The sequence below is a fragment of the Pipra filicauda genome, unplaced genomic scaffold, assembly GCF_003945595.2.
Source record: "Pipra filicauda isolate LSUMZ 115617 unplaced genomic scaffold, ASM394559v2 scaffold186_size1760508_pilon, whole genome shotgun sequence".
Taxonomy (NCBI): domain Eukaryota; kingdom Metazoa; phylum Chordata; class Aves; order Passeriformes; family Pipridae; genus Pipra; species Pipra filicauda.
Genome location: NW_024104294.1, coordinates 1559221 through 1630323, shown reverse-complemented (window position 1 = coordinate 1630323; position 71103 = coordinate 1559221). Strand labels below are relative to the sequence as shown.

The window sequence follows — 71103 nt, the reverse complement described above, 5'->3', positions numbered from 1 at the left end:
AAAAATGAAATGAGCTTGGTCTGGGGCTGGCTGGCTTTCTATAGCAATTAGACTGTGGGCAATAAACCATTTCATTACAAGGTCAGACCCCGAAGAAAAGATCTGACACTTTGGCCAGCACCTGCCCTTAAGTGGTAACATAATGTTTTAATGAAAACCAAGAACTCCAACATGAAAACCACTCATTTTGAAGTGTTTCTATTGATGAATTTTAATGAAAATATTTGTCTTAAAGTTGTTAGGGAAAAAATACAAAACACACAGCAAAAAACTTAGTTAATGGAAAAATAAAGTCAAGGAAACATTTTAAAGTAGTTCTCATCAGGACAAACTCCTCAGAGTCCTGAACAAATAAATGCAACATCTCCTAGTGAGAGGTTCCAGCCCAGTCCAGAATTAAGGAACAGTGTGTACAGACTCTCTTCTTCTTACTCTATCTGGTGTATGTATGCGCAGAGTTGAAGAATGTGCAGAGTTGAAGAATTAGGAGCTTATCTGAGTTGAACTCAGCCCAGTAAGTCTAAGAAATCTTTAAAGATACATCAAAACTCAGAACAGGCTGAACAGAAAAAAGTGGCCTTGGCAGAAACCATTTTCAGTTTCATCTGGAACACAGAGTGTTTTTTGTATCATGCGATCCCGGTGTATGCAAGGAGTGCTTTGGTTTGGACTAGGGATTTTTGGTTCTGCTTATGAGAGGGCATCACCTCTCCCCGTTTCTTGTCCATGGCAAAGAGACACAGGGATGAGGGGCCTTGCTCAGGCTCCACATTTCTGCAGGGTGTTCTCATCTAATCAATAGAGTTGTCTGACTGAAATTAAAGCAGAGCTGAAATTAAAGGATGTATAGACAAGAAAAGAAATCATTGCTTACCTTCCTTTTTAGTGAACTCATGATAAGCCAACTGATGTCCAACTATACGCTGTTCCTGCCTGCTTCTACAAACTCTGTGTTACCCTACGACCCCTTCTTTCCTTTAAATCCAGAACGGTGCTTTGAATTGATGAAACTGTAAAATTCCTTCCTGAAGTAATTAGCTACCTGATGTTGGGCAATGCTGTGCTGGAAAGGGCATGGCTTTCCACTGTCCCTAGCAGGGAGGCAGCAGGATATTTTTGCCACGTGTCATTCACATTACAAGTTTGCAATTTCCCCTTGGTCGTCCTGGGTATAGTTTTATTATCGTATCTGTACCTACATCCTTACCATGCTTTACACCTTGAGATCCTGAACTGATCTGCCAACTAAGTACCTGCATTTTAAGTCACAAATGTGGAAATTCAGGGACAGATTTTACAGCCCTTACACTGTCGATCCTGTGTCCGAGACACTCCACCACAGTCCCACCATGATGTTGCTCAACACAGCAACATGCCACAGATTCTACCTTTTTTAGATTTCCAGAGAACTGGTTGGGGTAGTGAGCAGTATTTGGTCACTCCTTTTATGATGGTTCACTGGAAAGTCAAGTTTTTTTCTTTCTCATTCTTGAGCCTGCTATTAAGAGGATTTTAAGATCAACAAATAAAATTCTTTCATGTTCAGTCTTGATGTTGGTTTCCTGAAGAAGTGCAAGAAGAGGTTGTTGTATAAGGGTGCTGGAAATGCTGATGACAGCATGTCCTGCGCCCATGCTACACATGAGACAACAACAACTGTGGATCCTTGTTTGAGAAAATACAGTAGGGGAGGCAAGGTATCCAATAAGATGCAGCTGTCTGGCATGCTGGATTTTTAATCTGTGTCCAAAATAGGACTAAGAAGAGCTCACTCAGCATCTACTTCAGCAGCACCTGGAAAGCCACTTTCCAGAAACACTGATGCTTGTGATACTTGGCTGCAGTTGTAGCATCACAGCAAATTTACTCCAAATGAGCCCTGATGTGACAAACTGGGGACTGGGACTGAGCCCATGCTCACCCTGAGCCCTGCAGCCTCGTGTTCTAATAAAATATCTGGAATTTCTTCTACTACAAGCATAGCATAGAGGTTGTCAGGACAGCTTGTCAATCCATTACTGTGCTTTAACATCAAGATGCACTTTCTTAGGGCTGATTTCTGAAACACTCAAAGAGGAAAAGTCTGTTGTCGCTTCGGTGACTGGCAACCACATGACTCCCACATCTTTGACCACTCCCTGTGTCTGCAGTCGTGCTGCTGCCCTAGGCTCGTCAGAAGAAGGACACCCAAGCCCACCAACACCCACCTCTCCTGCTGCCTGCGTGGAGCCAATTAGGAGTGCAAGACAAACAGCAGTGGATTTACACAAGGCAGCAGCACCCCCCAAGCCGATGGCTGTTCCTTTTCAGCCTCTTCCCAGGAGCAGATGGAATGCAGCATTTGCCTCAGTACCATTTCAGCACCACAGCATCACCAGCCAGTTTGGTACTGCACTGCTTGGGTCGGTGCCGTAGGAGCAGCCGGGCCCTGCTGTTCTCTTACACCAGCAAGAACAGGCTCCTCTCTGCTGCCCCTCCTGCCCACTGCTCCCAGAAGACTCCCCAGCATTGCCACTTGAGCGAAAAGGATAATTTAAGTTTTCTCTCTTTAAAATTCACAGCATTGCATGCTTTTTAGAGAAATAGTCGTCCTTCACCATGCGTCCCATGGACTCGCTCAGTAGCACTAGTTACTGTATGACTGCTGGTTTCTCAGAAAAAAATTGGGAAAGAGAAGGTGACAAAAGCAGAAATAAAAGAGAAAAGCAGCCTATCCAGACAGAATTTTAACCCCCCTGTCAGAAGTGTGGCTCCACTAATGCTGTGCATTTGGTGCAGTACAGGCTCAGGAGATACCCAGGACTTCCTTTTGAAACATCAGCAGATTAACTAATCAAAGTTATCAAAATAAAATATTTGAACTCTAAGTTATACTGGTTACATCTCTGGGTCAGGATTCGAAAACCTTTTTCTTTTCCCATTGTCCTGCAAAGTGCAGGTTCTGATGGCTGGGCTGTCTGTGCCTCAGCCCTTCCACATCCTTCATGCTTCCCTTCTTCCCGAGGAGGGTGAGGGGATGCTGCAGAGGAGGATGGGAAGGGGATTGGCTGCAGCCACAGTTGTTGTGGCACCAGGAAGGACGCTGGTACAGGAGGATTCAAGGGGTCAGAGGAGAGGTCTGGCACTGGCTGCAGGAGAGAGCTGTGGAATGCTGCTGATGGCAAACCCTGCTCTGCAGGATGCACACTAGCACCAGAGCACTTGTGGTAAAGCACAGTATCCCTAAAAGCACCAGAATTACTCTGGAGACCCACAGTCCACTGGAAACCATGCATCTGAGGCCAGAGATAAGTAATGTTTATATTTCTGAAGAAAAACATATACAGGATTCTTCTCTGACCTTGAGATTCCAGATGAATACAGAGTCAGGGCAAATAAAGATGTCACTGGTTCATAACCTATGTACAGGAATTTCCAGAGAATTATTTACACTGACTCTGGTATATCTACCTGTGGGAAAATACAGTTACAAGCAAAGCATTTGGGATGAAGTCCTGCAGTCCTCCTTCCTCCTAAACACACCCTGCCTGTGCTATTTGCTTTAGAAGTGTTTAAATGAAGGTGTGTGGAGGCCTCCCAAGCATCCACACAGCATTGTCTTAGCTGGTGGCCCTTAACACCTCTCTGTTTTTGTACACAATGCCCAAAAAACTCAAGTACAACTTTCCATTTAGTACTGATGTGCTGGAGAAACAAAATCCTGGATATTCTCCTAGTGTGGTAGCAAAGGCAGGAGGGCAGAGCGCTGGTGTGACCAGTTCAGGTGCAAAGCTGCCTGTGCTTACAGGGAGGCTTTTCTGAGCTGCCTTATTCATGGCTGGTGTGGGGACGTGTTCAAACTGCCTGATACAAAGAGATCTCCAGCCCACAGCCTTGACTGTCCCTTGGCATGGAGAGTTGTGTTCAAAGCACAGCCTGGATGCCAGCCACCTGCCCTCCTATAGGGCACAACTACCTGTCTGCAGATGGCCATGCCTGCAAAGCAGCTGCACACCTTGGTTTGAAGCACCAACCCTTGGCTCTTCATCCCTCACTTGCAGCTGCCAGCTCAGCTCTGCTGGACCTGCTGCAGGGCAGGAAGGCAGCTCCTCACATAGTGGATGCACCTCCTCAGACAGAGGAGGGACCACCTGATTAAGAAGGTTTAAACATAATGTGGAAAATCAAACAAAAATACCGTCTCCTCTTGGCACTGACTTAAAACTATTGTGTCCTCAGCTCACTGAGCACCACAGGAGCATCCCACCCTGCACACTTCCTGGTGATTGCTGCTGCTGCTTTCACTGTAATTCTTCCTTGCAAATTAAAGAGAGATTCTTCTAACATTGAGGAAAATGACAAACATTTTCCATTCCCTGCTCATTTCCTACCTCACTTCCCTTTCCAGTCACTGAAGCATGAATGGTGTATCAGAGGAACTTCAGCCTGTTCTTAAAACAGTCTCCATCTCATCCACTGCTTTCTGCAACACTGACCCCAGTTACTGTCACCTTAATATTTCATAGTACTAACAATAACCCTACTGCTCTACCATCCTTTGGATGTGGAGGATCATATTTCTTCACAGTTGCTGTACCTATTTTCTTTTACAAGCGTGGCTCACGCTTTCTTGATATATTTTATTTTTAATGCCATGTCGATTTTCTCTTTCATGCATTTAACACCTTGTCCCTATAGGTATTACAGCAGCCTTCTCTACTTTCTTTTACCATATTTCCCACTTCTTCTAACAAGGAACCTTTCAGCCTCCTTGCACTGTCTTGCAAGGTGCCTCTCTCGTATCTCCAACACTTGAGTTCTTTTATTTGCTCACTGTTAGATTCTCAGTTGCTTGTGGCTTGATCCTATCTCCATGCCATATAGCCTTTCCACATGTTGTTTTCATGCCTGCCTCCTCATCACCCCCATCAGCTGTGAATGTAGCTTTCTGAAGCATTTCTGGACCTTCAGGCTCCTTGGCAATGTCTGCTCTGCCCCATTCACCACGCAGCCTCTTGCCCACACTCTCCCTGCCAGCCTGGCTTCACTCCTTGCTCTTGGCCCATCTCAACCTCAGAACATCCTGTTTCCATCTAGTCATGGGCAGACACAAAATTTCTGTCAATGACAGAGGCCAAATCCCTCTCTGGTGGGAAGCAGTGACTCTCCAGGCTCAGGCACAGGTGTGAGCACCGTCATGGCCAGCTCAGAAGCTCGGCATCCTCCAAGCCCATCCTCCCCACAGTCATACAGCTGATGCAGAGGTGCACATGATTCAGGCCAAGTCCTCTCCTCCTGCTTGTGAGGGCAGGATGGCAGCAAAGGCAGCACATCCTTTCCAAGGGACTTGCATGGAGACAGCCCCAAGGCAAGGTAAGATAGAGATGGCATAGATCCCATGTCAGCCCTCACCCCCGTGGCTGTGGTCCCTTTAAGAGCTGTGCAGCAGTTCTTCCAGAGCTGGGGACTGCCACTCCAAGGATGATCTCCTGCTAGTGAGATGGCTTGTGGCTCCAAAAGGAGGAGGGAGGAGAGCAGTGGTATGGATCCACATGCTGCAAGATATGTCAGACCATGCAGTGCTCAGCAAACAGATGCTCCCCATCAACTCTCCCAGGATGTCTGCACAAGCATAGGGTCCCCAGGGACAAGGTTTCCCCTCTAAAGGTAGTGTTGTGATTAACTTTCTAATTAAAGGAGAGGGGCAGAAGATGTGCCCTTGCAGCCTGCCCAGCTAAGAACACAGAACACAGACCTCCCCTGTCTTGCACTGTTCATCACCTTTTGCTTAGAATTCTAAGTGTCATCAACTCTATTTGCTTAGAATTTCCCCATGCCAGAGAAGAAATGATGCTTCTCAACACTTAATGAGATGAAAGCTCAGACCATGCCTTGCTACTTCAGTCTCCAAGGGTATCCTTAAGGGTGGCCTTCCACCTGCAAGGCCAGCAATCCCTCTGCAGGAGTGGTTTCACCTTCTGGGTGCACAACATCCACTCCCTTGATGCTGGCATACTGATGTGTGCTGGCCCCAGCCCAGGCTCTGCCCCTCAACATTTTTGTCAATGCACATGAAACTTTGTTCACAGTAACTGTCCTCTCCACCTGTTCTGGAGCTTTATCCTTCCATCTGTTTCTCTACAGACAAGACACCAACTGCAAATCCACAAACCCCACAGCTCTAAACGGGAGTTACCCCTGGTGTCCCTCAGCCCACATCTCTTCTTTTCCAAGACACAACTTCAGAATCAGATGGGACTGGGAGTCTCTTATGTAAGGGTGTGTGAAGGGGAAGCTGTGTGTTGAGAAAAGATCTCACAGAAATGAGGTTCACAAGGGAAGACGATTTCTGCATTACCTACAATAAACAGGAAGCAAAGACTCACTGTTAGGTAAGAACAGCAAATAACTCTTACCTTTTCTCAATAGCCAACTGAGCTCTAAAAAAGGGTTTAGCCTCTTACCATTTCCTGTTTCCATGGTGGCAGGGTGCATCCCCTGCTGACTTCTGGCAGCAGATTCAGCCCCTGGTTTACTGCAGGGAGTGGTGGAGCCAAATGTACCCAAGTGGAAGATGTGTGCTCACCAGTCTGTGCCATGCAGCAGAGGGATGAGCACCAGAGCCCCCTCCACGTGGAAAGAGTGAGATGGCCTGGACAGAACCTTCCTTGAAAGAGAAATCAAGCTTTTCCAAGTCTTCTTTGAATGTGTTGGCAAAGGGCCACCTGCAGCCACTGGCCCCATTCCCTCATGTATGAGTGTTTTTACTCACAGGAGCCCAGAGGCAGGCCAGGGTTAGCAGAGATCCGTACATATGTAGGAGGAGGCTGTGGTTTTCAGTCCCATCTGCAAGGGGTTTGGATTGCAAATTCCAGAAGGCTCCAACTGAAAGGTGGTTTGGGTTTAGAGCAGCTGTTGTTATTTCAGTGGCAGCAACCTGAGAGAGACATGCAAATCTTTCCCTACATTTTATTAGTGACTCATCCTAATCACGCTGCAAAGTCCTTCCCAGTGACCATGATGCTGCAGGGGACAAAAGGAGCAGGTGTAAACATAGGAGATGGAAACAGGTGGAGAAAGCAGGTATGGAATGTGGTAGAGAGTAGCTATAAAATCTACTCTACCTCAGCTTCCCCAAAATACTTGTGACAGTTGAAAAAGATTCAAGCAAAAATTTCAGTTTTTCAAGGAGGCAAATGGCACCTGAAAGAGAAGAGGAATAAAAGCCACATTTTTTTATTTAATATATCTACATCAGAGGCAGGAGGTCTGTGCAAAAGGTGAGTGGAGAACAGTAAGCAGGTTATCGTAGTGTGCTACATAGATTTTGAAGATACTGAATTCATAGATTAAACTTTGAAAAATGTTGGATTTAAGAGAAACAAAAGGAGCAGGAATCTTGCAAAGAAGCTTTTATACACAGCACAAATACAGCCAGATTATATGTTCTCTTCTGGAGGACAGGGTATAATGGGCTCAGAAATTTAAAATGGAGGAAGAGATTGCCAGAATATTCCTCCTCAAATATAGAAACCCAGAGCTGGAATGGGGCAACATCCACAGGTTGTGAAGGAGTGGGGCTGCAAGGCTGGGTGGGAAAGCAGAGCAATATCGGAGCAGAGCAGCACAGAAACCACAGGAACATGCCAGAGAGGGCAGAAATAGGAGCTCTGGGGAAATGCTTCTTGCAAAATCCACACTGAGCAAAAAGGCAGGAGATGGTCATAAGGAGCACAGAGATGGTGGGAGTAAAGAGAGACCAGGACAGAGCTGCCATGAGTGCAAGGTGCCCAGACATAACCTGAGGGAATAGTTAAAGGAGTCATCTCAAAGAAAAGTGAGAGACACAATAGAATAGGTTCCTTTTCTATGGAAAATCAAAGGATGACATCCCTTGCCTGTGTTCAGAGCTAAATAAGTATTCAGAACAGACATTTCCCCATGCTTAGAATAAGAGGTTATATTTGTTGGGGGGGCTTTTCCACACTGGGGGCTTCAGCTGACTTCCTCCAGGGGCAAAAACAACCAGTCTCACCCCAGCTCATCACTCCACACTCTTAGGAAAGCATCGCCTTAGGAAACAGCCATTTGGACTGCAACCTGTGCCTCAGTCCATGCACACAGGGTGACAAGGGACACCATGAGCCTTGGGGCTCGTACGAGTAATATACTGAAGTGCCGATAAGCAATAAAAGAAACACAAGCAACACAAGAAAACTTCATGAGGCTTCTGAAAGACTGCTTCTGGTGAAATACTGCTTCTAGTTTTAAACCCAACAGCAGCATCTTAACAACCTTCTTAGAGATAAGAGAAACTGGGCAGGGACTACAGGTGAATTCCCATCCATTGCAAGGGGTCAGCAATAGGTCTCCACCTTCAAAACCAGACTCACTGGGAACAGAAGGTTTCGCCATGAAATGCAGCATCCCCAGTCTCTGTGCTGCAACTGTTCACTCTCTGGCTTCCCTGGGTAAAACGGGAGGAGGTACAAGGGACAATCTTGGGAAAGCCCATCCCCAGTTAAGGAGCAAGAGAGACTGTGGAGGAGCTGACAGCCCAGAGAGGATGGAGTTGAGCAATACTGAAACCAAACCACAGCAAAGGCTTCTGTGCTCTGCAGGTGACTCACCAACTGACTGGGGCGGCTGCTGAACCACTGGGTTTCACAGCCCACTTTGTAAAGGAAACAGCAGGAGGGTTTCTGTACCTGAGTCTGGGTCACCACACAGCAGCCTTGGGATGCATTGATGGAGAGAGGAGCTGCAGCTGAATCAGGTTCCCACTGACACTCCTTTACCACCTCTTATCACCAGCACTTCTTTACCCACCTATAGTAAATCTCATCATGCATAAGTCTGTCATTAGCCATAAGGGTTAATTTGTGCTGCCCTCTGACACTAGCAGTGGAAAATACGATTCCAGTGCTGCCAGGTTCATGTCCTGCTCAGGACTGACTGCAAATAACAACCTGAATGTGCAGAAGGTGGGGAAAACCCAAATGCTGGCTGAGCAGTGTCAGAAATAGAGGAGTAACAAACTGTTTGAGAGAAGCTGGGTAAAGTAATGAGGAAAGGGAAAGAAGAATATTTCTTCTTTCATGGCAACATGGCCAATGCTCCTCTTTGATAAGCATGTAGGAAACCTCCCTGCAGGTGATAGAGCTGCTCTGGGAAGCAGGAGAGCCAAGGTTTGGACCCATACAGCCAAGGTGTCCCAGATGAGGTGGCAGGGTCTGTTGCAAGAAGAGAGCCACTGTGATTAATTTAATTGTACTTATTCTACATCAAAAAGCAGGTAATCTTAGTCTCGGAGAAATGCTTCAGCAGCATCCCTGGGGCTACATTTTATCTCCATCTCAGAGTGTCAGAAACATTCTGCATTTTGGAGTCATTGCAGTGCAGCCAGAGCATGCTGTCCCAGAGGGAAAGGCTGGTATAATGCCTTGCACTCACAAACTGGAAAATGCTATCAAGGTAGCAAATGCTTTGTCAGGATGGTGGCAGGGTCTGCTGGGGAAATGTCATAACATTTTTAATTAAAACATAAAGACACGCTGTGTGAACAGCAGTCACCAGGGGATGCATGCAGAGATGCTGCTTTCCTGCTTCTCAGAAACAAATACAAAAAATGACCAGACATGAAGTCAATTATTTTCAGAGGTATCAGAAAAGGCACTACGCACCAAGGGGACAGTGGGAGATGCACAGAGCCCAGAAACAAAAGCGATACAGTGAAAGATGACAGAGCCATTGAGCACAAAAGCACCCAGATTATCTCCAGCACACATGATGGCACTTGCAGGCTCATCATAAACCTCAACAGCAGAGCTGTGAGCAATTATTTCTGGTTCAGCTGGATACAAATATTTGCAAAGAGCAAGCCAAGAGACAACAAACAGACAAGCCATGGGGCTCAGGGGCCAGATTCTTCCCCGTGTCTCTCCGTGCCCCCAGAAACCCAGCAGAGACAGCGATGGCACTGGCATAGTCTGCCCATGCTGGTGGCCACTTGGGTGAGTGAGACCTTTGTTTTTGGTCAGTACTGCACAGCCATGTAGTGCAGGTGACATCTGTGACCACGTGCCACCAGCGGTCCCCTCCAAAGACACCGATGGGAAGTTTGCTCAAGGGTTTTCCAGCCAAGAGCAAGTGGGATGAAAAGGGCCTGGGGTCAGCAGGCACCAGTGCTCTGCCCTGCCTTGGGAGAATGAGGCAATGCCACAGGTACTCATTCCTGCCTCCAGTCTGCAGCCTTGATCCAGCACAGGAGTGGCTTGTGCCACAATAGGAATTAAATTACACTTTTTAGCTGAATCACTTGCCCACTTGCAGTCCCAGATGGCAGGTCCTGGGGTGTTTCCCAGGAAGAATACCTATATCATACCTCATTTTGATTCTCTGAATTTCCTTAATCTTTCCTCTTTGCCTGCAGGGAAGAAAAAGTCCCTTTCTCATTCCTCTCCTGTCAAAGAGACTCTCTCTGATGTTCCTTTCTCCATCTGTGAGCCAAGCAGAGCCTCATGGATGCAGGCACATGAAAGGTAAAAAACTAAAGTACTGGGGAGAATTTTCTGCGAGGTGAATATGTGTAGCTGCCTGGAAAAAGAAAGAAACAGCTTAGATCCTTTTTGTTTTCTCTCCTTGCTATTCAGAGAACCTCTGTGTCATCTGAGCAGAAACACAGCAGGGAACTGTTTCTTGCTTTGCCAAAGCAATGAGAAGGAATAGTCTCTGTTAAAGACACCACGCTTGTAGGGATTATAAATACAAAAGGAGACAAAATTATCCAGTTGAACCCAATCCACAGAAAACACTGCAGCGAGGAGCAGGAGGAAGGGGAGTGCCTGGCTGTGGGCAACAGGCCAGGCAGGGACATACGAATCACATTAAAATCCTATAAAGGAGCACCAGAAAATGTGTTTTATATAGAAGTGCTTTCACTCTCACCTGCCTATCTCTACAGCTGTTCCTGGAGGAGCCTCCAATGGTGCCAAGGTGGCAGGATCTGAGACCAGCACACCAGGGCACCCTGAGGCTCACGGTCAGGGTACCCATCCTGCCAGGGGAGGCAGCCATGGGGGCATGGGAGGAGCAGGAGACTGTGTGCAATTGCAAGAGAGTTCAGGACACCTGGTTTGCCTGTGGGTTTGGTATCCGGGGCCCAGTCCCATAGGATTTCTGTGTGGGCATGGAAGCTGTCGCAAGCCCAGAGGAGTAGCATTAAGGGTCTCATGGCTGCTGCGTGCCCAGAGTGAAGAGTCCCTGGCATCCAGCCATGACTGAGCACCAACTCAAGGGCAACAACACAAACCAATGTGTAACAACACAAAACACGTTTTCCACGTGCATTTGTAAAGGTTTTTTAAAACATCAGGTCATAGCAAAAAGGAATGTTTCCTCTGCCCAGGCCATGCTGCAAGTATGGAGGAGCAAGTTCTCACTGGGGTTGCTGACACAGCCCACCACAGTGAGCAGAACGCTTGGAACACATCACATCCACTCCTCCGAAGTTCCTCAGCACATCTGCTGTGACAGAGTGTTGAGGCCCCCAGTCTGCTCCCAGGCTGCCAGATCTGCCTCTCCACTCTCACGTTCACCTCCTGGCAGCCTCAAGGTGCTGCAGCCACTTGGGCTGGGAATAAGAGCTGCTGGGTCAGCCAGCTGCTGCCTGCACTGCCAGACATGCTTTCCAAAAAAAAAGGTGCTTTCCAAAGCCAGAAACATATTCAATATTATGATGGCTTAGTGAACTGGCATTGTTTTTCGTATGGAAGAGAGGCAAAGTCTGCAGTGGAAGCAAAGTTTTTTTCTGATTCCAGAAAAAAAAACATCCCAATTTACTGCTAAAACCAGTCACAGTTTGGCTGCTCCAGTCAGGAGAACAAGCACTTATAAATGAATAATTGAACACATCATAAGCCTTTATTAGCCCTACAGCAAACATAAATGCCTTCTGCACAGCACTAAGAAATGCCCTATCAAAAGTGTCACAGATGTGTGGTTTCCCAGAGAGCACTTTGGGATAATTTATACAGTGAAACTCCCAAAAAAACCCACAGAGTAATAATTTTTTATCAGATTTATAGTTTCTTGGTGAAATATGCATCACTCAGATTGCGCAATGTTATTTCATTTTATAGACAATATAAGATTCCTTATGCCTTTAACCAATCACATCCTTGCTTCTAAGTGATTAGATTTTGAAAACGATGGGAAGAAACAAGCAAAAACTGTTGCCCCTTAGCACCTCACTGGTGTTTTCAAACAAAGATCATTGAATTTGAACACAGACCCTCTGGAAGGCAGGCAGGGACCGGTTGCCTGAGCTGAGAACACAGTGACTCAGTCTCATTGGCAGCTGAATGACAGTCTGGGAGAGTCCTGCACTGGGAAAAGAGCTCCAAACTCCAGCAGGCCAGTGCCAAACCCACCCCTTGCCCTAATGTTACATCCATCATGCTGCGAAAAGCAGGGAGTCAGCTAATGCACGGCAGAGGTTACCGGGGCCAGTGGCTCTGGATCAATACCTTAGTGGATGGAAAAACCATTACGGCCAAAAATTATTCTTGTGAATTTGCATAATACAAAGAACAGTGTGATAGGAGGGCGTTATCTCCCCCAGGGGCTCCTGTCACCCCAGTGGTGGTGTGGCCATGAACATGAACAGGCTGTCACCAGGCAGTGCTTCCAAACACCGCAGATGAGGGCTGTGGTTTATGGAGCCACGAGGAGACCTGCCTGTGCCCTGCCTGCCTGGGGCTCCATTCGGGAGGAGACCAAGTGTGCACCAGCATCCCACACACCTGCCTGTGGTGAGAGCAACTGTCCTGTATTTTCAGTGGGGGATAAAAGGGGTGGAGGGAGAGAGAGGGAAAGAAAATCCCCTTGTGAGGAGTCCTAAATCCCAACTGGCTGCTTTGGGGAGAGCTGGGAGTACCCTGAAACCCCAGCAACAGGGGCCCCAGCATCCCATGGCCCCTTACTGCCTGCACGGGGCCCCAGCATGGGGCCACCAACCCGGCCCCAGGCACTGCTAAACCACTCAGGGTTTTGGGGCTCCACATGCCCCCTCCCCTTTTCCATCAGACCCAGAGCAAATACACTCTTCTGGTTTGTGCAGCTCCCTCAGACTCTCCAGCAACACCGCTACCTCAAATCAAGAGTGGTGGGTACAGAGACTGAAAGAAAAAACATGTCCAGTGATGGGGAGTGGTGACCAGGGAAAATGGTGCCATTTCTGTCCCTCAGCAACCAAAAGTGATGATAAATAGGGGACTGGGGGGAACAGACTGATGTAGACTGGGAAGACCATGGTAGTTGCACTGGGATTACCTCCATCACTTGCACAAATGTCGTAAAGCCCCAGACAAACCCCACAATTTTCCTCTTCCGTTTTGTTTCCAGCTGGCTGGGGTCATGGTTCCCACCTTACTGCCCACCCACCGGTAGGGAAAAGGGCCTGGCTGCCCCCAGAGGATCCTACTGCTCTCCCCGAGGGCGGGGGCTCTTCGGGGGTGTCCCCGGATCGGCAGCGCTTGGCCGGCCGTGCGGAGCCAGGGTGGTGAGCACCATCTATTGTCCAAGCGGTGGAGGGGGCTGGTTGGGATACATCCTCTGAGCGAAGGAAACCGTGCTTTTCCTTGCCTGAATGACTCAGAAATGCTCTCCTAATAAATAATTTCTCTACTTCGTAAAACTGTGTTCTCGATGAACGCAAGTACGCTTCGGGGGGCTGCGTGGTTATCAGTGGCAAGCTCTCCTTCCTTGCCTGTGCTAGGCTGCTCATTTTAATGGGCGTGTGGAAATCTCATTAAATACCTCATTAACAGCTCAGCCGGTGGAGCTGAGCTGAAGGGGAGAGCAAGGCAGAGGTGCACTCTCAAGTGCCTCGTCGGAAAGATGCGATCACTGTTGGGGAGTGAAATCTGGGGAGGCCGTTTCGGCAGGGGATGTCACAAGGTAGTGCTGTGCATACCAGATCACTGAGGTTGTTATTCTGTTCCCTTCCCTGTTTCTTCCCAGCCCAGAATGAGCCCCAAAACAAGACCAAACTGTGCTGAAAGCAGACAGTACCTGGCTCAGCTGCAGGCTGGCATGGAAGCAGAGGGGAGGTGGATGCAGTCGTGCATAACCCCCTCCCCAGGGCTTTGGCTGCCTTTCCCTGGCCAGCCTGGGGAGGCAAAAGCAGCATCCTGAACTTGCAGTGCAGAAACAAGTGCCCTGGGAACAGCTATAACATTAATAAAATGAGCTTTGAGCAGTATTTACAGGGTTCTGTTTCCTGGACAAATGTATCTCAATGTCCCTTTCGGCATGAGAAACCCTGCTGCACCAAGATCCCTCGCCAGGAACCAAGCGCGGATCCCCTGAGGCCAGGGAAGTTTATTTGCAGTTACCAAGAAGAGAAATACGCTGTTGCTCAAGCCTGACAAGGAGCCGTTCTGTCCAAGCTGCCCATCACAGGGAAGAAAAGAGCCCGTTTGTCTGTGTGAAATGGGCCGAGAAATCGGTAACCCCAGTGCCGAGCAGCCAGTTGGATCCATGGAGCACAGCCAGAGTATGGCAGTGGGTCCCATGGTCCTGCAACCAGGGCCAGGGTTCCCCAAGACCACCAAGTGGGGTGTGTCCCCTTGTCCCTGCTGGCTTCTGGTGGACCCAAAATGCTGGCTCAGCATCCCCACCATGTCATGCACCCAGAGGCCTCCTGTCTGCCACCACCTGACCACATTACCGTCACCTTGGGTGAGCAGCCCTCTGTGTACAGCCCAGCTGGGCTTCTACATGGCCCCAAAAAGCCACTGTCCCCTCCTGTAGGCTGATTCTGCCTGCACTGCACCCACACAGCTGGCCTTGGCCACTGCTGCCAGGTCTGCCTGTCCCTGCACCTAAGCTGCCTCACTGCACTCCTGTAGGAAAATCTAACGGGAACATCACAATCCACAAGTTTGTAGCAGGAAAGGCCGCACTGCTTTGCTGTGCTGATGACCCTTGTGCCTCCCTGCCATCACCATGGGGACATGAATGGCCACAGCAGCCCAAAGCCATGCTGCACAAGGGGCACCCACCAGCACAGCGGATCCCACAGGAGCCAGGCTGATGGAGAAGGGGCTGAGCAGCCCCCAAGGGCACAATGGACCAGGCTGACATACTCCAGCCTGCTGCAGGAGCTGGAGTTAATGGAACTCCTCTACTCCATTAATAATTAGCCACTAGAGGGAAGTACAAGGCTGTACAGGGAATGGTTTGGGCACACGGCAATGCGTCGCATGGGATCACGGGCAATTGCAGTTTGTGGTATGAGGCCTCACGGGCAGCAGCACCTGTACTAAAGGCCATTTTACTGCTTTTTGTTTGGAGTTGGCCCCTCAGCACTCACCACTGTCTTGCACCCAGTGCAGGTGCCCATGTGGCAATGGCAGGGATGGGCACAGGGTCTGTCTGGGCATACGAGTGGACTTGGCTGGAGCTGACTGCAGTGCCCTGGGATGGAGCCAGCAGCGCCCTTGGCACGGAGGCTGCGGACCCTGGCATGGAGGCTACAGTCCCTCTAGGGCGCACAGGCTCAGACAGCACCAGAATAGCCCAGAGCAGTGGGCCAGCCACACTGCTGGACAGCATACACAGCTCTTGCTGTTTTTAGCAAAGTGGGGAATGTGTGTTGTTTCTGGGACATGCCGTATCCAGGGCCAGAGGAAAGACAAGGGAGTGGCCTGGTGTCCCGGGGGGACAGTGAATCAGAGCACAGCAATGGACAGATCCCAGAGGAGGAGCCCCAGCTCTCTCCAGCCCCAGGCTGGAGAGGGGAACAGCCATTTTGGGAAGGGACAACCAGTGGGACAAAGGTTCCCACGGACTCTGCTCCACAGTGGTGCTGGCTTGACCCTGCTGGGGGAGGACAGTGGTGGGCAGCTGAGGGCTCCTGCCCCAGCCCCATGGCATGGATCCTGCAAACAGGGCCAGGTTGGCCTGGGCAGCCACCAACCTCCTGCCAAGGCAGCCATCCCAACCTCCTTGCGACCAAAGCAGCTTTCTACCCCTCAAACAACACCAGCAGGGATTGGGACTGCACTGATGGAGCACAGCTGATAATGAGCCTCCTGCTCTACTTTATTCCTGTTTATAGAGGGCTAAATATAACTTCGTGCTTATTTTTAATTCTTAGTGAAAGCTGTGAGCCACAATCCATCAAGTCAGTTTTGTGTTTTTCATATGGACTGGCTTGCATCAGATCCAAGTGAGAAAACACATCTAGGCCCAGCACAAGGTCTGTAGCCAAGTGAGGTTCGGGCAGTCCCACACCAGAGAGCTGGTGACCACAGGGCAAAGCAGAGAAGGTATTGCAGGACTTGTGGGCAGCGGCTTTCTCTGTGCCAAAACGCTCCCCGGTCCCCACCAGAGCTGCTGCCCCTGGGCAATGCCCACAGCTGTGGGCACTGCTGGGCCAGCCTACATTTGGTGGCAGGTATTGCTTGTCACCAGGCGGAGCCAAAGGCATTTTAAATGTTTTCCTATCACACAGTCAGAAAGCAGCTCCCTGGATTTTACAGTATTTCCCTCTGCAGCAGGAACAGGAGCCAGCATCAATCTGCAAACCAAGTGAATAACACAAAAAACCGCAAGCAAGTGTGCCAGGGCTTGTATCAGCTGGTTGTACCCCCTGAGATAAACTTCCACTCCTCTTCTGGGAGCCAGGGATAACATTTGGAAAGCTGTTTGATGGACCACTGAAAGGTTTATCACTGTGGTATTTCCACGGCAACTGAATTGAAAGACCATGAGGTAATTTCAGCACTACCTGTTAAACACGTCAGGTCCAATTCTCAAATCCTGGCAGCCTAACAAATACCCCAATCATACATTTTGGAGTTCAAGCTGAGAGCTGGCAGGGAAACTAGCCTTGTCTTGCTCACACCCAGGGCAGGGGCAGCTGAAAACCTCTTGCTCTACTGCAAAAACAGTTCCAATTTCAGTTCCGTGACCCTGCTCCTCCATCCATTGCTCGAGAGACTTCAACAGAAACATTGGCATCACACACACGCCAATGCACACATAGGTCTATAAAATCACATTTATAACAAAACAGATCCAACTAGATCACTTGTCATATTTTACTGGGGTTGCATGACAGATTGTTTTAAGTCTCAACATTGCATGGAAAAACCATCATCCGACAAAAAATAAAAATATTCTTCAAATGCTGGACTAAGGGCTTGACCAAAACAAGGCAGGCAGTATGCAGTTATCCTGTGGTTCCTCCCTTTGGCACCTTCTTCTCAGGCTTAAAAATTCACCCCTGCTGACTCCTAGCTCTATATATGAGAAATTATTTATATGCTCATGTATACATCCCTCCGGATAGCCAGGTCTTTAAAATAACTCAGCAATTCAGAATACTGCCCTGCTGACATTCACTTGGATGACTTTCCCCTCTCAACAAGGACACCAGCTCCCAATGCCCAGTTGCAACAACACACATCACACTAATTTTTCCTGGTCTGGTTTTGGGAGCCCAGGTTTGCTAAGGTCCCACCGAGCTAACCTTGAAGTGCCCTGGAGCAGCTGCAGAGGAAAGCCTCTGCTCACCGAGGTTCAACCTCCATTTTGGAAGGAGACAGGCACAGGGAAAAAGGGACCTTGTTTTCACCTAAAGCCAAAAAGCAAGATAGGTGGAAAGCCATCCACGGGGCTGAAATTACTCCAGTTATTTACAATAGCTCTGGCACATATCTGGCTGCCTTAAGAAGAAACCCTCCCCCAGTGCTGCCTTTCCCCTCAGGCAGCTTTGCCCTTCTTTGGTGTGGCAGCAGCCTCCAGGCAGGAATGGTTCTTGCAGTTAAAAAGAGAAGCCAGAGCTTGTCAAACAATAATACACTTACAAACACATTGAAAAATCCCATGTGAGTATATTACTGCAAGGCTGGAGACACACTTTCTCCATTAGCTGCTAACAACATTTCCAATCTGCAGAGAGCAACAGGCTGAGCTGGACAAGCCCAGCCCTGGTCAAGCAGGCGTTCCCTGTCACACAGGCTTTCCAGCAAACCACTGCTCTTCCAGTTCCTATCCAATTCCCAAATCTATCTTTTCCCTCTAAGGCTATCTTCACAAGCTATCCCAGTGGATTATACAAGTGGTCCAAAACTTAAGTGATGTCCAGGAAAAATTAATGGGAAAACCCAAGTTTTAGGTCAGCATGCGCAATGGCAAATGGAAAATGCAGTGTCTGAGCTGAGCTGACATCTCCCTGTGCCCTTAGGGATAGCGATGCGATAGCCAGACCTCATTCTCCAAAGAGACTGCAGCAAGCCAACTAGGACTCAAGGCAGCTGGTAAGAATGATTATTTTTTTCCTCTTACTAGGTTCAGGATTTTCTCTTCTTTTGGGTTAAATAAAACAGACAGACTTTCTGTTCGCAAGAAGTTTCCTTTCTTAGGGTTATTCTCAGAATAGCCGGGGAATATTTTAAACCAAGAATAGCTGATCTCCATTAGATTCATACTCCCCTTTTTGGAAACACTATTTAGAGAACAAAACTCCTAAATCAAAAAGTAGTCAGGAACAACAGTGAAAAACCAGATGGCTATAACAGCAAGTACTGCATGGGTACCTTTCAATTCACTTCTTTCCTCAAAGAGTCCAGTAAAGATTGGGTTTGCCTCAAATCTCCCCAAGTTGTATCAATTCCTCGCCAGAAACTTGCACTACCCAGATTTAAAGTCTGAGCCGCCTGGAGCAAATCACCACTGGAACATCAGCAAAATCTATGCTATGAGTAATAACAAAAAGAAAAAAGCTTGACAGTCAAAGCCCTGGTTAATACCCTTTGAGGAAAATGCTGTAGTGGGAAAACAGATGGATTTTTGGTTCTATTTTGCACAGAAAGGTGTGGATTTTTTGAATATACAATATTTATATAGTGTTATCTGAAATTTAAATTCTGAATCATGATCTGAATCATTATATAGCACTTAGGAATGGCATTGTTCTTATGGATGATACTCTGGTTTCTGCTGATAAATGAATAAGCTTCATATAATGTATATGAGCTTTTGATATAGCAGCTGCCAAGGGAATAACTGAAAGCCACCAAGAGTACTGAGTTCATCTATTCCTAGTCCAAAAGGTACCAGTGACATTCAAATACAGCAGATTATTTCATGTTACACTGCTGAGCATCAGATGGAAAACCAAAAAGAAATGGGTAAGACAGAGCAAAAAGATGTCACACCTAAACCAGAGTCCAAACTAAGAGCTCACAGACACAGCTTAAGACTTTCCCTTTTTAAGATATACTTATGCCAGAGAATTACTCGGCTTCTCAAACAAGCAAACCACCTGTGATTGAGTCAAACTGTAGCAAAAGAAGTAGTTCTATCTTTCTATCTGGAGCAAGCTGGCTGGACAGCTGCCAGAAAAGCTCCCTGTAGCCCTGCTTTGGGTTCCTCAAACCTGCACTGCTTGCGACTTTATATGAGAGGTTTATTTGGCACCAGCAGAAGACCTGGCACACTGCTAAAATTGTAATATTTGGGTTCTAGGAAGCTTACAAAAAAGCAGAACTAACCCCATCGCCCAAGAAACACAATTTTGAGGCAGATTTTTCTGGATCGCTACCATGTTTTAATGCAGTTAGATGTCCCCAGACAGCCTGTGCTGATTTTGGAAGGGTACATGAGCCAGCGAGGACCTGGAAAGGGGGGACAAGGGTCCCTCTGCTTAGTGCCAACCACTGGGGCATGGCAAAGGGGCTGTGTCATAGTGTGCCCAATATACACACCCTTGCTTGCCAACCCAAGCCACTTTCAGGATTTATAGACATCTGTTTCCCTGGTCCACCCCAGTTCATGGACAATCAGTACATCCTTTGCTGTGAAGGGGCATTTCGGTTCCCAAAGTGCAGGGACACAGGAACACTGCCTAAGGCTCAGGCTGTGGTTGCTGGACCCCACAGCACCCTCAGCCCCAAAACTGCCCCTGAGCCAGGGCACCAGCCCCATCACAGGGTGTTGTGTGGCTGCTGGATTGCTGGAGCCTGGCTGGGAGGGCAGGGGTTTGGGGGTATCCTGATTTTAGGCACTACCCACCAAAGTAATTAAACACAGCTTTGAAGTGTTCTTCAAAGCCCCCTCAAAATCCTGCAAAAAACTGAAATCACAGCAACCTCTTTGTTACTGTAGTATTTTAACCCCAGCTGGCAACTGAGCTCCACACAGCTGTTCACACCCTGTCCACAGCAGGATGGGGGAAAGAGAATTGCAATGGTAAAAGTCAGAACACTCATGGGTTGAGATAAGAACAGTGTAATAATTGAAATAAAATAGTAACAATAACAAGTTGTAATGAAAGAGAAAATAGCAGAGAGAGAGAAATAAAACTCAAAAAAGACAAGCATTGCAAATGAAAACAGTTGCTCACCACCGACCAACTGATGCCTGGACAGTCCCTGAGCAGCAGCCCCAGGCCAACCTCATCCATGGTTTACAGCTGAGCATATGAAGATGCCATAAGGTATGGTATGGTATGGAATATCCCTAAGGTCAGTTGGGGTCAGCTGTCCCAGCTGTGTCCCCTGCCAACTCTTTGTGCACCCCCAGACTTCTTGCTGGTGGGGTGGGTGAGGAGCAGAAAAAGCCTTGACGCTGTGCAAGTGCTACTCAGCAATAACAAAAACATCCCTGTTATCAACCCTGTGTTCAGCACAAATCCAAAACACAGCCCATACTAGCTACTACAAAGAAAATTAACTCTACCCCAGCTAAACCCAGCACATTTCTTAAGCTTTCTTTGAAGCAATTACACGAGAGCTAATAAGACATTATTTAAAATATGACATTTAAATAGCTTGCCTAGGAAAAATCAACCCTGCAAAGGAATTGCTCCAAGATATTATTTTTCTTGGAAATTACAGAGCTAAGGAACTCTAATGGCCATGGTATTCTTCACTTTCCATTGCCTATTATGCCACTTACAATGCTCCTAACAGGATACCTTTATTGTTCCAAAAGGAACTGGGGAGCAGTTTCACGCAACAGTGATCATTTTAAAATATCTGTGTCCTAACTGAACTGGCCTGACTCAAAGCCCACCAAGGTCCCGCTGATTTCTGGGAGTCAGGCTGGCTGTAGGGTGTCACCATCAACCTGGTTTTGGGCAGCCACACTAATTGCTCTGACCAGCAAAGCAACTAGATTAAAGAGAAATACAACACTACAGTGTCTAAATACTACACACATTGTCTTGCACTAATCAAAATACGTAATTCGGGTGGAAAACAAACCAGAATCACAATTTCATATGGTGGCTCAGAGGAGCTAGAAAGCCTGGCTTCTGTTCACATTAGGTAGAGCCAGGTCAGCAGGCTGTACACGCAGTGACAAACCACCTGCCTGGATTCAAGGCTTTAGAGGGTTTGAGACAGGCTCTGCCAGACCTTCCATCATCTGCTTGCTCACCGAGGCCAACCTTACCCCAGTTTATAGCAGGAGTCAGGGTGTATCGTGGCTAATTGAGCAGAGATCAGCCATAGATAACTCTGGCATCTGCTGTGCTCAGTCCTGAAACATCTGTGCCTGTGCAAAGAGCCTGTGAGTGCTGGAGGAGTAACTACTGTTTGCTCCTCTCCACACTCCTCTCCACAGTGTGGCCCATCCCAGCTTGGCTTATGGAGCTCACACCAGCACCACGCTGGATGCAGAGGGGCCCTTCGGGCGAACAGAACTGCTTTTCTTCAGATGTGCTGACTCAAACTTTAGACTTCTGTGCCTCTGTGTTATTCAGGAGGGAGGTTTTGTTCACTTTTTTCCCCCCTATTAATCTCTAAAGTTAACAAAGTGACTCTCTGCATCAGGAACCAACAATGAAGGGCCCAGCAGGCATCCTGCTGTGCTCATTGCTGCTGATGGCCCCCTATTGCACAGAGGTGGCTGCCCAGGATGACCAGCCTGACCCCAAAATGCCATGTGCCAAGTGGATGGGAGGAGCACCTGGCTACCCTGGCCACAACGGGCTCCCTGGTCGGGATGGGAAAGATGGAAAAGACGGACTAAAGGGAGAAAAAGGAGATGCAGGTTGGTGAGAAACAGGTAGTACGTTGGTGCTGGAGTCCATGGGCAGCCCCAGTCCCAACAGGTTTTATGTCTGGTGGGTCAATGCCTGACTGTTGTCCAGATGACTTTTGAGTATCTCCTGGGATGGAGATTCCATAACCCAAGTCAAAGAGTTTGGTGTGGTGGCTGTTTCCCCAGTTAGTGATGTTTTTTTCAGATGCTGCTCTCAGCAGCTCTGCATATAGCCGGGGGAGAGGAGGGGGAGGAGGGGGAGGAGTAGTGAGCAGGCTTTCCACTCACTGACTCCACTCCTGGGGGCTGTTGAGGTCATTGAGCCTTTCCTCAGCTCTGTGCTGCAGAGCAGATCCTCATGCCACAGCCCCCTCTGCATTTTGGGACGGTGGGTAGCAGCCACCAACACTGCAAACACAACTCCCAATCCCCACTCTGTCCCCCAGGTGCAGCAGGTCCTATAGGCGCGCCAGGCGCGACAGGACCCCCAGGGATGACGGGACCTCCTGGAGCTCCTGGATTCACGGGACTGAAGGGGGAGAAGGGTGAAGGTGCTTTTGTTCACCGCTCTGCCTTCAGCGTAGGGCTGACGGAGCGACCCCCTGCCCCCAACATCCCCATCCGCTTCAGCAAGATCTTCTACAACGAGCAGGGCCACTACGACGTCAGCACTGGCAAGTTCCTCTGCAATGTCCCCGGCACCTACTACTTCGCCTACCACCTCACGGTCTACCTGGCAGATGTCAAGGTCAGCCTCTACAAGAAGGGCAAGGCCGTGATCTTCACCTATGACCAGTTCCAGAACAACAATGTTGACCAAGCAAGTGGCTCTGTCTTGCTGCACCTCAGCTCTGGGGATGAGGTCTGGCTTCAGGTGTATGGGAATGGGAACAACAACGGCGTCTACGCTGACAACGTCAACGATTCTACTTTCATGGGCTTCCTCCTGTACCCCGACATGGATGACTATTAATGTAAGGGGTGCTGCACAAAAAAGGGTGAAGCGGCTTAATCCCGGACAGAGTTCTGGGGCACTGGCACTATAGCTATAATGTATCTACCATAAAATAGTCTTTTGAAGGAGCAACGATTGCCAAGGGTGGACCCTGTCTCCTATGAGTACTTCCATGGGACCAAGGGCTCACTCCTACCTCTGCTCTTGTTCTCCTTGTGGAAAGCTCAGCCCAAAGTCAGACGCCTCTCCTGCCATATAATGAAAAAGTAACTCTCAATATGCCTTAATCTTTTTCTAAATTTAAAGTGAAAAGAGAAAAGTTGATTAAATATGACATTTTAAATTTCCCTTTTTTTAACCACTTAAATCCATCTAAAGCAATGGGGAATATTTTAGCCAGCATTTTAAAATTTGAGTAGAAGAGGGAGAAAACTATTCACAAAATCAGAGTGCTCTTGTTTTCATCTGGAACATATGGCTCCATTTTTTCCATTGTAACTCCCTGTATTATTAGGCCCTTTGACTTCCACCCATGGTTTGTTGTCTCCCTTCTTTAGCCTAGATCTTTGAATGTATACAGATTATTAACTTCCATTGATTTTAATCCTTTGATTTTCCTTTTATGTTTACCCCTGTCATTATCTCTAATGCAGATAGCAGGCTGGTTTAGGGCAGGAATCTTGTGATTTATCTGAAAAGCCTTATGAACACAGTGAGGCCACACAGAAGCGGCCCATTGACCACATGGCTTTGGGGTCCCAAGGCGATCACAGATATGTTGGCCACGCAGATCCTGTCCCACCTACCTTCTGAATAGCTCCCAAGTGCACTCAGAAGTTGAGATCGATAACTGTGTTTCTACTTTTCCATGCTCTAAGTGTGCCATAACCAATGGTTTGCTCTGCACAGAGCTTCAGGTGGTGCTTGAAGCCTCCCAGGTGGAGTGGGCTCCTGGGATGAAACCCCAGGACCTGCCCCAGCTCTGGGCAAGCTTACTTTAACAGCAGAGGACTATTAACGCTGGAATTAGTAGCAATCCCATCAAACTGCTCTCCTAGGAGCTTGCCTGACTTTCAGCTAAAAGAGGATTTGATGGTTTCTCAGATACATTCAAAGCAGACTCCTACTACTAAGCTTCAGAACAAGCTAACACCAGTCAGAGGTAATGCATTGTTACAAGCACAAAACAGCATTAAGAGCTTCAACTGAAATTATTTCCCACAGCAGCATTTTCCACACTCCAGTGAATTACCACACTGCAAATAAAAAATAAAAATTTTTCTAAATGACAATGTTCCCACATTTTTGTGTGTGTCATTGGGAAGGACTTGAAGAAAGGGATACACTCCTGGCCTCACCAGGCAGCCCAGGAAAATATTTTTTTTTTTTTCCAGCAAGGTGAGGGCACCCTGGGCTGGCACACACAGGGACACTCCCCCTTTTTCTTTCCCAAGAAACGCTCCACACTCTAAATTTCATCAAGGCTTCGGCATCTCACCACCTTACACTGTATTGTCTCCTTTTTGGATAAGATGAGCTCTGTTTTACGGACTGTTTCCCCAAACCCAATGTGCCTGAATCCACCTTGAGTGGTCATCCAGAGCAAGGGCCTCAGCTGGCCCCAGAAGCTTCAAGTACATTAGATTTAGCAAGGGTGAAACTGTTGCTCAGTGTGGTCATGCTGAATTCAGAGAGCTGGAAAAAACCCTGCTCCTATTGTGGGAATTAATGGGAAGGGAACAAGGCAAAGGGAAAAAAAAAAAAACAAAAATACTAATCCATAAACAAAAGGAGATTTAAAAATGCGGCATTTGCTGGATCAAATGGCATAAGAGGCCACTGAAAGGAGCACATCAGAGCTTTTACACTATTTTCAAACATTTTCAGATGGATCTTCAGAAAGCAGGGAAAATAGCCAGAGTGCTAAGAGACATTTGGGATAAACACTAGGAGGCAATCCTAGTTTAAAGACTACTTCCCGAGGAGGAGCCAAAACAAATTACTCCTTTCTTTGCCGCCATGCAGTGGGAGCAAACATACTTACAGCTTTATCCTGTATGCCAGAACTCAGAGGTTGAGACCTTGGGAGAAGTTTTAAAGAAAGCCATTAAGGCATCACTGTTCCGTGTACTGACTGCTCCCCTTCTCACAAACGCACATGCTGAACTGCAGCTTCACCAGGACACTCACTCCAGGGTGTGAGTGCCAAAGCCATCTTCCTCCCAGCTCCAACAGGGATGCTCCTTCGTTGCTCATGCATATCCCACCCAGGCACCTCAAAACACAGCTGGAGCAGCCCAGGCAGCAGGCTGTGAATGAGACAGGCCCCAGCTACATGGAAACAGGGGTCAAAGCCCTCCCTTTTGGGTTTGGAACTGGTTTATGAAGTCTTTTACCTCAAATCTCTGTAAGATTCTTGCTCAGATGAGACACACGCCTTCCTAGCAAGCACCAAATCTCAGTTTAAGTCTCCACCCACCCAGAAAACTACTTTGCATCTCAGGAGCAGCAATCAGCTCCCTCCCAGCTCCCCTCTAAGGGAAATGCTCCCAGCAGAGGTTCAGCCCATCAGCCAAGCAAGCACAGTCATGGGGCAGGGCATGGAGAGAAGGACCTCCTTCTCAGCAAACACATCTCTGCCCCTCTGCAGCCAGGGTCAAGGCCTGAAGCTGCCCTTAGCACCACTGTTTCCTGCCTCCTGAGGCTGCTCAACCCCTGCAGGGCTCTGCATGGGGGTCTCAACCAGTCAAAACATGCTGGCAAGCTTCAGGAGCAGCACCTGAACGTGGCCAGCAATTACCCCACCAGGCTGCAGGACCCTGGGCAGCCCTTCAAGGCCAGGAGCTGCCACATTCCTGCATGTGGGATGGCTATCAAACCTCCACTTCCCCAGCTCTGCTATGTCAGGGGCACACAGCCAGGCTGACTGTGGGCAGGGAGCTGTAGGCCATCACACTGGCTTTGTGCTGCTTTTAGGGGAGAGCTGCAAATAGGGTTTGGGAGGGTAATGAGGTCCTGGGGGTGAGCTCAGAGGAGTTCCTAATGAATCCAGCCTTTTTCCATTACAGAGTTGGAGTGGTTTTCCTCTCCCTCCATGTTTCATAAACCCGTAGGAGAGGAAAACCTGGCCAGCACAGGCACATCTCCAAGGCCTGGGCTTGGCTCCCAAGGATCACACAATTGTTTAAACACACAATTATCTTGTAACAAAAGAGCCAAGAATGACACTGACATGCTGAGAGGGCACAGAATCACCTGCTCTCCAACAAACTAAAACATTTAAGTTTGTGTTTTCTTAATCAATCCTGACAGTAGATGCCTAGTACAAAGTTACATCATACTATTTACTGCCTCTCTAACTGTGGCAGGTTTAAATGGATGTTTTTCCCTTTAGAAGCGAATGTATTCTTAGAGGCAGAAAGCAAGAACACTCCCCAATGAAAGATTTAAGTCACTGCACTAACACTTAGGGAGAAATAACATGGAAAGCTGAAGGCAGCTGGAGAGACTGGCCAATCTCATCTAGCAGGGAAACCATCTGTAAAAGCATCCATAGCCCTTTCAAACACAATTATAGGCTGGTCCTAATTGCGCCTCAACTCTATGTAATCACTTGTGCCAGTAATTAATTGGAATACAAATAGCAGCTGCACTAAACCATGAAGAGCTACAAGAAAAAGATAAATTGCTTGCAAGAGTTGTATTTGTGAAGCATAAACTCACTAGAACCTTTTTGTCATGGAAGCAGGCAGAGGGATTAGGATAAAGTCCTACATTTAGCTAATCAGCCATTATACTTCCATGCAGGAAATGCCATCAGATTTAAAGCCTACCCTTTGAAATACTCTGGAGGGAAGCAATCATGAGCATCCCCAGGCTGCCATGTTTCTCTGATATTTGTACTAGGTGATTTACAGTCCCATGTCACTGAGTTTCTTCATCAAACCCACCCTCAACTCGTCGTTAGACACATCCCAGGAGACCAGCCCAGCATAACACCACTGCTCTTTGAGAACAGTGGCCTTTCATGCAGGTGCAGTTCGTTACTCTCCAGTCCAAGGGGAAGGAAAGGTTTATACCCAATGAAACGGAAGCATTAAATATCAACATCCATTTCTTCCTGCGTGGATTCCCACCCTCAAGGCAATCTGTGGGACCTCTCCCATAAAGCAGGACAGGTTTATGGAGCGGCATCAGGGAAGGAGGCAGGGAGGAGATCCCACTTGAAGCCCCTCTCTAAATCCCCTCCAGAGTTAGGCAGGGAAGGTCAGGGGGTATGAACGAAGATTATGTAAGACTTTTTTCATAAGTAAGAAAGCAGCACTCACCAAAAATGTCCTGTTTGTGAATTTTAAAACCTTTAAGAGACACGGCTCCTCTCTCCCTCTGGTCTGAACTCCCTGTAGTAGCTCAAGAAAAAGGTTATTATTTGGGTCATGATTGTCATCCTGCTCTTGGCAAAGAACAGCTGGAGCAAATATAAAAGGTAAACTAAAAAAAATAAATAAACCCGAAAGTAAAAGCATAGAAGCCAATGCTTGTGCTCAAAGTCCCCCCTGCTGCCAAGGACTGAGTTGCATTGTGCTAGTGCTTTTCGAAAATATCTCTGATGTGACACTGGCATTCCAGCCCCATCACTAACAGGGACTTCAGAGAACAGGGCTGCACTGTCATCTGCCCAGCATGTTCTCATGTGCTGAACAACTGCACATTGAGAGCAGGAAGATGCCTGCCAGCTTCCCAACACCCTGGGGAAGCAGGAAGGACTCCATTTATTCATCTAAATCAATTCCTTCTTTATCAAGAAAAATACCTTCCACTCCAATTATTGAAATAAAATATTAAAAGGAAAACTTTTAATTCCCTGGAAGTAAATGAAGCAGAAAACCACCAAGGAAAACCCACTACTGCCATATTAGGTCTGAGCTTGCCTGTTCCTCCTCACATTAGGAGCAGTAGCAGTTGGCTCTATAACCTGAAAGCCAAATCAGAAGAGGCACTGCAGAAATATTACGCACAGATGACAACCGGTTTCCTTTAGCATGGCAACTTCCTCTCCCTCACAATGACTGGATTATTTTCAGCTCAAATCAGATCACAATTCTTATTTCCAAGGACTATACTGGGACAGTTTGCAGTTCCCTGCAAACAGAGCCTTAACCTGGTGAGAGCATTGAAGGGAACAGGCTGACATTTAAGTGTTTTGAAGCTATTCCTTTTCATCTGTGCTGCATCGCTGGCTACACCCCTTCTAAGGCCTTTCAGCACTTGGGCCTGCCAAGTCTCAGGCGGAAGCTCAGCTTTACAGATTGCCAGCTGTCCCACTGGTCACTGGGACAGTTCATAAATCTATTCAGATTGGAACCTTTATCTGGATATTGAAATACCGAGCTGGACCCAGCAGCTTATAAAGTAACACACATCAGTCTAAATGGGTGCAGACTGCTGCTGGAAGAGGCTTGTTTCCTCAGAAACACCTGTTACAAGAGGTGTCAATCTCCACAGAAGATACAGGAATCAAAGCTCGATAAATTAATTGGCCAAGGCAGTCAAATGCCCTTAACATAAATTTTTATTAGAGATTTTGACATCTTGTGATTATTTCCTGACAACAGGCTGATTGCCCACAGACTAATTAGACCAAAAGCCTTGACAAAAGATAACACAGAAACAACGTGAAGCTGAAGGGCATTTTGTTCTCATATAATACCGTCCCAGACCCAAACAAATGACAGTTCCTGATGAAAGTTTCACACACTGACAGTTCTCTTTAGAGAGATGAAGCTAAACACACCCCCTCACTTAGTCTCACTGCGGATGAGAACTTCATACTCCAGACAGCTACAACATACATACCTTCAATACCATCCCATCCCAACCCTGAAGAATGTTCCTTTCATAGTACTGCCAGCATACTATTTATGCTGCTTTTTAACATGGAACAGAGTTTCTGGAAGCTAACAGAAACAAAAAGCTGTGTTAGCTATACCTACCTTGAATGGAGAGCTGTATCCTACCAGGATGGAAACTCTGGCTGGTCCCATGAGCATTATTTGCCCTCTATCCAGTTCTGTAAAGGTTCCGTGTTTTGATCAAGTGAGATGACATTTCAAAACTAGAACTACTCACCATGAGCACCTTCAAACCCATGTTCACTAAGGTTTTGGACATGTCTAAAAAGAGAACACCACCCATACTGAAGAGCAACTGTTCAACATGAGTTCGTATGACAGAATATACTCCTCTTGCTGGGACCAAACACAGGGCTCAAGTTTCTTACAACTTAAGGAAAGCAAATGAAAAACCAAAAAGTATGTAAAAACATGGACAAGGAAATATTCTAAAAACAAGATGACCATCTTAAGGAATCAGGAAAAGTAGCTAAAGAGCAGAGTTGCTTCTTAGATCTTATGTCATAATTTGCTCCTGCCTAGAACGCAGCCTCTATTTACAGGCACCAACTTTCAAAACCTGGCTTGGAGAAAGCACAGCACCAAAGCTAGAGACGACAGCCCAGACACGCTTGCCACCTCTCAAACTGTTTTACCTTGGTTTCAATGAGAAAAGCTGGAAATGCCAAGCTCTAAGCAAAGCAAGCACTAAAAGGGAAACTGCCTGAATGAGGCTGTTCCTTCAGGGACACATGGCAGCATCAGACACCAAGCAGAGTGTCAGAAATGCTGATTTAATGTTCACTGCATGATGAAACACAGGCTGCTCAGAAATCAACAGGAGCACAATAAAAAGACATCTAAATCCTACTAGGTTTATCGTGCTTACGTTTTTAAGCTTAGTGGTCAGCATAGACACTGTAAAATTTAAGATTTCATTTTTTAAGGCAAAGCAAAGAAAAAAATGTGAAAGAAGTAGGAGAGGAGAGAGCTTCAGTTCAGGTGAAATTTAATCAGTGCCAGGTGTTCACAGAAAGATCAATCACAGTATCATTTTTGTGATCAATTTATGGAATACACATTGCATTTGAGATTAGACAGGATACACTCTTGACTCGGAAATAATGTGCTAAAAACTCACCTGTTCCTTTAATTCTGAGATTCCCTTTGGTCACTGAAGGGTGAAAATAAAACATTTCTAAAAACATTCTGAAAACTTGGGTCAAAATCTGAACTAATATGTCAACAGCTTAATTCATATACACTTACCTCTGAGTACAAACGACTGCACTACCTGCTGCAGGAGAAAAGAATCCTAAATTATTTTCTTTCTATAAAGTACAATTTCAGGAATTAAATTATATTTTTAAATCCAAGCATTCCCATGGTCCAGGGTCAGAACACTTCTCTGCTTAAAATATCAAGGTGAAATTACTTTTGGTTTCTGTGCTTCCTAAATTAAAAGTGAAGTACTGATGTCTTGAAACAGAAGACCACTTACACTGCTCTTAGTGTGACCGACCCCAAATCCCAAATCTTCGTTCGCGAAGCCTAGCCATGAGTGTGACCAACAAATGAACTGGACTATTCAGAACAAGCAACCATCTTATCCCAAGATAATCCTTTATTGTGGGACAAACAAAGCTTTCCTAGGCAGCAATGCGCCCTGCCACATATCTTTTATATAATATCCAAAAGTAACAGTGAATTATTTAAAAAATAAAATTAAAAAATCATTCTCTAAGGGAGCTCAGAACACAGCAATATCTACTTTAAAAGTATAACCCAGAGTGGAGAGGTTTTTTTAGTATTTTATTCAATAAGCACATCAGCAAATAAAATTTCCACAGAAATCTACGCACAGCTTCCTAGAAATAACATTCCACAGTTCCCTCCTTAGTTATCTTTAACCATCTGGTTTTCATATTCCCCGAGCAGCTTATACAGGTTTCCCCCCCCGGCTTGTGATTTTCCCATTTCGATTACTTTAATAAATAATGGACACCACAGGTGATCCTAGAGAAAAATCCACATCTCAGCACTGCATAGCTGGACAACCAAGTTCACTGGATGTCATCATCATCGAAGAGATCTTCAAAATCTAGTTAGAAAAATAAGACAAGGTAAAATTACCCTTAAAAGTTTCAACTGTTAGAAATGCACATACTCAAGTAGAGTACTTCGTTATTAAAAACAGAAATAAAGATGAATTAAGTGAATGAGAGTTACTGCACCATCTATTACTGGAAATGTAATCAGGGTGGAAAGAGACAGCAAAGGTAGGCAAACCCATGGACATGTTCTCTGTCACGCACAGTTAAACTGCCCCACTTGTACAATACAAGCTGTGCAATCAAACTCATGAAAGCTAAGCTTAAAAGAAGGGGCTTTAATAACGGCATTAAGTAGCCATCACAGAGAGGATCAAGCAAGATTCCCTGAGCCCAGAACAAAGCAAGTGCTAGCTTTATGCATGCAGCAAGTCTCAGATGTAAACACTCCTGCAGAATCGTGGCTTTAGGTCACAGCATCCAGGCACACCTCTAAATGCTGCAGACTGACATTCTCAAGTGGGATTTGCTGTTAAAAGTCCCTTCCTTAAAAACATTTCATTGCTTTGAAGGTGCTAATAACATTTCTCTCTCTGAACTCATTTCAGACTAGTGAAATGTGGCTGGCTACATTTCATCTTTGGAAAGTGCTCTTAACTACTCAGCTTTGTATCTTCTTTGTATATTGAGCATAAACTAACAACATAACTGAATACAAGCCCTTATTCTTACAGAAGGCAGTCTACGTGCCATACAATAAACAGAGGATTAATCCTCATTTAGAAGAGTCCTAAAATACCAATGGAATATAATACCATGATGGTAGAACTTTACGGAAATATCTGCTCCTGAATATGCTGGCTCCAACACAGAGCTAGCTCCTTCACCACTCCTGAGAGTATAACTGAAAATTCCTTTTTCTCCTGCATTCTAAATGTTGAGAACCACGAGAAACCTACTTTATTTTGGAATTAATACCAGTTTGTGATATTAACACCACTACAGCAACCAGATTTAATAATGTATCTGAAACTCCCTGTTGGAATGTCTACACATACTTCTTGAGAAGAAGCATAGAAAAACCCTTAGTAATCAAGTGCAGTGTTCTATATTCTACCACTAAGTGGCCTGATATGCAGCTCTTTCCTCTCAAAGCAGCTGTCTATACTTATATCTAGGCTGAGAGAATTGGAATTGTTCAGCCTGGAGAAGAGAAGGCTTTGGGGTGACCTAATTGGACCCTTCCAGTACCTGAAGGGAGCTTATGGCAAAGAAGCAGAGAGACTATTTACAAGGGCTTGGAATGACAGGACAAGGGGGAATGGCTTCAAACTGACAGAGAGTAGATTCAGATTGGATATTAGGGGAAAATTCTCCACTGTGAGGGTGGTGAGGCCCCGGCATAGGTTGCCCAGAGAAGCTGTGGCTGCCCCATCCCTGGAGGCGTTCAAGGCAAGGTTGGACGGAGCTCTGAGCAACCTGGGATAGCAGAAGGGGGGATGGAACTTGATGATCTTTAAGGTTCTTTCCAACCCAAACCATCTTATAATTCTATATGCATACAGCTCACTTTCAAATGCAGAAACTGCATTAAAAACAGTGGTTTATTTTCCTTCGGACACATATGCACACATACTTTAAGAGATTAATGAACTACCTATGTAATGCCCAGACACAATTTTTTGAAGTCCATTCCACGTTTTTGTATCTATTTGCACAGGTTAATATAAGTTACTTGTTACGCAAACAGATAAAGGTACTTTTCCTTGAGGTGATCAATACCAAAACTTCCACGAGAGGAAAACCACGCATTTTACCGCTCCCGCCTGCATTATTTAACACTGAAGCGCTCTTACACCGCTCACCAGAGATGTAGTTAGTGAGTTTAGCGGCCACCAGGCACCAAAGATATGAGATCAGCGAGAAGCGAGGTTTGCTGCGACACTCCTCAACCCCCCCGCCCAGCCGGCGGCGGTCCTTACCATTGAAGAAGTCGGCGTGCACAGCTTTCTCGTTGGCGGCCAGGTCCATCAGCAGCCCCGTGCTTCCCCCTGCCTGGGAAAGCAGCCGCTGAGCGCCCCCGCGCCACGGCGGCACGGCGACGGCTCCCCCTGCTCACCCCTCACCTCGTCCAGATCCACGTACGGCCCGGCTCCCTCGGGAAACATCTCGTCCACCGCCGGCTTCATGGCGGCCCCTCTGCGCCGTCACTTCCGCGGGCAAGGAGGAACCGCCTCTCATGGCCGCCCTGTGGGCGGGGGCGCCGCCGTTGCCATGGCGAGGAGGGAAATGGCGGCCGCCATTCTGCTCACCCCGCCCTCCCCCTGTGGCGGGCCAAGGCTTGAGGTGAGGCACTGCCCTGCAGAGGGTGCAGCTGTGGTTTAAACTGGTGGTCCTTGCAGCCCCCAGAATGGGCGGACTGGCCAGATAATTCCTGTACATACACGACTCCTGTACTCTCAGAGAGTGGTTTCCTGAGTCAACGCTGTGAGCATCATGGGTAAAAAAAGCTCCCAAAACTGTGCAGCAGAATGGAGGAGTTTATTGTTTTCACGCGAAAGGATAAATTGTAAAAAATTCAAAGCATGAAACGCTGAGTGCAACTGCAGTGAGTATCACTAAGTGGCTGAGGCCAGCCCAGCTGCATTTATTGGCACCTTTAAGTTGCACAAAAGAGACTAATTTAAAGCATGAAATTCTGTGCATGGCTGTGGTATCACAAAGTGGCTGAGGGCAGCCCAGGTGCGTTCACTGGCAGGTATTTGCTCTAACACCTTGGCACCCATAAATTGTAAAAAGGAAACTAATTTGAAGCATGAAATGCCATGTGTGACTGCAGTGAGTATCACGAGGTGGCTGAGGGCAGCCTAGGTATGTTTGCTGTCAGACAGGTATTCACCCAAACACCTCAGCACTGGCTCTAGCAAAGCTGAGTGAGGCACTTAGCGCTCGTGGTCAGGCACGTGGTAGCCAAGGTGGCTCCCAAAAGGGAACTGGGCAAAAAAAGCTCTGGCCATTTCATTGATCCTGTTGTAGGCTCCCAAGGTCCGGAAATATTCCACGTAGGACCAGAAATCGTTGGATGAGAAAGGCCAGTATGGCAAGGCTACAGCTTCCTGGTACAGATCTTAAAAAAAAAACAACCAAAATAAAATGTTGCAGATTACTGTAATACAAAGCATTTTTGTTGAAAGCTTGGTCCTGGGAGCCAATATGGTTTGGGGTTCTGGGTTCCCTAATGGGGCTTATGGGCTCCTCTGGCAGGAGAGAGGCAGGGAGAGCCTTTGACCCCTCTCCATCCCTCACTCTGTAGAAGATGAAGCCAGTATTCCCTGCTCCTGATGCATTAGTGTGACAGAGTGGGACAAGATGGAGAGGAGGAATGAAGGCACACCATCCACATCTAGGGCAATTCAAGAATTCATCAGGCTGATTTAATTGCTAGAAGGCTGCTGTTTATTTAAAGGCAAAGAGTGGTTGCAATTGAAAGCCATTTTTTCTCATTCCACACAATTTGCTTTGCCCAATATAAAAATATAAGGAATAAGGCACCATCATCTATACTCTGACCCTGCAGCTGCCCGCTCTGCCCACAGAGCTCCCCAGGACTGAGGCCATACTTCCCTGACATTGCCTGGGACTGCAGTTGTCCTCTTCTCAGAGGGCTGTAGGAAACAGGCTAAGGGAAGGGAAAGGAAAAGTTTTGCTGCCTGGAAGACAGCTGTTGTATTTGTGCCTGCTCTAGGAATATCAGAAAAAGTGGTATACTCATTGAAACGGTTTCAAATTCAGCAGGAAAACAAAGTCAGTTCTGAAAATGCAGAAGCTGACCACCCTTGGGCCCAAATCTGGGCAAACACAGAAGCATATATAACATATAAACACTAGCTGAGACCACATAGTTACAAATGTCTTTCTGTGCAGCAAAGCTAAATCTAGTATTTTGTTTTGATTTAAAGCCTATTTAAATGAATGGGAGCCATTCCACTCAGCTTGGGACCAGGGTCTTTAGTAGGAATTAAGAGCCTTCAACAATCCTGTTGTCAGAGCTTAATTTTATGGAGTAAAGTTTGCAGTACACAGGCCCAGATGGCACATAACCAAACAAATGAACCAGTGAAATGCTATCTGCAGAGGAGAACTCACTGTTAATACCAGCTGACCTTAGATTCACTTTGCAGGCTACTGCTTGGCCTAGTGTGAAAGAAAACCATAATTGCTGGTAATGAGAGCAACAGAACACTGCCTGAAGAGGGTTGTATTTTCACATTGACACACGTTCCTCTGACCGTCTCAGAAGGTTGCTGCAGAAGTATTTGCCGTGCACAAACGCAGGTGATACATTCAAAATATTTTAGAGCTATGAAGAAATAGATTGGGGCATAGGGGGACAGGTTTGAATTATAACTTAATATTAGACCTTATTCTGTATTTCTACAGTTCATATCTGTTATGATACTCTGCATATTTGTATCTGTGCACTGGACATGCTGCTGGCTGTCCTGCTGGTTAACTTAGATGTACACCAGCAATAGCAGTACCTGATTACTGTAGATACTTCTTTGCAATTTTGTTTCCAGACAGAATTCTGTCTGAAAAGCCAAAGAGAGGTTAACTGATAGAATCATCAGCAAGCCAGTGTAAACATCATTAGGGTGTTGAGGGTTTTTTATTTAATCAAAGGCAAACACTAATCCAATGGACTAATCACATGAAGCAACATGAACCACAGGGTAGCTTTGCTAAGGGATTTAGTCCAACATTTCTGTAATTGGATTTGTGGCAATTTGTAAATTTTAAGCTTTATGTTGTGGAGGCCAGTATCTCTTGCCAATAACCAGATGCACATATAATATTACTGTTCAGGACAGACAAAATCCTCAGATGTCTGATACACTTACAAGTCTGGTGCTTTCCAGTTATGATTTTGTACAACAGAATTAGTGACTTGACCATAGTCCCTTTTCATTTTAAGACTTTAAGTATATTAGCTCTATTATTAGACACTAATATTTCAGCTTTTAATAAATTTTAAAGACATTTCTAAAAGTTCACTCTTCTTTCTCCACCAGAACTAGATGAAAGCGCTTCCACAGCCCATTGAGGTTAGTGAGCATTCCTGCCAAAGTCACTGCTAGGCATCAGGTCTGGGAGTTACAAATTACTCTCCTAATTATTAGTGATACAAAGCAAATAAAAATACATTAGGAATTACCATCTCCATCCTGGATGGATCGGGCATCTGTGAATAAAGAGGAAACGCATTAGTACCAGCTCGTGCACAGAAAGACTTTCTGTTAATAAAAGGTTTCCCGTGTAGCCAGAAGATGACAGGGGTTAGGGTTAATGCCCATGTAGGACCCTCTGCTTAGCCAAAGGATTTTTGTTTCTTGAACAGTAGAATAAGAAATTCCCCATTTGCAGTCATTCAGTGCTACAAACCAAATACTTATAAGTAACAGCCAGAATAGTTATGATTAATACACAAGTGATACTAAATAGAGGATATGGTATTCATAACAAAATATTTCTGGCTACTTGAAAACATAAACAAGGATAAATTCAGCAGTAATCTTACCTGTTAGCATGTTCATCAGCATGCAGAAGAAAAATAAGCCAGTAAATGTCATCGTTTCTGCAAGATAATGCTCGTGTTTCTGAAAAGTAATCTGTAGAATTGAGGATTATTGCAATACATTAATAATCATGCAAAGTCTATTATTTCTTCTTTTAATAGAAGAATACATTCCAAAATAAAGTCTAATTATCAATTCAGGCATAACAAGATCCAATTACATTTCCTTACAGCTTCTGAACTGCAACACAGAGTATTAAAAGACCGGCAATCCTGAAGCATGTACTAATATTTTGCCTTAAGATGGCATAAATCCAAAAGGCTCCTCTGAACTGACATGAAATTAAGTGTCTTTAGAAATATTTTATTTTGTGGCTAATTTACTTTCACTTTAGATATTACCTTTCTCTTCTTTTCTTCTTCTTGCAGTAGTAAAGATATGGAGCTCTGTGTCAGCTAGGAAACTCCAAAAGGATTTCTACTGCTGTAAAATAGCAGTGCTCAGTAAGGAAGGGTAGGGGGAAAACGTCACTGATTTTCTGCACCAATCTGGTTTTGTTGCCTTCAGGTATTTTAACTGCTCACATTTGCATTATATTTCAGCACTGTCCATGGAAGAGACAGTGGACAGTTTCTGCAAGGAAATCAGAATCAACTTTGGCAATAACACTTTTGTTTTTTGAAGGCAGACGGAGAAAATCCAGAGGCAAATTCACTGCTACCATTGCTGCCCCCTGGATTTTCTTTCTCTATAAAAATAGATTTTCAAAAACCTTATTTGAGCAAATTACTAAAAGGATATGGAATTCCCTCTCCAGCTGAGTCACAAACCCCACAAATGCTTGACACTGCTTTATGTTCTTACTTGGAATCCTTAAAACCTGGACCTTAAAGTGTACACGGCCACCAAGTGCCCACTAAAATCCATTGGGTTATGCTAAGTAAAGCAGGAGGTCCCCAGTGACCTCAGTCATGCTGGTGGTGCAGGTGCTTTCAGAGGGTCATTAAGTGCATTGAAATGCATTTTCACATTAAACTGAATTCCTGGAAAGATTCCTCTGCCAACACCAAGTAGTGCTTTGGGCTCCAGCCTATGCAGGTTGCTGAATGGATCCAGTGCTTTCAGAAGCCTGGAGGGGAGACAGAGTTTGGAGAACACTCAGCTGACATGGGCATCTTGATTGATTTTCTTTTATCATAAAACTCCTGATGGCAGTGGGTGGGGTCAAGAGTGTGTCCTGTGACTCATGGGAAATGTGGGGATTTCTGTGCTCCTCGAAGACGTGGCTGTTGAGGTCATCTTGCCAAACCAGGCAGCTATTTCCAGAGGGCTCCTCTGCTGAATGGAGCTACTGAAACACCAGTGCAGAGCTCACTGTGCACGTTCATGCTGCGAGATCTGATCTTACAGTTGCTGATCTGAGCTGTGCCCTCTCACTAGGCATTTTCAGTTGCCTTTATGATCTACAAAATCATTCTGTCTCAGTTCTAGACACCTGCATTTCCTAACTCTGTGTGTGTGTTGATGTTGGTGCTCTTGCTCTACCACATCCACCCATCTGCCACAGGAGTACAGAGAAAGTCTCCATACTCACAAAGTCCTGGAGGGGAGAGATCCAGGTGAATGGCCTTGCAGGAGGCCCCAGCTTTGCTGGAGTTTGTTCCTATCTATGCACAGTTAGGTAGTTCTGCCAAGAATTAATTCAGGATGTTCTGAGCAAGGGAAAAAAGGGTGCTTTGTAGCACACTAGGCTGTGCCAACTCTTGTGGAGGCTGAAAAGAAAAATATTATCTTTGAAAGGTTTTAATCCTCTTGGTGAATATTTCCTAAGCCTGTAGGAAGGGTCCCTACATCAGCCATGTTCTGCTGGCACCTTTGCCCCACTCCCCTGGATTGTGGCACTTCCCTTGCTTAGTGGAGTCCTGTGGTGCAGATGTACCCAAGTTCACCCACCAGCACTGCCTGCAGAGCCAAACTTTCCCTTTCGCTGCCTAGTCCATATATCCTCTTCCAATAAACAATCAGAAGAACTGAGGTATACTAATATACACAGAAAACAGTCATCAGCTGTAACTGAATAATTACCATGAAGCTCCTTCTGTACATATCTATCAGTAGCTTTTAGTTTTGGCAGTTGATAAGCAGGAGGAGTTCCAAGTGGGAGGTGAGATAACATATTCTGGATGATGACAAAGGAAAATAATGACGTTTCTGCTGCAGCCACATCCTGCAGCTCTACCCTCAAGATATTAATGGTGCTGTCCCAGAAGTTATCAGATTCAGGGTCACTCTGGTCTCAACATGATTTGCTACAGCACTGGATTATCATGGGAGGATTCACGTAGCTATTGAGGTTCATGCTGACATACACCTTTACACCTATCTCCTTTACACCTTCTTATTCTGTCTTTTGAAGCTTGGAGTTGCCCATTCCAGAACTAGGAGGCTCACCCATCTGACATTGTGTGACAGTCTTTTAACAATTACACACTTACAATTTAATTAAAATCCAAGTTTTCCACTTGCTAGTGCACTTATTGGAGATGAAAATAAATTCCCAGTGTTTCCATGCTAAAGTAGGTCTAGGAAATTATAAAAAGAGGGATGAGAATTAGCAATGAGAACAGTTGCATCGGGATACAGTCTCTTCTATCTGCAGTAGATACTACAGCACTTAAGAGTGCTGAGAGAGTCCAGTGTTTTAATTTCTATTCATTTTGGAAAGAAGTTCACTGTTCTACTTTTTTTTCAAAGCACTTATTTTTGCTGGTAGCAAGTTCTTCAGGTGCCAGACTCTAATGTTTGCATGGAGTTTTTTAGATAAGGGCATTGATTCATAAAAGCTTTGCTACATGAGAGAAGGGGCTGATGGTTTATCCTACCCACCCATCCCAGGAGGATCCATGATCAATCTGTACTTTTTGTAGATGGCTCTCAAAGCCAGAAAATACTACACAGAGCTGTGTCAGGGACATAAATCAATCAGAGCACAGAGGACATTCCCTTGGGAATAAGGGAATGCAGTTTGGGCAGCACAGTTGTTTGTGTGACTCGATGGGTATTGGTGTCACAGACAGGATCTCCCTTGAAGCAAAACTGTTTATTCCCAAACATGATAATTGCTAATTTTTATGATCGATCATTCTGTGATAAGACAATCAGAGTAAGGTACCTTCCTTCCTTTCTTTTTTTTTGACTGTATGACTGTATGACTTAAGGACTTTTGACTTTACAAGTTATTTTTCAGGTTTTTTTGTTTTGGTTTGGTTTTGAAGTTAATGTGCACATTGTAACTTAGTGCTTTCTGGGGAGAAAGGGGTGAAATTTTGGAAATTAACTTTTACGAGGGGCCCCCCAGATAAGCTCACCCCGGTTTTGCTGTAATGTAACTTTTAAGAGGGGCTCTCTGGAGAAGATCACTCCAAATTTGTGGTAACATGGAACATAATGTGCAAGCTCTTACTAATCTGTTAGATGAATTTGGTGCCAGGCCATCTCTTCCGGGAATGGAATGGGCACAAGATAATTGGTGTAATATTCAAGCAATTGTTGATTGAATCTCTACCCTGCAGGCAGGGGCGAGAAAAGGTAAAGGAAAACCTATCATTTGTTCAATGTTAGGTGCAGCTGTAATAACTGCAATTAACAACAAAGAACAGCAGCAAAAAGCTCACATGAAAGTGGTTAACTCACTGCAAGAATTGGTTAAGTCTTTGCAGATGCCGTTGGAGGAACAAGCGGCTACTGCCACTGTCCTCCAGGAAGAGATAAGGAATGAAAGGGCTACAGCCCGTGTGCTTTGAGAGGAGCTGTATGCAAGATTAATGAGAGAAGGAAAAAGGGAGTCAGAACTGGAGTCCTCTAAAGAAATATACCCTCTCTCTGACTTAAAACCTTTGCGTGATCAAGTGGAAAAGCTATCGGTGTCTCTCCGTCCCCTAATTAAAACAGAATACACATATGAGGGCTCAGATGACGATACACCTCAAATAACTACAAAAGAAGTCCCTTATACAGCAACTGAATTAGCTAAATTAAAAAAGGAATATAGCAGAACTCCTAGAGTCTTGAGACTGAGTATGTTTGGAGAGTCTCTCTTACTGGGGGTGATCAAATTTTGTTATCAGAAAAAGAGGCTGAAGGATTTTGGGGAGCCGGAGTTTTCCTGACCACAGGAGATAACCCTGCACCTTGGTTCCTTACCCAAAGAGCAGCCTATTGGGCTGGAGGACTCAACCCCTTAGAAAGGGGAGATCCTCTGGCTATAGTGGGAAATGTTAATCAGATTGTAGAAGGTGTTCAAAAGGCTGCTTGTTTACAAATGATGTATGATAGGGAATTAACACCAATTCACCAGACGTGAATCCCTTATGATGCTGCCTGTAGACCCTGAAAGAACGATTCCCCTTATCAGGGGACTCCCTGAGGCTATGAAGCCCTTTGGCATTCAGCTAAAAGGACAAGTAGAAAGCCTCACCAAAGGGGAAAGAACTGCAGCCACTTTAAAAGCAGCTTTAACCCCCAGATGTTACCGTGGAGAAAATAAGATGTGGACCTGGGGATAAGTGGCACAGGAATTAATTAATTATGGAAGAAAATATGGTCCAGTACCCTCAGTTACTACTGATACTAAATCAATTCGGCGCACAGAATGCAAAAGTACTCCAGCAAGACTCAGAAAGGTAACGTTCTCCTCTGGACAAGGAGGACCCACTAACACTGGGGGATACAGGGAAAAAAGGAATGCCCTGTGGATTGTGGGCTTGCAAAAAGGAATCCCAAAGTCCCTAATGGATGGCCAACACACAGATAAATTAGAGATATTAATTCAAGAATGGCCAGTAAAGGAGGAATCCCTGAAAACTGTCCCTGCTACAGCCCCTGCCCTGGAGGGGTCACAGCAAGGGGAGGTGACAGGAAACTCCTCTCTTCGTCCTCAGTAGGTAAGCTGGGGGACGAAGGCTGGTTTTACATTAGACGGCTTACCAAAAATTCCAAAGGAGATTTGTTAATAACCTTTCCTATTGGTCCCCGCAGAACTCCTGTAACTTTTTTGATAGACACTGGTGCTCAGGTATCTGCCCTGAAAATTGAAGATGCATCTGCATGTGGAATCACTCCCTCACGTAAAGGCATATTTGTTGCGGGTGCTTTTGGGAACATACAACCTCAGATAACAGCAAAGGTAAGATGCTGGTTACCAAGGGAGGAGAAAGCAGTTGAAACCCTAATGATTTTGGGTAAACTTCCTACCAATTTCTTGGGACTAGACCTCCTGAAGGGAAGGTCTTGGACTGATGAGGAAGGAAACATATGGGCTTTTGGAAAATAAATCCCACATCTGTGTTTACTAAGTCCTGCCCCTGCTCTTCCTCCCTCCCTAGGAACCAATGTCAAACCTTACCCCTTACCCTTGGGAGCAAGGGAAGGAATCACTCCAGTTATTGGAGATTTAAAAGAAAAAGGAATATCCCTCCTGAAAAGGTAAAACCTCCTTCACAAGACGTAAAATTCCTGGGAATTTGGTGGAAGGGAGGAATGGTTTGTATTCCCCCAGACACACTTACCTGCCTAGACCAACTTAAAACACCAGAGAATAAAAAAGATTTGCAGCATGCTTTAGGCCTGCTGATTTTTTGGAGAAAACACATCCCTGATTTTTCAATAATTGCATGGCCCTTAGATGATTTATTGTGGAAAAAAGCAAGGTGGGATTGGACCCCCCTTCACGATGAAGCCCTACAACTCCTGATTTTTGAGGCCAACACATACCACTCATTAGGCCCCATACACCCTACCGATCCAGTACAAATTGAGTGGAGATTCGCAAGCTCCAGACTGTCCATACACTTATGGCAGAAAGGACCTGATGGTCCCACCAGGCCTATAGGGTTTTATTCACGCAGTTTCAAAGATGCTGAACAATGATATTCTATCTAGAAAAAAAGACTTATTTGTGGTGAGTATTGCTTTTCCTGAAACAGAAAAAATTGTCCATCAGCAACCTCTAATTTTAAGGGGACCCTTCAAGGTCATCAAGCCTGTTTTGACAGGAACCCCACCCCCTGACGGGGTGGCCCAGCGAGCTACTGTTCGGAAATGGTATGCTCAAATTGAACCACCATTTATTGCACCATTTTTCAGGTAACAGAGGGAGCTCGCAAAAATCTTCCCTGACAAGATGAGGTTACTTTAAAAAGCACAGTTGATTCTCCAGCTTCTGTGATTGAAGCATCACCCCCATACTCAGAACAATTGCAGAATGTGTGGTTTACTGATGCCTCAGCTAAACGGGAAGGTAAAGTTTGGAAATATCATGCTGTAGCTTTACAGGTACATACAGGAGACAAAATAATAACTGAAGAAGACAGTGCACAGGTAGGAGAATTAGTAGCAGTTTGGAGTGTATTTAATCATGAAGCCGAAACCTCTGACTGTATATGTCTACACTGATTCTTTTGCTGTGTTCAAAGGGTGTACTGAGTGGCTCCCCTTCTGGGACAAAAATGACTGGGAAGTGAATAGAGTCCCTGTTTGGCAAAAAGAGAAAGGGCAAGAAATTCTTGCTATAGCAAAGAAAGGGAATGTTTTAGTCGGATGGGTAGCCTCTCATCAAGAAAATGAAACTCCCGCTAGCCGCTGGAACAACAAAGTAGATGAACTGGCCAGATTAGCCCCTCTAAGTGTAAAAACTCCTGCAGAGTACTGGGACAGATTGTTAGAGTGGTTGCATTTAAAGAGACAGCACACAGGAGCACAAGACCTATACAGAGAAGCAGGAAGCAGGGGGTGGCCAGTAACTCGAGAGATGTGCTGCACCTGCATATCCTCACGTGAACAGTGCAGAACCCGACTCGAGCGTCATCCTTTAGAACAACCCCCGTTACATATCAGAGACAGAAAAGGGCTGTGGGACACATGGCAGATAGACTATATTGGACTCTTTCGAAAGTCTGAAGGAAAACAGTATGTGTTAGTGGGACTGGAAGTCAGGTCAGGATTAGTGCAAGAAGAAGCTTTCCCTCAAGCAACCAGTACAAACACTCTAGAAGCTCTTAAAATGTGGTTCAGTTTTTTCCCAAAACCTGTATCTATCCAATCAGATAACGGGTCACACTTCACAGCTGCCATCGTCCAGGAGTGGGCCAAGGAAGAAGGAATCCAGTGGATATTTCACACCATATTATCCACAAGCAAATGGCATAGTGGAAAGAACAAATGGCCTGCTTAAACAATTTCTAAAACCTCAGAAATCCAGCTGGACTGATCGGTCCAGTTACAACATGGGATGCTGTAAAAATGGTGAATGACAGATGGGGAGTAAATGGCTGTCCCAGACTCAGAGCTTTTTATCCACAGCCTCCCTCTCTGATACTAGCAACATCAAAACATGAGAGTAATCAGAAACCCTCTCACCTTCCTGGACAACCTGTATTAGTGGAACTACCTTCTGTAGGAGCTGTACCAATGGTACTCACCACTCCCTTGAACATATACACCTGGAAAGCAAAAGATACTTATGGAAAAGAACACAAAATAAGCTCTCGGTGGATTGTTCCTACATTTTAATGTTGGGCCCTAAAAGGGGCCAGACAGAAATAAGTAACCACACTAGAAATTTGTTTTATGCAATGCAACTGCAAGAAGTGTTAGATGGAACATGGGTTACCAACATCCTAGAGTCTTTTGGACTCACTGGATGGGGAAAATGGATAGCACAAATTGGAATAGCAATTGTCATTGGAATTTTGTTCCTAATTACTGGCATTGGCCTAGTTAAATGCATGATAGACCGCTTGCTTGTTTCTTTCTCCCCCTCTGTTCGCTATATTCGTATTACCACCACTGAAGAAAACTACCTTGATGTGCCAAGAAACAATGTCGAACCACAGGGTGGTGTGTAACAGACAGATAACATAAAAATGCCAAAAATTATGTTTCGCCATTGTTTCTGCCTGTCAGAAACTTCCTACCAAAAATTCTGTGTCAGTTTTCCACCAGAAGTCCTCACCAGAATTTTCCCACTGGAGTTTTCCTGCCAAAAGATCCTGGTATTGTTCATGATTATCATATCTCTGTGAACATCTGAATAGGGCTACGTGCCAAGAAACCACACACAACCTCCTCGGAACACTATAAAAGATGAGGAAAAGTTTGGGAAAAGCAGGGAAAGAGGAGTGGGAGAGAGAATTGGCTATAGCAGCTAAGGATCTCTCCTCCGCCTCGCCCTCACCTTTTCTTCTGCCACCGTAAGCTGCCTGCCGTCACCAGAGACTGGACCTCTGCCGTCTTGAAGTGGACTGAGACCCACCGTGCCACCCACGTGAGTTTCTCCACCCTAACCGTATTTCTGAGGGCTGAGAGGTGCAGGTCGAGACCTCCACACAGCCTGGGACACAGCCCGGTGTGAGCGGCGGTGAGGCCCACAGCCTGGCTGCATTCCAGAGAACTAAGACCCCCTGCAGCTAAAGAGATAACATCGAAAGCGGCAGAGACCAGAGAAAAAAAAGGCAAAAAACTGCTTCTCTCTCTCTCCCCGCCACCCTACAGACCAGCTCGGATGAAAAGGTAGTTTTGGTGGTATCTTTTCTCTGCTTCTAAAAGTAATCTTAGCATTTTCCAACCTTTTCTTATTTTTTCCTCTTTCTCTTTGCATCTCTTAGCAATTAATAAAAAACAGTTTTGGTATCAACAGATAACTTGTATGAGTTTTAATTTTGCTCAAGGGAATATTCGAATCTAAAAACTCTTTCTGCAATATTTAAGCAGATCATAACAATGGGGAAGACTCCTGGAGCTGCCAACCCTGCTAGCCTGCCTTCAGGTGGGACCTTGCTAATGGGCTGTTTTACCCAAAGCCAACCCCTGTGGAGTAATTCAGCCTTCCTTGTTGATTAACTAGAAGCAAAGATAAAGGAATACATAAAAGCAAGCTTATGGATGCCTTTGTTTTCCCAATAGCTATATTAGACTGCTATTGCACACACACACACAGAGAAAAATCTGTAATCCTCCAGCCACTGAAAAAACCCCATGTAAGTGGTTTTAAAAAACCAGAATCTTTCCTATTTAATCAATAGGCAAAAGCACATGCATGCAGAGCACCGTAAGAACTTATTTAAAAACTAAATAGCACTTACAGCTGCACCTGAAGTGCTTTGCCCTTGGGCTGAGCAGACAAAATGTTCTCTGCAGGGCTGCAACACTTTTGTACATTAGAAGCGACCAATGACACTGATATATAGACCATCACTAGAAATACAAATGTTTGATTACTTCTTCCAGCAATGTGGTCCAAATAATACAGGTCAAAAAGAGATTCCCAGGACTATATGATTTGCTCAGACAGGTGTGAATTGCCCTAGATATTCCAGGTATTCACAGCTTCATTTTCTTTCCTTTGAGCTTTGCTTCACTTTTCATGAATACAGAAGCTCCAAAAATGTTTGATGATGCTGCATTAGCCAGGATAGTAAAGCCCAGGGCAGACAAGGAGAATTCAGGTAAGGATCTCACAGTACCAAGCAGCTGAATAACAAAACGGCCAATAAAAATAAATGTAAAATTAAGTACCTGGGTGAATACCTCCAACTTTAGAGGCATGTGGTATCTGACCCTTCTGACTCAGAAAATAGATTTGGAGCTATGAAAGATAGTTCTGACCAAGCAGTGCTGCACTTTTGCTCTGTGTCTTACTCTCCTCAGATACCCTCTGCTGCTGGGCCAGGTGAGCTCCTAGGCTGGCCCTGTCGTCGTTCTTACAGTCAGTTTTACTGAAAGTATTATATATTTCCACTTCCTGTGAACAGATAGCTTTCCTGCCAGCAACTGGCTTGATCATCCTGATAATAGTAGCCCCTGGAAGCAATTGAAAGGAGACACAGCAAATAGATTTGGATAGTTACAAAACAATTAACAAAACAACTATAATGTGATTAGACATAGCACAGTTCAAATGAACCACTTTCAGATGTATTAGAGGCAACTGTGAAGGTCAGATCTACAAACCTGAGGTAAGGAGGAGCTCTGCACTTAAGTAAATCACACTTAAGAGCCAATAAGAAAGTGCATCTGTTCACACTTATTTCAACTTATCATTTTAACCTCTATGTGAAGAAGGGTTATGTTTGTAGATGCAGATGAGCTTCCAGGGGTTCGCAGATAGCAGGCAGTGCTATATTGCAGCAGCAGGTAGCGAAAGCAAAGGAAGGGAGCAGTTCCACTAGTCCTGCTGGACTAGTGCAGCTTAGCTCCCAATTAAATATTCCTGCCAAGTATCCCAGTAATACCCTGGTGTCCTCACCTCCTGCAAGGGGCTCTCAGCTGTTCTCCACTGTCCCTTTCCCTCCCAGGGCAGCACTGCCAGCTCCAAGCACCATGTTTGGCTTTCCCAAGGGTCTGTGCAAGGCTGTTGGAACACAGGAGGCTGGTAACCCTGCTTACTAGTCAAGCAGCAGCTGCTGAGCAAGCAAAGAAGAGCTGCAGGCTGATTTCTCCCCTCTTATCACCCCTGATACCAACAGATTTTCTCTACTGTCCATCTGCAAATTGTCATATGAATGACATGAAACTCACATCCAGGCTACCACCAAAGTAGGTGAAGATTTGCTAACATTTCAAACTATTTTTGCTATAGACAAAAAGGATTATTAAATCCAAGAAGTCCACTTGGTTTCCTACATCTTGTTTCCTCAGGAGACAGAGCTGGCAATTCCTGTTAGCACCACAGAAGGTGCATGGCAATGGGGAGCATTTGCTTCCAAGCAATTTGGCTGCAGGGAGAATAGGAGGCAACAGCAACTGTTTTCTAGTAGCAGAGCATCCAGGACTTGTCCACTCCCTTCCTGCACCCACATTAGGCCTAAGCTTGTCCAAGGCATCTTTTTAAATAAATTGGTCATTTCTTTGCTTTAGCCTTACTTAGCTATTCAGCACAGTCATAGATGACTGAACTCCACAGGGAATCTAACAAATTGATCCCTGATTCACAGCTCTTAAGAGAGGATATATTTTTCCCACTGCCATTATGATTAGATGTATCATAGCAATAACTTCCACCATTCTGAAATATACTCACAATAAGTTGCTTTTCAGATTGATTGAATGCTCAAGCTACACTTAAGCTATTAAGCCATCAGCATCTGTTTATTGTTTTCATTTCACAGAGAGGTTTCTTTAAATAAAAGTGTATTAAATATTTGTTACCAAAGTTAAAACTTTATCAGGATGAATAGAAGCTTCTTTACAGCCAGAGTCTCTTATTCCCTTTGATTCATATGCCAAGGCTACTTCAATATCACCAGTTATACCTGTCCACGAGCAGGTCTGCCCTAGGGACAATAAGAGTGATTAAACAAGATTAATGAGGAGATAGGCTTGAGTACAAAAAATCCGTCATGGAAATGTGAGCAAGTTGCTAGTGTATTTGATAGCAGCAATAAATGAGACCTGTTAGGGGCAGTATTATTGTAGCAGTTAGCAGTTGCCAGATCAAAAGCCACATATGAAGGGAGCAAGGGCTGCACAGTGCTCTGCCATGCTGGAAGTGACCTGGCTACCCAGAAGCACGGCATTAGCCCATCCAGCTGTCAAGAGATTGTTTCAGCTGCAGATGGGGAAGTCTACACTTAAAAAGAGACTTCTGCCAAGGAAGCAGCTTCCGTCAGGTTCAATATATTGATCTGGGTGGTGTGACTGAAGAGGGCACTCACCCTGTATGCTCAATGCTGGAGGTACTGCTCAGCACTACCAGCAGCACCTGTATCTCACCGCCCCTCAGCCTTCTAGCATTTGGCAGAACAAGCTCAACGTGTAAGAGTTTAACAAGTGCATTGATTCACTAGGAGGAACAGCTGAGGAGCAGGAAGGATTTGGAAACTCTCATCTTCTGTGTCCTGTGTTCCCTCAAGGTTAGCAAACCCAAGAAGGGTCACACATCTGTCAGGAAAAAAATCATTCTGTTTCTCAGTCTTACAAAGTTTGCTGTTTTAAAGAGTGACAGGGTGAGGACTATCAATCACATCATGCCAAAATGAAGCAGCAGTTACCTTCTATTCCAGCTTTTCTGGGTAACAGCGATCACTGCTAATAGTGCAGTTGGAGGTGGAGAACAAACCCTGCACAGCTCTTGGAGCTTAGAAGTTATAGTTACTCAGGTTACACAGTCTTACACATTGAAGGCAGAACTTAGCCTTACAGCTTGCCTATTTAAAAGCATTATTTATTCTGATCAGGCATTTAGCCTTCTAAGCTAGTAGCCTTTCCAAGTTGTACAAGCTACTTTGCAGAGAGGGTATTTAAGGCACGAATTTGGACTGATGTATTAAACTCTGATTGAAAGAGACTGAACCTAGTACAAAAGGTGACCAAGTAGGATAAATTAATCTTTAAAACAGCTTTGTTGACACTCAACTTCCTTGAGACATACAGTTAAACACAGGGTAAGCAGGTCTTGGCTGCAGCATTTATTGCTATGCAGCTTATAATTTGATGATCATACCCCAAAGCCCCTGTTCGACACGACTTCGCACCTGAACTTGACTGACAGCTCAGACTTAATATTCAGTTTAATGCCACTTTTGTCAGCATTGACTGAAGTTAAACCGTACGCATGGCCAAGGCAGCCTTACCGGGGTCCTGGCACAGACCTTCATTTCGTCCCTGCGGAGTCACACAGCCCGCACAAAGTCGGGAAAGCTGCAGCCAGGGGCGATGGAGACTCGCGGGTGGGACCAAGCCCGGCCCAGGGCTCTGCGCGGGGCTCCAGCTCCCTCTCCTGTCCTCGGCCCGGGATCTCCGCTCTGCAGACACAGAGTCTGCTCACGCGGGCACGCGTTCAGACTTTTCTCTGATTTAGCATTTTGCTGGCCACCACGCTTGCAGTTTGAATAAAATCAGGGTAAAACTTTAGCTGCATCAGATCAGCAGAAACCAGGGCCAAAATCACAAAGGTGATAACCCCATCTCAGCAAAATGCATTTGTGATTGAAGGATATATCACAACTTCTTCCTATACAAAAGGAAATCGGGAGAATTTTACATCTCTTGTGCAAATAGCATTCACCTTTATGGCAACAAGAGGAGGAAAACCCAATGCCACATTCCCAAGCGCCCTGCTCCCTCCAGTTAGGCTCCTTCTGCCTTTATACGGAGGCAGCACTGAGCAGTGACTCACCCCAGGCTGCTACAGATTAAGGTCTCAAGTATACAAGCAGGAACCACAGAGCAGGAACAGTCATACCTCTAGGAGAGCTAAAGATTAGCAATCCCACAACAGAGAGACTAGGATTTATAGCCCTGGTCTGAGTTTAAATGGTTCCTAGGACCGTGGGTAGGGATGTGGGTGGAGGCTCCAGGTGAAGCTGCTCAGCGCCTTTAGAGTATATCAATGCCCCCAGGCCCCCAGTAACGTGTTTGTCTGTTAAAGAGAAAAGAAACAAACTACTGACATTTTGCTAAAGGAGGTAATAGGTGAGTTAGGAGAAGAAGGATAAGGACAATCCCCCTGGCAAAGCCCCAAAGCATCCCTTAGCAAACACAGATTCAGCTCCTTGTATTGGTAATATGTTTCCATGTGATCTTGGAAAATGATGAAGGTACTTACATGTTTTTCAGTACATTTAATCTAAAATCACACTCCTATCTATCTTTAAACTCTTTAAAACATGCTGAACTTTAAATTTGCCTTGACTTGTGGCTTATACTGTTGGTGGGAGCTTAGGACAAGAATAAAGACTAAAAATGCTGCCTGGGGACCGAATCAAGGTGATTTCTCCGTGTGGCCCAACCTTTGCTGTCTGTGATCCCTGCTGTGAGCTTTCCAAGGCAAATGTCTGTGAACTGCACTAGAAGGCAAAGGTACTGCAGCTGCCAGGCGTGTGGTGGCTTGTTTTACCCAGCTGGGCAGCACTTGGGACAGTTTCTAGAAAGTGGGCAGGCACTGTCAGGTGGTGTTGGGAGAAAAAGGCAGGCGTTTTTCCTTTAATGCTTGATTCTTGCCAGTGCTCTGATTTTCCTAGTCTGAGCAACATATGGGATGGCAGTGCATGCCAAACCTCCCTTCTCATGGGCACTGTCTTACCCATTTTTGTGCAAAGCAGCTGTTGCCCAAAGCTCTGCTCTCCTTTTCCTTCAGCAAAGGACGGTCCCTGATAAAGGTGACTCCTGTACGAGCACATGTGAAGCACAGCTGTCATGAATGAGTGTTTTAGGTTGCTCAAAGAGTCACTAGCAAAGGTATCAGCAAAAGCAGGTTTAATATTAAAGTGAAGGCACAAGAGACTTTGCTGGTAAGGTTCACTCTACTGCTTACTAGATGGTTAAAGCATATAGAGAAAAATTGGACTAAAACCTAAATTCAATCAATCTGAAACTAAAATCAACAAAAAATTATCTACCTGGAGGCTGGGAATGGGAAAAGGGTAAGGATACAAAGGAATAAGCAAGACCCTCCCATTGAGTAAGAAGGTTCAGAGTGGACCCCCTTGCCAAACCTAGCTCCAGACTTGACCAACAATTTAGGCCTAAAGGTTTTAACAGTACTTTACAAGACCTTATTTAAACAATTTAACAAAAGATTCATACAGGATTTACTGGAGCACAACAGTCACTCATTCCTGGGCCTAATTTACTTACCAATCTAAAGTACTTAAGAATCCAGCAGAGCAACATTGATCATACATTTGCTAGAGCATATTCACTCTCACGCACATACACACCTGAGCCAGTCTTGGCCTCACATGGGGCATTCACTGACCCTCCTGTGCTCCCCTCAGCAGCACCCCAAAATGCGGACTGCTAACAAGTGGTGATTACTGCTTTTGCAGGCTGGCCATGCCCAAGATCCAGAAGAAAGAGGGCCATCAGGGCAAAACAAAAAAGCGATAGGGGGAACCCATTTCTCACCCTACTTAACAAATGGGGCCATCTGTCAAGTGATGTATCTGTTAGGTTTGTTTCCTGATTTCCAGCCCAAGGCCTGGGCTCCTCTGTAAACTGTGTGCTTCCCACTGTTTCTACATCCCTGCCAGTGTCTCTGCTCCTTTCACCACTTCCAGCCTGGGGCAAGGCTGTCCACCAGCAGGTATTGCAAAGATTACCCTAACCCACAAACTTATCTTTTTCAGCATAACCGACCTGCTACATTAGTTTCTGACTCCTGCTGAACAACCTGCTGGAATACCCTTCCATCCTTTGTATGAAATGTCCCAGCTCACTGCTCAGCCTTCCTTTTGCTTAGCCCAAGGGCAAAGATCTTTTGTTTTCCTTTCCAGTCCCCAGTGTCCTTCCTCCCCTCATTATCGAAAACACATGTATGGGAGATAAGTCTCATCACCTCCTCACTGCCTGAGCCAGCACAATTCCTAATCCCTCTCAAACCGCCAGGGGAGCCAGAGCCTGACACACGTAATCCACTCCTGAACTCTCCAGAACACTTCAGACATGATTAACTATCCCCACCACAGCACACCTCCCTCCCCCAGCCCTCCACTCAGTCGGAACAGCCAAAGCTGCTCCACAGACCACTCCAACTGCTGTCCCTTTGCCATCAGCTCATACATGTGAGCCCACCCTCGTGTCAGTGCTTTTTGCCTTTGCTTTGAGTCAGGCCCACCTCTCTCCCTTTTTCTTGTTCTCACGTGCTTCTTAATGCTTTTATCATCAGGCTCATGCCCATTTTCATCTGCGTGAAACAGGAGGACCCAGCCATGCAGACTGTAAATCCTTCAACATTAAGCATTTTTCACTCTGTGTGTGTGAGCTCGTTTGCATGTTTTTTTCCTTCCCATCTGGAAGAGGCACAGCTGTTATTTTTATATCAACTCTGAGGCAGCTAATATTTTAAATATTGCTTATTAAAAAAGAAAAGGCGAGCGAGGGTACATCAAACCTACAGAGGCTCATGGGGTTACATTTTAAAGTTTACATACATCTCCATATGTAAACATTGGCCTCTTTGATACAGCTGTGCCTTTTTTCTGAAGGCTGCAAGATGTTCTAGAGATATAAAGGGCTCAGCCTCCATGGGGCTGCCTCTGACATTGCTCAGCACAGCACTTGGCGAGTCGGCTCACAGAACCTGGCCAGAATCATATTCTCCCAGTGCTTGGCTGGACTGGGACCAGAGAGCCCAGTGGGTGTGAGGGTGGAGCTGTAATTAATTCAGGCTCACACTGCCCCTTGGAGGAAGAGATGGCTGTGAGAGCTGTTCAAAATGGGAAAATACCACTCTCTGGAAATTGTGTTATTGGAATGTTATTATTTTTTTTTTGCTAAAGGCAAAGCAAATGCATGAATGTAGGCTTTAAATAAAAGAAAAGCCTTGTTTAAAGCTTTAAAGTAGAAATTATTTAAATGTGTTCCCCCTCCTTCCCATTCCTTGCCTTCTTCTCTTCATTCTTATCAAAAGATTAAAAAGAAATAACGGAGGTTGTTACAATGGAAATGAACCTGATTCAATGTAAAACCCTTAACCATTCTTATCTGTTCCGAAGCTGTAAAAGTAAGCTAAGATTTTGTCAACTTATGATCCTTTTCAGGACCTGTGTTTACATCACAAGGAACTTAGAAGATTATTTATGGAAAATAAAGAGGAAGAACAGAGAGCAGGTGAGACCTTTCTGAGAGCACACAAGTGCATAAGACTGGTGGCAGCAAGGGGGAAATGCCCAGGCTCACAGACACAGGAGTGAGATGGGCACAGAATTGGGAGACAATGCAACTGCCACAGTGGGGACTCAGATTCTTCCCACTGCAGCGTGGCCAAAAATCCTCATTTCTTCTGGAAACAGGACCACAGTGGTCTAAAGCCAGGCAGAAAAGGTGTGGGGTACTTAGCTCTGGGTTACAGGACAGGCAACAGCTATTTCTGACAACCCTGCAAAGCAGGTAAGCTAAACACACATTCGCATGCCTGACTGCCCAGGGATGGGACAGTTGAATGTTTTAGTTTAGGATATGCTTTAATGAATCATGGCTTCTGCCAGGATTTAAGCCAGAACTTTATATCTCCACTGTCTTCACCCTGAGTGACATCAGGTAACTTGTCTGGATGATCGGTTTTAAGCCTTCCAACAACTCCATTCATTTCAGCTGGATTCCTCCTGCGTGCCAGCCCTTTGCAGTCAGCTGTGCCAAGCTCCAGCTAGGAAGGTTGGTAAAGATGGCACTAAAAAGGGAAAAACAAAATTCAAATGAGACCCAGGAGAGCCAGGCTCTATTTCGAGCTCTACGACAGCTTTGCTGGGTAACCACAGGCAGTTCATGCTATTGCTCCTGGCATTCGGTCTGCATCAGTGCATGTGCTGCAACATCATGAGCACAGCAGAAGAGCCAGGAATTATTATTAATAATGCAAGGCAAGGACAGAGCCAGCAGGAACCCAGGATGGGTGGGATGACTCTAGTCCTCACTCTGGTGTGGAGAGATGGTAGACTTGACATTCTGTGCCAACCTGCAGCAACTACATAAGATTATTTTTAAGGTACTTTCATGTTGCTTTAGGGTCAAGGGTTGATGGTGTGCAGAGAGGATCTTCTCTAAAGTTCTGCAAGGGCAAGGGAAAGCAACCATGAACGTGATAAAAGACCAGAGAAGGATTAAGCCCCTTGCTGGCTTCAAACATAAATGCATCCTTATAAAAATAAGGCCATTTCCTTGTAACTGGAGTGTGCAGGAAGTTTGTTTTTATAAGTAGAAAACAGAACCTATTCTTAATGAGTAACACTTGTCCATGGCCAAACATCTTGTCAACAATGGTAATTCTTTCGAGCTCCTCGGTGCTTGTGACATCCCGAAAGAATTATCTTCTAAGAAATATGATCAAAAAGCCCATAAACCCCAAACAAGGAATTTACTGGACAAGATTTTAAGAGGAGGAAATAAGAAAAAAATGAAAGCACAGTTAAAAAAGGAACCTACCATAAATGCTGCTGAGCCATAGCAGCAAAAAGTGCTGTACTGATGCTGACATCACTTAGGGAAGGCCGGGAAAACTTTCCCAACAAGAGTGCATATGCCTTTCGTTATCTGTTTCAGTCATTGAAGAAGACTAAACACCCTAGTGGTGGCTTCTGTTCTCCTGATGCTGACAGGACCAAATTTGGAAAATGTGGAAAAACCAGTCTGAATGTGTGTCTAGTGCCAAAGCCAGAGAGGAACAGTCAGAGCTTCTGGGCACCTTTAGGAGCTGTAGCTTTTCATCCTGAAAAGTTGCATGCTGGAAATTCCAAGTACAAGCAGGACCTTGTACCTAAGGCAAAGAAGGGGTGCAGGGCAGAAGCCCTGGTCTGTGCTGTCATCCCTGCACTCTTCATTCCCTTGGGGAATTACTCAACCCTTTTGCTGTGCCACCTGAGTAATGCACATGTGCAGGGCAGAGAACATTCATAGCTCTTTGTCTGCATGAGTGATGTAAATCACAGGGCATTTTCTGAGGCCTGTGATTTCATGGGTGCTGGCTATAGACCAAAAATAAGAATGTTGTCATCACATACATGGGTGAAATTGGTGATGGGCAGAGTTCTTTCAGAAATCGTTTATATGATTGATTCTCAAGATTCAACCTTTTGCTCTGCTATTCTCATAGAAACTAATTTTCAGACCTTAACTCTGCATAAAATCTGCAGAAAAAAAGGTAATCTTTGATGCCAAACAAGTGGTTGTGTAGAAGTCTCAAGTTTGCTGCCAATGTATAACCAGTTACATTCAGGGACTGCGGACTCAGGACTTAGCACCTTCTTATTTCTATTACTCCCTCCTGTCTCATTCCCTGGAAAGACAGACAGAAAACCTGATCATACTGCAGCCCAAAGATTGGCCATTAACTTTGCCAAGGCCAGGATTTCATCGACTGTACGGGTCCAGTGCTTAATTCCATATGTGTGCAACCTGGCCAATGCTCCAAGGTACACTTTTATCCGCAGAAGTATCACCAGTGCCATGCTTGTTTGCTGAAGGAATTTAAATTAACTCCATAATGCAGTTCAGGGAGGGAAAGGTAATACAGGTTGAAGGTTGCGGCAACTTGATTCAGTTCAGCTGCAAAAATGACAGATGGCCCCATCTGACTTGGAACTCTATGAAAAGTACAGTTCCTGGTGTATCACACTGAAACAGCCTCATTATTATTGCATGAGCTAGCTGGCCACAGTGTCACCGTGGATAAACAAACATGGGGAAATCATTGTGACCGCTTCTCAGAATCTCATGCTGCAAAGCATTTGTGAATGTAAATAGTGAGGGTGGGAAAACCTCGAAGACTCTGACCCTTATTTCCAAGATCTGGTATCTTGTGAGACTTGATTACACAGTGAGAAATTTGAAACCTTGACAACTTGGCTTCAAAAGTACTTTTTTAATATACATCATTTTCCTGTTCCTGAGTAGGAGAGAGACGAGCCTCTTCTCCAATGCACAGTTCAGGATAAAAAAGCACCTCTGTAACCACGGGAAAATGTAGACCAAAATGCTGCTTTGATTTAAATAGTAATAACTGTAATATTAAAATATAGAATAGGCATTTCTATCTTTAGTCATCTCCCTGGACCTAGGTTGGGGCCTATTCTTGTCAGTGTATTTATGCAAAACTTATACTGATTTCCCTGGTTTCACCTAAATTGTTTCATTTAGCTTCTCTTTCTTTATATCTTTATGCTACGTGTTCTCATTCAACTGCTTTGGTGTGTAAAAAAATATATATCCTTGAGTACAAATCAAATCTTTCACAGCTTTGGTTCTTCTTAAAAAAAACTGAGAGCAACAGAAAGTTATACACTTCATCAGCAGCTGGCTATTTGCCCCAGACCTCACCGAATTTGGAGCATGTGTCTGTCGGAGACAATGACAAGTCTGTCAGAAGGAAGCAAGAAGATGGAAGACAGGAAGTACAAAAATGGACTTCCTGGACTTTCTACAAATCATCATGACTTGACAAAAGCTTTGTCAGCATGAGTTTACTATTTTGCACCCAATCCTGATGTGTTTATACATGAAGACACCAATAGTAGACTGACATGTGTATGACCTGACATATGTGTACATGAAAGTACTAATAGTAGGTTGACGCGTATGGCCTGATGTATGTTTACATGAAAGGCACCAATAGTAAGTTGACATGTGTGTTGTGTGAAAAGTATAAATGTCTGCAACCTGTTGCAATAAAGATCTCTTCCAGCCCTCTTGCTATCCTGTCCCTGCTTTGGAAGGAGATTTGTAGTGGTTTGAACCAGGTTTTCCCCCTGAAGCTAAGAAAATGGTAAAACCCCAGGGGTCGGTGACCCCTGGAAGTTTTGAAGTTTTGTCCAATGGGCACTTCTGCGAAATGTAAACATACCACAAGCAAACGGAAGAGAAGGTTAGTTGTAGTTTGGTAGTAGAAGTGGTAGCCATGTTCTGAGGCCACGAGGAGCAGAGGGCAGGAGCCCCCTGGGGGCTTTGGCCCCCCAGCCCTCAGCGGGGGCCTGCGGGGACCTGGAACAGCATAAAGCTGGGCTAGGTGCCTGCAGTTGAGAGCTAAGGAAGTTTTCTCCACCGTGAGGGAGCAGAGACAGCAGCGGCAGAAGCAGCGTCCAGAAGCGATGGCAGAGAGCCAAAAAGATAAGAAGTAGCAGAGGCATTACAGCCAAGCAGGAGAGACACGGTGTTGTCCGAAAAAGAAGCTAGCAGCAGCCGAAAGAGAGAACTGAGTTCTACAGAGAGGAAGTTTGGGGGTAAGAACTGCAAAACTCCCCTAAACTTTCTTTGAGATCCCTCCAAAGGGGAGGGGGTGGACTCTTACTGATTAGAAGTCCTAAATGGAGTAAAGGAGCTAAGAAGCTCGGTTGTCCTGAGAGCTTAGCCAGGACGGTGTGTAGGAGGTTGACCTTGGAGCCCTCCCTTGCTGCAAGCTACAAAGAAGCTCGCAGCCATCTTGAGGCAGGGCACAGAAGCTCTGCAAGGGGCTTGCGTCTCCTGAAGATACCAGACTGTCACAAAGACCCCCTGTGCTCGTGATATGACCGTGGTGGAACGACCTTTGTCTGGGGTGAACGTAGCCCACGGAAGACCCCTTTGCCTGCGTCAAGGGGCCGAGAGAGGCTTGGAGGCCTCCCTCGTGAGCGCTGGCAGAAATCCAGCCATCAGCTGCTGCATGAGAAAAGGACAGATGACTGCTGCCTTAGAGACATTGCTGCTCTGAAGAAGGGATCTGTCCTTCTTCCCTCCTGGACTTTTATTTGGAGGGGAGAAGAGATCTGATCCATTGTAAATACTTATGTCATGGTAGAGATAGTTGAGATCGTGTGTATAATGTATTATAATATTTATTTGTATAGTCATTGTAATATATTCCCTTTCCCCCACTTTGAGTCTGGTGTTTTGTCTGGAAAAAATCATCCCACATTAGGTTGAGATGTGAGAGGGGGCTTAGACTAAGGAATTAGATTTTTGGAGATCTCAAACCATGACAAGATTCTATGTCGCTTGGGCTGTCTCAATTTAACAGCGACATGTGTCCATGTGGTAGGACCCTCCTGGAAAGGATACTTGACTGGGATGTAGCAGGGACATGCTCTGTGTGTCTCTCTTCTTAGGAAAGGCACTTCTTTTACTGTGGTCTGTCATCATAGCAAGTAACATGTGCCACAGTCACAGATCCCAATCTTGAGACACATTTTGAAAGTTGCCAAAATGTGCTGCATTTCACTGATTTCCACTGACAGTCCTAGTTGTGCCCTACCTATGTGGGACACTTGAAGGTCTTATCTGTAGGAAAGCATTTCTTCTCAGGTATGATCTAATTCTTGAGAAAGGAGGAAAGAAAAGAAAGAAAGAAAGCTAATAAGATTTTTAGACACATCAAAAATTAAATCAATAGAAATATTCACAATTATTAAGTCTTTGCAGAATTGAGGCCATTTAGGGAGATGCACTTCTGGTCATTTCTTCTGATCTGCTGTGGATTTTGCTGTGATATGGAGAAGTAATTTAGAGACTCTTCCAGATGGCTGAAGGCTGTTCATTAAAGAAGACAGCTAGCATGTAAATATATAGCTACAGTCCTCTCCACCTTCCAGACCTACGGCACTCCTATGGGATGAGCCGGGGAGGGAAGTGGGAGCTCTACAGCACCATCATACAGCTGTGACCAGAGCCTGTAACTATCAAACTGCGTTGAGAAAGTGGTCAGGTATGGTCTATCACCCAAGCTGTTCCCCTGCTCAGGAATATTTTGTAGATGATAATATTCAGGGATAAATTGAGCCCATACGGGAGAATAGCCGCGCACATACCTTTATTGTTCACCCTGTATGTGCTTTGGGTATGAATGAGCATCCAACAACTCAGGAAAGGTCAGGTAGAGCAGGTGCTGTTTCATGTTGCTCCAGCACTATATGATGTGTTACCTTAATTATATCATACACAGCAATCCATGTAGGCGTGTTTTAAATATAAGCCAGAGGCACGAAGCTTGAGTTTCCTCTCATACACACTGGCTCCACGCTAGTATTGCTTCATTGTTCCCAATGTAAATCCACACAGCAGGAATGAGACTGGAGAACAATTATATTCACCAGATGCATACTTCTTTTGTACCCTTTCTCCTTGATGCATGTCAGGCAACCAGCTTTTTCCAGAGCCTCAGAAAATGCCCCTTTTCCAAAGCGGACCATGGTGGCAAAGGTAGCCACGCAGCAGGGTGCCAGAGAAGACACTTGGAGATTCCGTTCTGCTTCAGGGGGGCAAACGTGGGGACAGATGGCATTAAACTTGCTGCTTTGATGATGGTAAAGAGGAGTTGGGAACAGCAAAGCCCCTTGTGAACCTCTGCCTGCAGCTGTCAGCCCCAGGAGGGAGCATTTCCACCTTCTGCAAGATTTAATCTTGTGTTGCTGCAGGGTTATTCATACCCCTGTGGCTGCCAGGTACCCTCTGCTCTGAGGACACTTTTTAAAGGGTCACAGCCTTGCCTTTCTGTTCACCCACCTTTCCAGAATGTAGTGGGTGTCCGGAACTTCCTCACTGGGCTCACCATGCCCAACATTTGCTCTCGCTGAACTCAAGCTAGTGGTGAAATATTTTCCTTTTCCACTGTGACCAACAGTGGACAACAACTGTGACCCAGTTCCCATAAATGCAGTTAAAGAATTAATCTATGATTTTGGCTCCACTGACACAGCAAGAATATCAAGATGCCAAATAGATTGTCTGAAACCTGTTAATTTTGCATAATCTCAAAGTGACACATTTTTCTGTACGGATATCTCGGGAATACATGTTTCTGCAAGAAAGTGGCTAAGCATTTCTGTCCTCTGCTATGTTAATCACAACCAACTGATATCCGAATAACACAGCAAATCCACACAGGATAAAGCTGGTGTACAAGAATTTGAATTTGGCTGACCTGGAAATATCTCAGTCATGGATTTCACAAGCTGCATTGTCAAAATAGGGCACAGATAACTGTGGCTCAGACTAAAGGGCAAGGGGGACAGGAAACCATGAGATGGTGAGCATGAAAGTAAGTAGCCTTCTGTCATGAGAACAGCCCCAGGGCTGCTCTCTGGGAACCTCCTGCTCCCTGGCCCCCCAGCCTACCCTAACTGGGGCTTAAGAAGTCCTGAGGGCAGCCCTTTCCTGCCCTGTGGCACATCCCTCTAGCCTCTGGTACTGGAGGTGAGTCCTGCAGGACGCACGGTTGGGCACCCTCGGAGTGAGTGGGAAGCATGAAGCTGTTTGAGCTGTGGGGGTCTGTGCAGCCCCACTGCTCACAGGGGACCAGGACACTGACACCCCCCTCCCTCCTCCACAGCACAGCACAACTGACAACACTGAGCTTATTTTGGTGATCTGTCTTGCCTCCTTCCCCCACAGCAGGCTGAGAACTGAGGCATGAGGGGCCATGGCTGTCAGGCCCTGGATCACACTAAACCATGGGTCTGTTCAAGGCAGTGAACAGACCTTGGTCTCCCTGGTCCTTGTTTTGGGACAGTTAATACCTTTGTTTTTCCTTTACTAAGGCCTCACTGAGAGCCTGGCTAAGGGGCAGGTGTTACTTCAGGTTCAGCTGCCTCAGGTGTCTCTCATTTACTAACTCTAATGGCTTCCTCAGGGTTGCTGGGAACACAAGCCCTTAAAAGCAAGAGCAGGACAAAAAGGTCTGTCTCTGCTTCTGGAGTCTTTGCTGTGCTGTGTGAGTACTGAGGAGAGGGTTTCCTGAAAGAGAAAGCTTTTGATCCCTGAAGGGCCAGAAGCTTTAACTCTTCCTGTCTTATGGCTTTGATCCTTAGGTATCTGGGATACAGACAGGTATTTGGTTTTAGTAGAATGAGCAGAAGGAAAGGAGAGATTTATTTGTTATTTGGGAGTGGTTTAAGGAGGAATGTTTCTGGGAGTTTCCGAGTTTTCTGCTGGTTTTGTTTTGTTTGTTTGTTTGTTTGTTTTAAAACAAAAAAGAAGGGAGATGAATATTGCTCCTGTTTGTGGTAACTTCTGCCTCTGCTTTGCAGGAGAGTTGTACTGCTAAACCCATGAGATTACTCATTAATAACTGTATGATTAACCTGAAGAGGTGATTCCCTTCAATACTGTCAGAGCAGCTGACTCCAGTTCCTGATGGCGAAAGCTGCCTGAGAGGAGCTGGAGCCAGGGAGGTTAGAAGGAGAGACCAAAATGGACACTTAGCATAGGTGTACATGTAAGTTTGCAGTCCTGGGAAAGCCCAGTGTTTTAGCCAGATACTCATAACACACTGTTCCACAGAGTTAACTGATGGACACTTTCAATTTAAAATTCTATGGTTAGATTAATGAAGCTTGTGATTGTGAAAATTTATTTCTTCTAAGAGGCTGACAAAGGTCATTTTTAAGGTCATTTGCCTTCAACCAGGGGTGAAATAGAAGTATAAAGGAAAACCTGTGGATGAAGAAGGGAAGATGAGAGTAGAGAAACTTCAACCAGGCACTAGACCTTTTTGGAGACAAACACTTTTGTGAAGAAATTATGTTTGTTGTGAATTGTGTACTAAAATAATTGCAGGTATTTTGTAGGTCTAAGGGTGGAAAGTATATGCATGTTTAATATTCCTTGCAGAACTGAGTGCTGTTGGTCCAATGGACACTCGACTGTAGTCAGGCATCTGTGTAGCTGTTGGCAGCACCATGTGAACAGTCAGGGTCGCTTTTGTGAGGGTCATTAACTCTGGGTTCTCTCTAAAAGATTACATCTGGGTCTATGGAAATGCACTATTGCTTTAAGCATCTCTAATGAAAGACAAGGGGTGTGTTTACAATTAAATTGTACTTGTGAGAGTTTTTGCAGTTGATGACTTTCAATGCTTGACACCTTTTTGTTTAGACATATGAGAGTTAATACAAACCTCATGTACCACCTACTTGCATTCCAGCCTGGCTTCATTTCTAGGGTGTGAAAGGGCTCCTTTAGAAGTTGTTAAATTGAGGGACCTAAGTATACAAACAAATATTTTTTTGTAGGGACTAATTGAGTGACTCTTACTGCAGAAGTCTGCAATAAAAACATGGGAGGTCTGGCACTTTGTGTTCCTAGATTTTGGCAGGAATTATCATTCCAATATTTTAACCCTTCATCAAGCTGTGGCCTCTGCAGCTTCCCCGTGTTTAATAGATATTATTTAATAAGTATCTCCTGCTGTGCTCATCCAGGTGGGTGGTCCTAAAGCACATGGGGATGGCTGGTATCTGAGAAAGAGTCAGCCTCCTCTGTTGGGGTCTCTGGGATGGCAGCCCCCCTGACAGAGAGTGCCACAGCACAGCCACTCAGTGTGCTGGGGCTGGTCGTGGCCGCACTTCTCATCCCTCAGCAAGAATGTTCTATTTGCCCTTTCATCACAAGGTGTGGCTTAATTTATATCTTCTATTTTTTCCTTAAGTTCCCTTGGTGAGTGACCTGGTGCGCTGAGGGGAGGGAGAACCTCAGGCTTGGAGAGAGCTTCCCAGGCAGAACTCTGTATTTGAATGCACCGAGGCTTTCTCAATTTTTTTGTTGTTATTATGCATATTCTGACCTAGAGGGATGGGATTTAGAAGATGTTTCTTTAAACCCTTTATTTCAGATCTCTGCTTGGGGATCTGCCAGCCAAGCAGGGAAGCGAAGTCTCTGCTCCCCCACACCCCAGGGTAGCTCAGCTGTGCAGAATGAGTCCTGCCATGCTGCTGCTTTGTAGCCCACTGTATTCCCCAAACAGGCATTTCTCAGGGAAACTGTGGGATGTAAGGAAAACCAGCTGTTCAGGCCAAAGGAAAGGTGCACAAGTGGAGAGTGTGACTGGGGGAGCAAGGGCTGGCGACTTGCTGTGTTTGCCCCTGTTTCATTCCAGCCTGTTTAGCTGGAGAACTGATAAAAGTTCTGTGTAAGCCCTCTCAGCAATAACAACATCTCTATATTATCAATCTTGTGTTCAGTGCAAATCCAAAACATAGGCTCATACCAGCCACTGTGAAGAAAATCACCCCAGCTGAAACCAGCACAAGTGCATTGGTCTTAGGAAGAGGAAAAAAAATGACCTGACAAGGGACTAGTTAATGCACCAAGCACAAAGGACTGAGTCCGGATTATAAAACACAAATTAGAAATGGAGAACTCCCCAAAAGCTTGTCCTGTGTACAATTCCCTGTTGCATCACTCCTTCTCTTGTCTCTGGCAGGCTCCTTGGGAACAGGGGTATTTTCCCTGAGGCATCCTGGCAGGGCAGTGTAGTCTCGGGGCCCAAATTGTAATGTCTGGGGCTGAGAAGAAGGTAGGTCTGGAAAGAGAAATGCTGCTAAAGCAATTGAGTGAGGTGGCTGTAATGTTTTAAGCTCCCATGTTCACTGTCTGCTGTCTTCTGTTTGCACAGCACTTGCCTGGAGGGATCCCAGGCTGAGTCCCTGGAGATGATGGTGATGCCTGGAGTCAGAATTCAGCCTGAGGAAAAGAAGCAGCAGCTCTGGGCATGGAGGATCCTGGTCTGTGTCCTCTGTACTAAGACAGAGCTTTGGAGGAGGAGGAGGTACAGATAAATACTGGGCATAAAGCATGCATTGGAGTATTTTTCTATAAATTTAATGTCTGGTAGCTGATTTAGGTGTGGAATAAGCTCTTTGCAGCTTTCAGGTAGCTCTGTGTAACTGGGGTTGAAGTGGTTTACATGGCTATTACTGTTATATTATTATCAGTGCCTCCACCCAGCAAGGTCAGTCAGTTAACTGTGGGTTCCTTGCTAACTTTGAAATCACTGTGTTTATCCTTATGACTTTTTATTCTTGAAACATTTGAAGAAAATTTTATGCTAGGGATCTAGATTAATAATCCTCTTTCCAAAAGCTATGCAAGAGCTCTCTTAAACTTTTGACTTGTAGTGAAGTTTTGCCTATGACTGCTTGTGTTAGTTTGGAATATAAGCTAGAAAATCCAACTGGGGAGCTAATGTGTAGTTAATGTCTATCTAATAAATACTGAAGGGACTAGTAAGTAGGCCAATTCTAAAATTCTGCTAGTTAAAAACTAAAGAGTGTGTTAAATTGACTTCTCTTTATAGACAGGAGGCAATGCACTTTGATGTAAACACTGACACCATGTATCTGTGAGCTGTTCCTGTGTCTTCTTGCCTAGGATTTTGCAGGATATGGATCAAGTGCTCATGCACAAATATCAGTGAAACTGCAATGCTCTATATATTAATCTTCTATAGAGGCTTCCAAACAGAATGATTGTCTGGGGTAACATGTACATTTTCTATGTTTTTAGCATTTAATTGGGATAAATTATCCAACAGTTTTTTAAAGTAACTTCAGAGAAAATTTTCTATGTGTTGGGGACCTTAGTTGCATTACTTGTTGGTTGAGAAGGAGTTCTAGAATAATTGAAAGGCTTGTTTCTAATCAGAAGTGTTTCACAAGAGTATTTCGATTTCCTTTTAATGAGACCAGGAAGCTTGTAACTAAAGTTAAACTATGTGTTCCTCTGGGAAGCAGGAAGCTTTTGTTTCCCCCAAAATGTTAATTTAAGGAAATCTATACCAAGAAAAGAGGAAAAAAATAGTTATTCTGTCAGTACCTTATTCTTATCTGATATAAAATCATATTTTCTAATGTATGGTTTAACTGGCTGCCACACAGTCCTGAAAATACACTGAAATATCCTGACTGTCACGATCTAGCCAGGATTTATCAGGTCGTGTGGCTGTTGGTGCCAGGAGAGGGCACCAGACATCAGTGACAGCGCCCGTGCTCGGTGCCCTGCTCTGTCACTGCAGGGGAGCCACTGGTCCTGGGTACTTGCACAGGTAAGGGATAACCTGCCCTGCTGCAACAGCTTTTTGTGGGGAGGGACTCAGTGTGTCCAGGAAGTGCTTGTGCTTATGCATTATGTTAAAGTTACAATACCTGAGTTTTGGCGAATGTTATTTATGTGAATTTTGGGAACCAGTATTTGTATGTGAAAGGATGATACGAGTCTGAGGCTTTCAAAGGAATGTAAAGAAATTAGAAGAGCTTTGGCTGTCGAGGGGGAGCTGTGTCCCATAATCCCTTGTTGAAATCCAGGCCAGTGAATGAGTGTGGTGATGTGCATGTGAAACTTCATCCATGCTTAGAACCAGCACCTGGGAAAGTGGAGGAATCCCCAGAGGATGGATAAAGGTGACCCTGGATATATCCCTGTAGAGCCTGGCCTGGGAAGATCCCTGCCAGGAGCAGGGTGTCCACTGCCACTGCAGTGCATTCCTGCCTTCCTTTCCCTCCTCTATCGTGGGGCTGCCCTTTGTCTCTTGCTTTGCCTTATTAAAGGTATATGGAAGCTTGGTGGACTTTTCCTGTAATCCAGTCAATGATTTTTTGAATAAAATGGAGTATGCCTTTAGAATTCTATGGATAATTAAACTATAATTTTGATCCTCTAGTAATGGAAAATAAATGCCTACAGAGACATGTCAGAGTGGAGGCTTAATTATTCTATCTAGAGAATACTTACAGCTGACTTTTCCCCCCACCTCTTTAGAAACATATTAAAAATATTTAGACTGCAATGCGGAATTTTACTGCCTCTAGTTTCCTCTAATTCTTTGGAATGAACTATTAGCTCCTATTATTGCCTACTCCTGTATTCCTCAGAAGCATTAACTAACTACTGAATGTATCAGGATTTCATAATCCTGATAATCATCCATTTTCTAATGTGCTCTGATCCTGTGCCTTTATGGATTCTTTGACTCTCCTAACTTTCCTGGAAATTGAGGATAGCCAGCTCTTCTAAGAGCTGGCCTCACACATAATTTGCATGCTGAAATTGGTATTTGTATTAAATTACAAAAAAGGCAGTCTTGGTGAGACCTCTAAAAGTTCCTGTACCATGAGCAGAGCTCTGAGTCAGCTGCAGGACCGAGATTTGACTTTAAGAGCTGATGTAAAAATATGTAAAAATGTATTTATGTAGACCCTCTTATTCAGAGCGTTATAACTGTAAAACTGATTGACAACTGCCAAAATTTCTTTTTGGACAAGTTTTTCTATTTTTAAACATTTAGTTTCTAGTTTCTCCCAGCACCTGAATCTGGGCTGAGCAGAGTGGCTACAGAGCTTCATTCTCCTGTCCTCAGTAACACTATCTTTTGTCTCCTTGAAGTAGTGGCACAACATCTGTTAATGCATTTTTGTAATGGTTTTTGTACCAGCAGGATTAATCTGATAGTCTTTTGTCCAAATTAGGCGAAGGAGTTTCATGCTGTTGGATAATTATTCCCAAAACGAGGGGTAAATATCAGGTTTAGTTCTTATTCTTGAAAGAACTGAGGCAACTGAAAGGAAATTCCACCCCACAATCTCTGATTTTCCAATCTTTGGAGCCAAAAGCAATGGCATCATTGCCCCAGCCCTTGCTGTGAGAATCTCTCTGTCTGAAGTAAAGGTCTGTGCACTTGCCTTTCATCTCGATATATTTGAGCTGTCCCTGTTTTCTGTCTTTAAACTAACAGGTACCCCCCTACCACATTCCCTGTCTTGTCCCCTCCCCAGCCTCTTCCATGACCTGGAATTTGTGCAACAATTTCAGCTACCCGAGGCTGAGCAACAGCACTTGGCATGAGTCTTCTTGCATGGAACTAATAAAATTGTCCTGGCCACAAGTTGTGTGAAATACTGCAGAGCACCTGCAGAATGAAATTAAGTTGCCCCTCCTGAATTGTGGTTCTCCAATTAATCTTTAACACTGGGCAACGTACATCAGTGGCACATAGTTCATACATGGTGACAGCAGTGCTAAGAAATGATAAGAAAATTAGGACTGAAGCTGGATTGAATTTTTAAAAAGGCATAAAGCCAGGCATGAATATTTACTTGTTTTCTTTTGTATTGTGCCTGACCTTGGCCCAGGTTTTGGATGCCTCCATGAGACTTGAAATCATCTTGTCAAACCCAAACCTCAGTTTTTTATGGAGCGTTTGAGAAGGATTTTTGTTCCCTGTCACTTGTTTCAATTTTCTGAAACAGCTCCTCGTTTCTTTCATACCATTTTCCTGGCCTTTATTAGCCACAAGATCCTAAAGGCATGAAATGCTAATCCTGACTCTGGCCTCAGTCTTCAATGGTAGCAGGGCTAAAGCACTGCAGGAGATGCAAATGTGTGGTACTGCTGGCTCTGGGAGTCTTGACTGCAGTGTAAAACCAACAGTGAGGGGAGAACTGTGGCGTTTACTGGATATTAATGTTGATGGATATGTGACTGCAAAGGCATGCTGTCAGTGCTCAGCAAAGGCTTGGCACTCCCTGCTCAGAGTGCCAAAATTAAGAATCATTGACCTGTCTGTTTTCCTTACTGCAGATATCAGGCAAGGTATCCAGTATGGGTAAGGATGACAACTGGGCACGCTGCTGCAAAGGAGACATTCCTCCCTGGAGTGACACCCCTATTCAGTGTCTCACTGAGGCAGATATCCTAAAACGAGCAGCCCCACTCGTAAATGTAAGGTAGATTTTGCTGCCCAGCCCATGTGCTGCTGAAGGACTGGTGCACAGCTTTAGCTGAGTCTGCTGTGCAGAGCAAGTTTTTTCCTTACTTTTGGGTAGGTTTTAACCTGAAATATTTGAAGTGATTACCTTATACAGAGTGATACTTCAGGATTGCCAGTTCTCCCTCTGGAGAGAAGGAGTGCCTTCCCTGTTTGTGTTTCCAGATTATCTGAGCTCACCTCACATACCCAGTTCTATTGCTGTTTTAGAGGGTACAGGTTGAGAATGAGTTCATTTTCCCACTCCTTAACCTTCTTGCAGCAGCAAACCGTGGCATTGTCAGTAGAGAGCATGGCAGGTTCTTGTAGGTTAACAGCCTGAGCACACAGGGAAAATGTGGCACTTGTGCTCATGGATACCAGATCAAAATAGTACCACTGAAATAAAAAGGTTGAGGGTCTAGTCCCAGTGCAGCTGACTGCAGGTTTAGCATGAAATGATGTTGTGCCTTCTGTATGTTAGTTTTTGAAGAACATGCTTAACTCATTGGGGTTTGTCTATCCTTTTAAGTAAACTTTGTGCTCTCAGGCTTTGTGGCAGAATTCATTCTTCAGTGATTTCACGAAAGCTTCATTGTTAATATGGCCATATGTTGTCTGATTATCCAGCTGCCTATGTAACTCCCACATGTTTTCTCCCAGCCTGGTTGCTTATTTACTGTTCCCTCTGCTAGGCTAATGATGCCACTTAATGGCCCTATTCATCTTTTTTCCCTCCACAACCATCACTGTTCCTGTTCTCACTTTTTATGTGACATGCCCCATTAAGTCGTTGCCTTTGCCATCAAAATCCTTTCTCAAACATTTGGGTTCTTCCAATACTGCTGAGTCCATTTTCCCTATTTGTGCACTTGTACATGATCATCTCACTCCATGAGGATCAACATGGTCAAGTCAGTTATGGCAATGCACTTTCTGAACCCTTTCTAATAACTAATGGTGTGAAACAAGGCTATGTTCTCGCACCAACCCTATTCACAATCTTTTTCAGCAGGATACTCCAAAGGGCCACGGCAGACCTCGAGGATCAGGACGGTATCTACATTCCATACCGTACTGATGGAAACCTTTTCAATCTAAGGCGACTCAAGGGCCCATACTAAGACCCTAAAACATCTTGTCCGGGAGCTGCTTTATGCTGATGATGCCGCCCTTGTTGCACACACAGAAGCAGCTCTGCAGCGTTTAACATCCTGCTTTGCTGAGGCTGCTGAGCTCTTTGGGCTGGAAGTCAGTCTAAAGAAAACAGAAGTTCTCTATCAACCAGCACCTCAGGAAGTCTTCCATCATCGCCATATCACCATTGGCCAATCAGAGCTCAAATCAGTCCAGCAGTTTAATTACCTGGGTGGCCTCATCTCCTTGGATGGTAAGATTGACGGAGAGATAGACAACAGGTTAGCAAAGGCATCGAGAGCTTTCGGAAAGCTTCATAAAAGAGTTTGGCAAAATAAACACTTGAAGAAAAGTACAAAGATCAGTGTTTACAGAGCCATAGTGCTGTCTACTCTCTCATATGGCTCCGAATCATGGGTCATCTACCGCCACCACCTGCGTCTCCTAGAACGCTTCCATCAACGCTGCCTTCATACAATCCTAAACATCCACTGGTCAGATGATGTGACCAACACATCTGTTCTAGAACAAGCAGCAGTCACAAGTATTGAGGCCATGTTGCTGAGAACACAGCTGTGCTGGGCAGGTCATGTCTCCAGGATGAAGGACCACGGCCTCCCTAAGATCTTGCTCTATGGTGAACTTGCCACCGGTTGCCGCATGAGAGGAGCCCCGAAGAGGAGATACAAGGACTCCCCGAAACAATATCTCAGCCTCGGCCATATTGATCACCACAACTGGTCTACTCTGGCCTCCAACCGGGAGGTCTGGAGACACACCATCTATAACGCAGCTGTTTCCTTTGAGAACGCACGCAGGATCACTCTCGAGGAGAAAAGACAACGCAGAAAGAATCGTGCCTTGCAGAATTTACCACCTAAGGAGTCTTTCCTGCTGTGTCTTTTGCAACCGGACATGCCTATCTCGTATTGGCCTTTTTAGCCATCAATGCGCTTGTGACAAACGTGGGTAGAGACCTTTCCCTAATCTTCGTTCGCAAAGCCCAGCCATGATGATGACAGATGAGATGGCATGTGTTGAATCATGACAAGGTGTCATTTAGAGGCACAAGAAGTGACTCCTGCTTTTGGCTGTCCACAGCAGGGCTATTCCTAGGCTTACATTCTTAGTAAGGGCTTCCTCTGAGTTTGCCTGTTTCATGTACAGCAAAGACTGTGTTTGACCTTGTCTGATGTACTGTGGCACTGCTCCTGTGCTCCCTAGCACAGCAACAGCCCTGGGAAAAGCCAGGGTCACTGATTTCAATGGCTTGTGTCCCTGGAGTGCAAGTGGTGTAAAGTAACTGCAGAGCACTAGCACTTCTGTTGCACAGTTTGGTGTCAAAATCTCTTGTTTTGACAACAGGAAATTGAAACTGGAGGTTTTGATAGAGTGAGGAAAAGGTGGGGAATGGCTGGTAAAAAGAGAACCTTGCAGTGCTGGTGGTTGATATATCTCATGATGCTTCACAGGTACTTGGGAATTTTACCTTTATTGCAAGCTCCCCAGGGGAAGCTGTGGCTGAGTTAAATTAACATCCTCGAGCACTGTCTTGGTTAACCAGTGCCCGTGTTTTACCTTGTCTGTATGTGATTGTCATTGACCCACTGCTTCTGAGTGCCAGGAGGGCTCTTCCTCCTCTGTTAGTGCAGGGTGAGTTATTGGGCAGCTGCCACCCAGGAGTAGCTGTCTGAGGGCAGAGTCATGGTGAGCGGCAACTGAGGCTGTTTTCAGATAAATATTGTCTGCACTCTCACTTTTGTCCTTGAGAAACTGACTGGGAAGCCACTTTTTTCTGCAGTTGGTTGAAAATCATGTCAAACAAATAAATGTGCTTAGTGCTATCCTGGGGAGAGGAAAGTCAATTAGGCAGCACTAAAATAAATGTGGAGTACTTTGACCAATCTGGCATGAAACAAGAACTACCCAAGGTATGTCTGAGTGTGTCTTGTGAGTAGTGTTACAGCAACACACAGCGCTAGAGACATCGGCATTCGAGGTGGAGATGGACAGGCTAATGCTGGAGTCTGTGCTCATCCAAAGGCAGATTCCAGGTCCAACACAGTGGAGGCTGCTTTGCCAGTCCAGTTCAGACAGCAGTCCTACAGTGTGCATGCAGGCTGTCTGCAGGCTTGGTGTAAGAGCATTTTAAGTATGTTGCCCTTGGTTTTAGTTTCATGGATAATTTTAGAAAGCATATGCTTGGGTCTCTAATTTCCAAATTACTGCTGCTGTTTCCATATGTCAGATGGTATCTGTTCTTTCCTGACAAAACTTTCTCATCATCACCACTGACACTTAATACTTTTGCTCCAATGTTGCTTCTTTTAGTTCCTGGGAAAAGTTGCAGAGCTTGCTCTGCTGGCTGATGTGCCAGTGGGAAGGGAGGTGGCAGTGGGAGCAGAGGCACTTCTGTGCGTTTGTTGCTTTTTTTACCTATTGTTATGGAATGGCAATATCCATACTTCAGCACAGGATA

At 45.3% G+C, this 71103-nt stretch overlaps 3 protein-coding genes and 1 long non-coding RNA gene across 5 annotated transcripts; 2 read left to right on the top strand and 2 right to left on the bottom strand.

Moving 5' to 3' along the window:
* Nucleotides 1–16393: 16393 nt before the first annotated feature.
* LOC113990141 (adiponectin) lies at nt 16394–23093 on the top strand. Its single transcript, XM_027725269.2, is given in 4 exon segments — nt 16394–16409; nt 18208–18308; nt 21828–22047; nt 22485–23093. Coding segments are annotated over 4 exon segments (864 nt in total). The 3' UTR covers nt 23012–23093.
* Nucleotides 23094–30488: 7395 nt separating this feature from the next.
* Nucleotides 30489–33164, bottom strand: COPS9 (COP9 signalosome subunit 9). The gene is made up of 3 exons (XM_027725272.2): nt 33062–33164; nt 32918–32990; nt 30489–30985 (listed from the first exon to the last, which is right to left on the bottom strand). Exons 1-3 carry the CDS (start codon nt 33122–33124, stop codon nt 30948–30950), a joined length of 174 nt encoding a protein of 57 aa, XP_027581073.1. The 5' UTR covers nt 33125–33164; the 3' UTR covers nt 30489–30947.
* Nucleotides 33165–33441: 277 nt separating this feature from the next.
* Nucleotides 33442–49222, bottom strand: OTOS (otospiralin). The gene is made up of 4 exons (XM_027725273.2): nt 49141–49222; nt 36514–36604; nt 36151–36177; nt 33442–34062 (listed from the first exon to the last, which is right to left on the bottom strand). Exons 1-4 carry the CDS (start codon nt 49162–49164, stop codon nt 33878–33880), a joined length of 327 nt encoding a protein of 108 aa, XP_027581074.1. The 5' UTR covers nt 49165–49222; the 3' UTR covers nt 33442–33877.
* Nucleotides 33626–45205, top strand: LOC113990144. Of its 2 annotated transcripts, XR_005563094.1 has the most exons (3): nt 33626–35270; nt 41549–41696; nt 42656–45205. It is a non-coding gene; the product is annotated as an uncharacterized LOC113990144 (long non-coding RNA). The 2 variants fall into 2 exon arrangements; XR_005563093.1 differs by having other exon boundaries at nt 41549–45205.
* Nucleotides 49223–71103: the final 21881 nt, after the last annotated feature.

Coding starts and splice junctions, on each gene's coding strand:
- COPS9 (XM_027725272.2), bottom strand. CDS start 33,124: ATGAAGCCGGCGGTGGACGAGATGTTTCCCGAGGGAGCCGGGCCGTAC. Junction 32,991..33,061: donor CGTACGTGGATCTGGACGAG/GTGAGGGGTGAG, acceptor CTGCTTTCCCAG/GCAGGGGGAAGCACGGGGCT. Junction 30,986..32,917: donor GCACGCCGACTTCTTCAATG/GTAAGGACCGCC, acceptor TTTTCTAACTAG/ATTTTGAAGATCTCTTCGAT.
- OTOS (XM_027725273.2), bottom strand. CDS start 49,164: ATGAAGGTCTGTGCCAGGACCCCG. Junction 36,605..49,140: donor AGGTCTGTGCCAGGACCCCG/GTAAGGCTGCCT, acceptor TCAATTCTACAG/ATTACTTTTCAGAAACACGA. Junction 36,178..36,513: donor GCTGATGAACATGCTAACAG/GTAAGATTACTG, acceptor CTTTATTCACAG/ATGCCCGATCCATCCAGGAT.